The sequence below is a fragment of the Salmo salar genome, chromosome ssa10 (genome assembly GCF_905237065.1).
Source record: "Salmo salar chromosome ssa10, Ssal_v3.1, whole genome shotgun sequence".
In the NCBI taxonomy this organism is placed as follows: domain Eukaryota; kingdom Metazoa; phylum Chordata; class Actinopteri; order Salmoniformes; family Salmonidae; genus Salmo; species Salmo salar.
Window position 1 is genome coordinate 41,922,105 of NC_059451.1, and position 72,089 is coordinate 41,994,193.

At 42.4% G+C, this 72,089-nt stretch overlaps 2 protein-coding genes across 8 annotated transcripts; one reads left to right on the forward strand and one right to left on the reverse strand.

Moving 5' to 3' along the window:
* Positions 1-3,544: 3,544 nt before the first annotated feature.
* On the reverse strand, positions 3,545-22,930 carry LOC106560426 (terminal uridylyltransferase 4). 7 transcript variants are annotated; one of them, XR_001318602.2, is made up of 29 exons: positions 22,560-22,760; positions 21,233-21,803; positions 20,894-21,054; positions 19,486-19,614; positions 18,991-19,168; positions 18,628-18,716; positions 17,236-17,287; positions 16,853-16,922; positions 16,466-16,592; positions 16,013-16,132; positions 15,645-15,830; positions 15,123-15,297; positions 13,551-14,098; positions 13,261-13,411; positions 12,975-13,061; positions 12,759-12,862; positions 12,601-12,658; positions 12,370-12,473; positions 11,992-12,195; positions 11,770-11,847; positions 11,424-11,601; positions 11,299-11,346; positions 10,895-10,977; positions 10,529-10,665; positions 10,101-10,255; positions 8,460-8,557; positions 8,104-8,250; positions 7,143-7,319; positions 3,545-4,099 (listed from the first exon to the last, which is right to left on the reverse strand). XR_001318602.2 is itself a non-coding variant. In XM_014123315.2 (29 exons), exons 2-29 carry the CDS (start codon positions 21,726-21,728, stop codon positions 4,011-4,013), a joined length of 4,692 nt encoding a protein of 1,563 aa, XP_013978790.2. In that variant the 5' UTR covers positions 21,729-21,803; positions 22,717-22,930; the 3' UTR covers positions 3,545-4,010. The 7 variants fall into 7 exon arrangements, 6 of the variants coding, with proteins under 6 accessions (XP_013978790.2, XP_013978791.2, XP_013978792.2 ...); XM_014123315.2 differs by having other exon boundaries at positions 7,641-8,250; positions 22,717-22,930; XM_014123316.2 differs by having other exon boundaries at positions 7,641-8,250; positions 19,498-19,614.
* A 27,855-nt stretch (positions 22,931-50,785) lies between these two features.
* gpx7 (glutathione peroxidase 7) lies at positions 50,786-63,403 on the forward strand. Its single transcript, NM_001140889.2, is given in 3 exon segments — positions 50,786-50,946; positions 53,148-53,409; positions 63,136-63,403. Coding segments are annotated over 3 exon segments (555 nt in total). The 5' UTR covers positions 50,786-50,817; the 3' UTR covers positions 63,300-63,403.
* Positions 63,404-72,089: the final 8,686 nt, after the last annotated feature.

Here is a 72,089-nt window from a genome sequence, read left to right on the forward strand (position 1 = left end):
GCTGTGCCCTGGACACCATATGTGAATTGATTGCCCCCCATCTATCTTCAGAACTTGTGCTGGTAGGTGACCTAAACTGGGACATGCTTAACACCCCGGCCATCCTACAATCTAAGCTTGATGCCTTCAATCTCACACAAATTATCAAGGAACCTACCAGGTACAACCCCAAATCTGTAAACACGGGCACCCTCATAGATATCATCCTAACCAACCTGCCCTCCAAATACACCTCTGCTGTCTTCAACCAGGATCTCAGCAATCACTGCCTCATTGCCTGCGTCCGAAATGGGTCTGCGGTCAAACGACCACCCCTCATCACTGTCAAACGCTCCCTAAAACACTTCAGCGAGCAGGCCTTTCTAATCGACCTGGCCCGGGTATCCTGGAAAGATATTGACCTCATTCCAGTCAGTAGAGGATGCCTGGTTATTCTTTAAAAAGTGCTTTCCTCACCATCTTAAATAAGCATGCTCCATTCAAAAAAAATATAGAACCAGGAACAGATATAGCCCTTGGTTCAGTCCAGACCTGACTGTCCTTGACCAGAACAAAAACATCCTGTGGCGTACTGCACTAGCATCGAATAGCCCCCGCGATATGCAACTTTTCAGGGAAGTTAGGAACCAATACACACAGGCAGTTAGGAAAGCAAAGGCTAGCTTTTTCCAAGCAGAAATTTGCATCTTGTTGCACAAACTCCAAAATGTTCTGGGACACTAAAGTCGATGGAGAATAAGAGCACCTCCTTTCAGCTGCCCACTGCACTGAGGCTAGGAAACACTGTCACCACCGATAAATCCACTATAATTGAGAATTTCAATAAGCATTTTTCTACGGCTGGCCATGCTTTCCACCTGGATACCCCTACCAACAGCACAGCACCCCCCCCAGCAACTTGCACAAGCCCCCCCCCGTGTCTCCTTCACCCAAATCCAGACAGCGGGTGTTCTGAAAGAGCTGCAAACTCTGGATCCCTACAAATCAGCTGGGCTAGACAGTCTGGACCCACCCTTTCTAAAATTATCCACCAAAATTGATGCAACCCCTATTACTAGCCTGTTCAACCTCTCGTATTGTCTGAGATCGACAAAAATTGGAAAGCTGCCGCGGTCATCCCCCTCTTCAAAGGGGGAGACACTTTAGACCCAAACTGTTATAGACCTATATCCATCCTGCCTTTCTAAAATCTTCAAAAGCCAAGTTAACAAACAGATCACAACCATTTCGAATCCCACCGTACCTTCTCCACTATGCAATCTGGTTTCCGAGATGGTCATGGGTGCACCTCAGCCATGCTCAAGGTCCTAAACGATATCATAAACACCATTGATAAAAGACAGTACTGTGCAGCCATCGTCATCGACCTGGCCAAGGCTTGACTGTCAATCACCGCATTCTTATCAGCAGACTCAAAAGCCTTGGTTTCTCAAATGACTGCCTCGCCTCATTCACCAACTATTTCTCAGATAGAGTTCAGTGTGTCAAATCGGATGGGCCTGTTGTCCGGACCTCTGGCAGTCTATGGGGGTACCACAGGGTTCAATTCTCAGGCTGACTCTTTTCTATATCGCACCCGCCCGCCTGATTAGCATCACTACTGTGGACGGTTCTATATCTAGGTGTCTGGTTAGACTAAACTCTCCTTCCAGACTCACATTAAGTTTCTCCAATCCAAAATTAAATCTAGAATCGGCTTCCTATTTCACAACAAAGCCTCCTTCACTCATGCGGCCAACACTTCCTCTGGCCGCCTTTCATTCCAGTTCTCTGCTGCCAATGACTGCAACGAATTGCAAAAATCACTAAAAAGGTGGAGTCTTATATATCCCTCTATCTTTTAGCATCAGCTGTCAGAGCAGCTTACCGATCACTGTACCTGTACACAGCCAATCTGTAAATAGCACACCCAACTACCTCATCCCCATATTGTTATTTATCCTCTTGCTCTTTTGCACCCCTGTAGCTCTACTTGCACATCACTCCAGTGTTAACGCTAAATTTGTATTATTTTGCCTATATGGCCTATTTATTGCCTTACCTCCCTAATCTTCTACATTTGCAAACACTGTACATAGATTTTTATATTGTGTTGTTGACTGTACGTTTGTTTATGTGCAACTCTGTGTTGTTTATGTCGCACTGCATTGCTTTATCTTGGCCAGGTCGCAGTTGTAAATGAGAACTTGTTCTCAACTGGCCTACCTGGTTAAATAAAAGGTGAAATAAATAAAGTATTACACTAGTGTAAATTGAAAATTCGTGTTTTGCATATCCCATAGTGCATTCAAACTGACATTGGGTCTTCTGCATGTAGTCAAAGTATGCATTGCAGTACATAAGCACTATAGCAAGTTTAATTTATGCAGTATGGCGATGTTTGGTGCTGCTGCCTAAATTACACGTGTTACAATAAAAATACCTTAATTGCCCACACTGATCATACAACTGTGTGATTTCAAGTTCCAAGTCTTGTGCCATGCAAGTTCAAAGTAATAGTTTAAGCTCTATAATTATTAAATAAGCCTACATGTCCCGATTCATTTTTATTACAATTTGTATTTGTATCCACTATTACTTGACCCTCCCACAAGGATGTGAGTGTTTAGAGGAAATAAATAAAGGTAGGCTAAATCAAACAATGGAACCCTACAAACGTATGGAAGGGAACGAACACTAAATTGGCAGTTACATATAGGTGGTTATTATTTCCTGAGGCTAATAGGAGAAATCCTAGCTGACTGTACAGACTACTTCTACTTCCTTCCTTTCAATACAAGAGCTCTGGGCTGGGCAAAGGAGGGAGAGCCCAAGCTCAGTTCAGAGTGTTTCCATCAGTGCAGGACAATATACTACAAGAGCTTGTTTATACTGCTAGACTGGTGTGACAGCTCCTGCTATTGAACATTGAGAAAAAACACATGCCAGGGGTGTATTCATTAGTGCACACCATAGGAAACTGTTGCAAAACGTTTGCAAAGAAAACAAGAGTTCCTTACTGGAAAAGTTCCGCTGATCCCTCTGGCATTAAGGCCAGTTTGGTTCTGAGTAAATACACCACAGGGGCTTTTCTAGGAAAAGGTTCACTTTGGTGACACAACCACTACCCATTATGTAATAACAGAAATCCGTGAACCAAAGTAAAGTTTACTATCAACGAACAATATGAATAATAATAGTAGTGACTTTGCTATAAAAGTCGATAGAGTCTATGTCCTGCTGATTAAACTCATTCTCTAGTAGTAGAGCAACTGCAGTTCTGACCATTATTACTAATGCTGGATTGTAAACATCTGTACACATATCATGAGTAAAATCACAAAACTCACCGATCATAAATTATGTGTATTGATACTATACTGAATTGTATGTAGAGCGACCATGGTTTGCGGTCCTGACCAGGCTATATCAGGGCATGCAATTAAAAAAAATAAAAATTAATAATCTCTATTAGAAATACTTTTAGAACAGGAATAGACTTAAGATGCCTAGGAAACTGACCGAATTTGCCTGCCGTCAACAAATAATGTCACCAAAAACCAAATGTTTGCTTTAACTTTATTTATTTTTTATGGCTTTGTTTTTTTCTCTTATTTTTTTTCCCTTACTATAGGTCTTTTTGGCTCTACATAATTATCTGATAGGATTGGGCATGTTCAAATGTTGTTTTTTGTTTGAACAAAAGTCTATTCAAAGCTTTTATCCTTAAGCAAGCAAAGTATGAACACAGCTAATAAAAATAAAGGATCATTTTTACCTCCTTACTTTACACAAAATAAAAACGCTTTTTGGACCCCTTCAGAAATGGGGGTATTAAAATATTTGACATTTGTATCACAAATCAATGTAATGAGACAAAACACGTAAAAACTGTACAAAAATGATAAAATTCATTTAAAAAAGTTTTGACCAGATGATGCAAAGTTAAGATTATATAGTTTTTGTTTTGTCAGGGTGAAGGACCATAACGCCTAAATGAAAGAAGATGCTATGGGAGCAGAGTTCACAATTCATTTCTTCTGCTGGATGTAGTTGAGGTTGACGTGATGTCGTCCATGGGGGAGGAGCGGGAAATGCTGATTGGGGTGCACCACAGAACCTGGGGCGGGGCCAAGACAAAGAAAGAAGTAAAGTTAACTACAGTAGGGGCATTTTCGTAAGATCGAAGGGGAGAATTATTTAGAGTAGACCAATCAATGAAGTATTACAAATTATACTAAATGAGAGGTGGATCCGTGGCTTTCCCACCCCACCAGATATGCAATAATTAATTGTATTTTTTAAATGGACACCCGTTCTGAATGGACTCGAAGACAGTCCGACCCGTTCCGAAAAGGACAGTGGTAAACTGACCCAAACAGACCCATGCTGGTTCAGGTTCTGAGAGACCCGTTCGGATTCTAAAAGAAAACAATTTAAAATATCCAACCGGGCGCTGCCAACGCCATCAATAAACAAGCGATGTTGGCCAGATGAACTACAGTTACGTATCCATAACTGCCTATAACAAATTATTTTAAAAAAACTATTAGTTGTATTTCGACGTGTAGCGTATGGACTATACTTTGCTAATACAAAAGTTGTTTACCTCACGGTTCAGCTGTCAGCAATTTGAGCGATAAATGCATCTGGGCATTGCATGCCTATAGGCCTAGGCGTTCAGTTCATGATATTCGTATTTAAAAAAAATATATTTTTTAAAAGAGACAAGCTTAGGCCTAGCCCGACAGAAAAAGATAGGTATGCCGGTGTTGTGCCCGAAAATCTCCCCCCTGCCAGAACCCCCCCCCCTCTTCTAATTTCCTTAATTTTGTGGCTTGTCAAATACTTTGTGACACGCATCAGTCAAATACTTTCTATAGAACTTCACGTCAGGATAGGCAACCAAAATGAATAATTCATGCATGTGTGTTTTATTAAAACAGAGAGAGTAAAATGTTGGCAGGCAAACATTTCAGAACAACTACGGCTGAATTATTACCCATAGACTTTCAAAAATACTAGTCGAATAAGACATGGGAGAGATGACGAATTTTGGCAAAGAGATTTAGTTAGACCAATACAAAAATCAGTAGCGGATTTAGGTATGGGTGACAACGGCAGCACGGGGCGCCCCCGGGTGTGTGCGCTGAGGGGGGGGGGCTTCACCCAGGGCACTATAGAAGCTAGAACCGCCACATACACTTGTAACAAATAGCCAAACTGAAAACTGCAGTAGCTTAATTCGTACATTTTCAATCCAAATATTGTTTTATAAAGATAAGCATTATATTGTTAGATTAAAACCTGTTTGGGATAGGGGGCAGTATTTTCACGGCCGGATAAAAAAAACTTACCCGATTTAAACTGGTTACTACTCTTACCAAGAAAAGAGAATATGCATATAATTAGTAGATTTGGATAGAAAACACTGAAGTTTCTAAAACTGTTTGAATGGTGTCTGAGTATAACAGGAACTCATCTGGCAGTCAAAACCCTGAGACAAATCCTAACAGGAAGTGGAAATCTGATTTGTGGAATCACTTTCAAGCCTTTGCCCATGAAACACACCGTGAGTTAGGATTCATTTAGCACTTCCTAAGGCTTCCACTAGATGTCGACAGTCTTTACAAAGTGGTTTGAGTCTTCTCCCGTAAAAACTGACCGAACGAGAGGGCTGGAAAGTTTGTCATAGAGGGAGGGCCATTACTACTATGATGCGCGTGCCCGTGGGAACTCTTTCGTTCCGAAACGTTTTGTAAGACAATGCAATCGTCCACCTTGAATATTATTGAAGTTCTGATTGAGAAAGGCCCTAAAGACTTATGTCTTCACTCAAAATGACTTACATTTTGAGTAGCCTTCGGAACGCGCTAACAAGGAGCTATTGGGACATAAATTATTAACTTTTTTGAACAAAACTACATTTGTTGTGGACCTGGGATTCCTGGAAGTGCCTTCTGATGAAGATAATCAAAGGTAAGTGAATATTTACAATAGTATATTTGATTTTAGATGAGTCCAAGATGGCGCTAACCTGTATCGCCTAGCCTATTTTTCTGAGCATAGCACCTCATTTATTGCAAAGTGTAATTTCCCAGTAAAGTTATTTTGAAATCTGGCAAATCTGCCGGTTGCATTCACGAGATGTTAATCTATAATTCTTTGAATGACAATATTATATTTTACCAATGTTTTCGAATAGTAATTTTGTAAATTGTAGCGCTGATCCACCGGAAGCATTTGAGGGAAAATGGACAGGTTAAAGGTGTAACTCAGGTAGGCATAAAACATTCTTCCTCACCTCAAGTTCAACTGTCGGTGTGCACTGCCTTCATAGGTCTGCAGTACCTACGCCAAATAGGCATACCACACCAAACCGTCACAAAAGTTGCTTAACTTTATTAGGGTAATATCAAAAGTACGTCACTGTTCACCGGGAAAATACGAACAGGTTATTATATTGCCGCAATAATTTCAATACTAAACAGGCGATTGCCTACCGCAGGCCTACCCAACAAATGACAGTACGTAATAGGTTAATGCTATTTCTTTTACAACAGGCCAACTTTTAGCCTTAAACTAAATACATTGCACAAAATTATTGATACGTTTTCATTGACAAAAAAATTAAAATATAACACTTTTTGCATTGGCTATTTAAAGAACTGGTTTAGATAATTAAAATAGACCTACAATAGTAATAAATAAACAATAATGGACTAGACAATTGATAATACGAAAATAAATAAGGTAGAAAATTGCATCAAACCTGAATAGTGAATTGCACACAGTCCATTTGGCTGTGCCAACATTCTCCTCATCTTTGTCAACTACAATGTCACAACTTGTCCCTGAGGACATTCACCTTGTCGACTTCTTTTCACTATACTCTTCCTCCTCTAACTTTCGTTATACTTCAATGAAAAAGGACTCAATCTTCATGATCAACAGTAGCCAAGGCTAATTAACAGAAGACCGGTCCAAATCGGGACCAATCGGTAATACATTTTAATTGCACATACCTGGTACCCGTGGCAATTGTGTCAGACCTTGACCCAGATCCGAGACAAAAGTCAGATTTTAGGGCCAGGGTCGGATCTCAGGTCTGTTGAAACCGTGAAGACCTCTAATTCGCATCTCTCTATCGCAGAGCCTCTTACCTTGGGACATGAAGGGCTTGCCGGGTTGTGGGTAGCCCCCGTTGCCCTGCTGGATGAAGTTCTGTGGCATGCGGTAAGGCCAGGACGGGGACAGGGAGTAGTGGGCCGCGTTGCTGTGCTCCCAGGTCCTAGAACCCTGCTGGCTCACCCCCCCAAACTGGGTCTTGTAGCCTGGGTCTACAGGGAAAGGGAGGTCTTTAAATTTGGTCCACAAAACATAATTGGAAAATTGAAACAAGAAACTACTCAGCCAACCACAATAATTTGATATCATCCTTCTGTCCCAGCACCAGTTTAAGCGCACAGTGAATTAAGTGTGTAGCCCAAAACCACTGGTGTCTCTTACCTGACCACACAATCAGCACCGTTAACAAGGAAACAGACAGTTACTGCTAAAGACAAGGACAAAATCTGACCAGTTAGTCAGACAAACCAACAAAGACTGACTGTTCCGACAACTAGAAGAGACAGAAAGAGACGGAGCCACCCAGTGTGTACCTGACTTGCCCACAGTGCCGTTAGCCACCATTGCCCCCTGTTGTGCCAGGTGGTTGTGCCAGTGCCTGTCCCGTCCCTGCCCTCCTCCCAGGCCCATGGGCCTCCCCGCCGGCTGGGCGAAGATGATGCTAGGGTCGTTTAGGTTTATAGGGCTAGGGCTGCCACCCCCCAAAGATCCCCCTGGCCCTGTGTTCCCGTTCCCTGGCCCAGGAGCCTGGCGCAGAGGGAATTTAAGGCCGGGCGGGGAGGGCCCTCCAGGGCCGCTGGAAGTCTGGAGGATGGGGCCGTGGATGGGCCAGGAGTTGGAGGGGTGATGGTGTTGGTGATGAACCTGGTGCCCCTGGGACTGATGTGACTGGTGCTGGTTGTGGTGGGACGGCAGCAGTCCCAGAGCAGTGAGAGCTGCAGAGTGGTGGTACTGGCCCGGGTGGGAGGGAGGGAAGCCGAAGAGAGAGAGGGGAACCTGGGGTTGTTGGGACTGCTTGGGGGGTCCCACTCCAGCGGAGGTCTTGGAGGAGGAGGAGGATTGGGGGGAGCTGGAGGATTGGCTGGAACCCTGGGAGAACAGGTTGGGCTGGGGGGAGTAGGGCGGAGTCTGGTGGGAATCAGACTGAGGGGGGGGGGAAGAGACAGCAGGGTAAGGATGCAGTGGAAAAGACAGAAAGGGAAAAATACAGGAAGGGAAAGAGAGAAATCAATTAAAAGGCATCACCATACATAGAGGTCTGTACTGATAGATAAAGAAGCTAGCTGCAGCAGTATGTTTGAACATGGTTAGGGTGGCTAAGGGAGAGACAGACAATGCCCAGTTGTACTCACACATTCGGAGGGTTGTCTGGTGCGTCCGGGGCGGTCCTGTGGAGGCTGGGGGATGGGGATGGACTGGGAGCTCACCATGGCTTGCACCATGTGGGGAACTGGAGGAAACGGAAGCCAACCATTACATCACTCAGTCAATGAGCCACTGCTGCCCTCTGCTGGGAGGTAGTAGTCATGACAAAACTCAGGGCTTTAAAATCAACAATTAGATACTGTACATGGGCTCCTATACGATACAGGAACGATACGTTTTAGTTTGAAATGATACCATCGGTGCCATTCGGTTTGATTACACAACGAATCGATGCGATTTGGTTCAATGCAATACGATTCGATACACTAACATTTGTTGCACAAACACATTCATTTTCCATTCTAAATTAAAATGTGCTGGTGATGGAGCTCATCAGCTGGGATGCTTGGAGCTGGATCTGTCTGAGCTTGTTATTTTTTGCAGATTCATGTTTGAGCTTTTAATATTTATCATTTACAAATTAGCTATGACATAGCCAATGAATATATAGCACAACTTTGGATTTCACTCCCATCTCAAAATCAAATGGGTTTGACTGTTTTTACAGATTGATCTTCTCGTCGTCTCTAGTTTTGGCCATGCAGTGCGACTCGCAAAAGTGATTGCTGGGCTTCCCGAGTGGAGCAGTTGTCTAAGACACTGCATCGCAGTACTAGCTGTGCCACTAGAGATTCTGGGTTCGAGTCCAGGCTGTCGCAGCCGGCCGCGACCGGGAGACCCATGGGGCGGCGCACAATTGGCCCAGCGTCGTCCAGGATAGGGGAGGGTTTGGCCCGGCAGGGATGTCCTTGTCTTCTGGGTTAGGTGGTCAATGTGTCAAGAAGCAGTGCAGCTTGGTTGGGTTGTGTTTCGGAGGATGCACGGCTCTCGACCTTCGCCTCTCCTGAGTCCGTACGGGAGTTGCAGCGATGAGACAAGACTAACTACCAATTCGATACCACGAAATTGGGGAGCAAACGGGGTAAAAAAAATACATTTTTAAAAGTGATTGCTGTCCTCGTTATAAAGTAATGAACTTCCCCTATATATCCAAAAATTACCATATACACTGATTGTTCAAAGCAAAACTACTGCTGATGGTGAACCTGAACAATCAAAATAAACTGTATTGCAACCGCCAATCAGCAGGTAGGCCTACAGCCAGTTGCCTCTCCGATAGCTTACTGTTATTCCAGTAAATCAGTGCACAGATGACAACCTAAATTACATCTGAAAGATGCATGCTACATTTGGATCGGTTTAGGGTCCGCAGACCGATACACTTGTATCTTAAACATTTGAATTGGGGACCGATGCGTATCGGTGAATCGTTACATTCCTACCTGAATTTGTCCAAATGAAACTCTTGTTTTGATCCGTTTGCTTCTCAAAAGGTAAACTGTTTACGTAATGAATTCACCCCAGAGGAGTAATTAGACCAAGACGGTAGCAAACAGTTGCAAAACCCTTTGAAACGGAAACAATTTACTCCTAACAGAAAAAGTGTTGGCAACGAAAACAGGAGTTTCTAGTCGACAAATTCAGGTAGGTCCCTCCGTTTCATTTCTGTTTTCTTCCTAGCGGATACACCCCCGATCAGGTGTGTGTGTGTGTGTGTGTGTGTGTACCTAGTCCCCCTGCGGCTCTCTGTCTAAGATGACGGTACTCTTGGCAGTCCCTCCGTACGTGACCCATGTCACCACACTGGAAACAGCGACGCTCCCGTGGCTCATGTTCGTCTCCCTCCTTCACATCCTCCTCTTTCTCGTTCTTCCTCATCCCCCTGTTCAGACAGACACACAGAAGCAGAGGATTAGCTCACTCAAACATGCAGCCACCACTTGACATAGTATTTGAACCTATTATAAATCATTTCAAATACTGTTATAAATAAGTTCAAATACTGTATCTGTGCTTGATTGAGCTCGTCTTCAAAAGAACCAATGCAAAAAGTCTCAAAAGTGCAAAGCCCTTCCACCTGGAATTATTTCAAATAGTATTTGAACCCAGGTCTGTCACACACACGCTCACACACTAGTTCCCGAAAGAAACTCACTGATGTTCTCTCCCAGTGTACCTGCGTCTCTTGGGGCAGTCCTTCATGTAATGGCCGATCTTGCCACAGACCCGACAGCACCTGTCATTAGGTGCCAGCTCCCCGTCCGTTAGCACCTTGGAGTCAAAGAAGTAGTACTGCACCACAGAGGAATCAATGTTAGACATGAGAACAGGTCTTCTATAGACAAATGGAATAATTTCACATCAACAATGTACAGCCCAGGCAACAATGCCCATAATTACAACAGGTCTCAGAGTGCAGATCTTGGATCAGGTCCCCCTCTTGTTCATTATCATTTAAAAAGGCAAAAATGATCCTATATCAGCACTCTGAATAAAGCCCTGTTTCTAGTGTGTGCCGTACCGCCTCCAAGCCAGGCTGGGGGTAGAAGGGGGTACCAAACAGCTTCCTGCCGTTGATGAAGGCCTTCATGATGAAGTTAGTCACTAAGGAGAGACAGAGAAGGGGTGTGTTGGGGACCATGATCACTGAACTACTACAGAGAGTACAGACCATAATCACTGAAGTACTGTGGTAGACGACACATACTTGGCCTGATAAGGATAACTTAGGAGTAGGGTTGCAAAACTCTCGTAACTTTCAATAAATTCTGTGATTTTCCAGAAATCCTGGATGGAGTATTCCAGATTTCCTGCTCATCATCTCCTGACTCTGGGAAACCTCCAACTGGGATTTCGGGAAAACTAGGGATTTGTTGAAAGTTCCTGAAATGTTGCAACCCTACTTAGGAGACATAGTTCACTTACTTTTGCGAGAAACTCCAGCACCAAGATTGTGATTCAAGTCAAAGGGATCTAAGGAACAAACAAAAAGTAATCAATCGGTCCTTTCATCATCACAACCATGTGAGTGAGAAGGATAGTTTCACTACCTTCAATAGCGATGCACTTGGAGGTCCACTGCTTCTCGAAGGTGGTGAGTCGTTTCCTCTGGCGGATGCTAATGACATGCTCCTTAAAGTCAAACTCCTCGGTGTAGAACCTGAGCAGGCCCAGCCACAGCTCCCCCACAGACTCACGGTTTTGCTGCAGCTCTGGCAGATGACGACGCTATGAGGGAGGACAAGGGACAGTGAGCTTTATCAGAACTCTTTAATAGAATGCTTTAGACTACAACGACAAGTAAGCAAAACAACAAGCGTATTCAAGTTCATCATTTAGGAGAGGCAGGTGTGTGTAGGATTTGCTACATTCAGTTGCGTTGATGACTGAACTCACCAGTTCCTCGAGGTCATCACAGAAGAAGGCATTCCAACCATCCACCATCCTCTGTGGTACAGTATGTCCGTCAAAGATCTAAGGAACAGGTTGACATTGGGTTATTTCCTAAAGCTTTTACAAAGACTGAGTGGGTTCTGTTGGTGTCAGCTACATCCACACTGACTGGCTATAACAGGATGGACTTGTTACAAGGGTTAGCAGAGGGTAAGTGAACAGTACCTCTTGGAGAACAGGGATGACAGGGGGCTGTCTCTGCTGCAGGAAGTAGAGCACCATGAGGATGTATGCATAGGACGACAGACTTCCTCTGGACGCGTCACCTATGTCACAGCGCTTTGCAAACACCTTCATGGTGTATCCCAGGAACTGCACGCGAGGGTCTAGAGCCGCGTAGGTAGCCAGCATTCTGGTGTTGTGTTGAGCCTGAAAGAGGACCGACGCCAATGAATCCATACAGATGTATAGTACACAATCACTGATTACACAGCAACTTCGCTTGACTTACAAAGGACATTTTACCCAATGATAGTACTCTGTCCCTTACCAGTCCTTGTTATGGCTATCTGTAACGTTAAGTAATGATCTCCGTTTACTCACCAGCGTATTGTAGAGGCTGATGTCTGCCTCCAGTCCGCTCGGTCTGTGTTCAAACTTCACAATAGGCACTTTGGCTGTTGTAATAGGCAGGATGTTCCTCAGACCTGACAGAGGAAAACACAGGTCATCAATCACCAAGTCACAAAATATGACAGTCTGCCTTCATAACAAGTAGTGAAACCACGCATCCTGAAAGGGGTCAATGTAATGTGCTGTGAAAGAACCTCTTACCTGCATGTTTCTTTAGCACCTTGGCTAGGTCTTCGATGATCTCTTTGCAGTTCAACTTCTGTTGAGTAGAGGGGTAGACAGATATACATCTCAGAATGACTGGGGAGACAAAGACCTGCGGGAAAGAGTTTCACATTCAAAATGGACACCCCACGTACCTCTCCGGTGTCGTGGCCCTCCAAGGTCATGCAGATGTCCAGGTCACTGTCACGGAAACCAAAGCCGTTCTTGGAGGAGCCAAACAAACACAGCTGGGCCTTGTCTGTGGGATGATATCATAGATGTTTTATAATACCGAGGTTGTACTACACAGAATAGTAAGTTCCATATTCTTGTGAACTGCTGTTACATATGCAATTCAGTTCTGTACGTACCATTGTATTCCTTTCGTATAAACCTCTCCAGACTACCCATGACCTGCTCTCTCTTCTGCTGCTCTCCAAGAGAGGGGGACAGCTCATCTACAAACAATCAGAAAAAGTATATTTAGCATGTTTGAGTATTCCTATTTGTGCATGTGAAGTCTATATATACAGGTTTTACCAGTGTAGTGTTCAAGACATGTCTTAGCTCCATAATATAGAAGATCTGCTTGGACAAAATCACTCAAACAAACTCCTTCCAAGACAGGAGAATGATGTTAAGCAGCAAATGACTTACGGTAGCAGAGTCTACAAAGGCCATCCAGGATGTCTCTGAAGCGGTCGGTCATGGGAGGCAGCGGTTTGAGCTCGATCTTCTTGAAGTCCTCAGGACAATCGTCCTTCAGATGCCCATCTCTCTTACAGATGCTGCACACGACTGTAGGAGGCTGCAGGGGAGAAAAATAAAGATAATTAAGCAAATCCTGTGAACTTAATTCTGGAACTTACACTAAACGTCTGTCAAAGCAAGTCTAGAATTTTCGTTATCCAATTCAAAACAATCAAAAAAGCATTTTGTACAGGTACCTTTCCTCCTGTGAAGATCATCCTGTCAAATATATAATGCAGGTCCTCTGGTGCAATATGTCCCTGCTTCTCAGACACATGCTTAGCTTCCTCTTCCTCACTGTCCAGCAGGCCGTTCTGGGGCGAGGGGGAGGCGGAGGAATGCTCCAGGGTAGTGCCAGGCTCAGCTCCAGTTCCATCTGTAGAACTGTCCCCCTCACTGAGGACCAAGTCCATAAGGCCAGCGTTTAATGCCCGCTCTGCTCCATCCTCTTCATCACTTTCACCCTCCTCCTTCTGTCCTGTCTCAGAGCTCAGACTGTTCCCTTCCTTCCCATTGTGCTCTCCACCTCCACTCTTCTCAGCCACCTCTTCTCCATCTCCTTCCTCTGGTTTCATGTCGCCATGTTTGCATGTCTTCTTGCCTCTCTGGCGCCCTCCTGTGTCCCTGTCCTTGCTCTGCGGGCAGGCAAAGTATTTGTAGGCAGTACGAAAGCGCTCCTGGACATACTCAAAGACCATCTGACTGTTCAGGCTGCGGGCAACATTCCTCTTCAGGGCAAACGGATCTGAGAAGAAATGGAGGAGGATAACTTTAAAGGTGATAGAGCAGTGGTGTGTAGAAACTGACGGAAAAAAAGTCCCTTCTGACCTTTCCACCACATTACTTTAAGCTATTCACACCTAGTAAGTCAGCACTCTCATTGAGGGAAACAAGTAGAAAGGACAAAAAGCGGTAACGATCGAAGGGAGCTAGTCACATAGAAAACAAATCTGACTGTCTGCTATTTAGAATTGTGTGTGGGGGGGGGGTCACACAGAAATAAGAATGAACAGAAAGGGCTTGGAACCTCTATCCCTGGCAATTTAACTGGTAAACTCATGGGTACACTCACAATGGCTGTCTGGTATTGTGAGGTAATCATTTCCATTGTAAAGTAGAATGTTCATTCAAATGATGTTAACTGATGTGGTTCATGCAATGGTATGTATTTTTTGTAATGACATTTGAGTTGAATCAACAAATCCCAGTACAAATTGATAGGTACACTTTCCTGCTTTGCGCCTATGGGTACACTCACAATGGTCGCCGGTCCACCCATTATGCCATAATTGACTTGAATGGGGACGACCCTTCTATTAATTCTTATTTCCATGGGGGATCATGTCAGCTCTATTCATTACATTTCTATCTGCAACATTCTGAACGTTTCAACTCTGAATACCCTGTTCAGTGGTCTCTCTCCCTTTGTCTTACCGTTGATGGCCAGCCTGTCTGTTCAGTGGTCCGTCTCCCTCCCCAGCCGGTCTGTTCAGTAGTCTCTCCCTCGATGGCCAACCTGTCTGTTTAGCGGTCTCTCTCCCCTCAGTCTTACCCTCGATGGCCAACCTGTCTGTTTTAGCGGTCTCTCTCCCCTCAGTCTTACCCTCGATGGCCAACCTGTCTGTTTTAGTGGTCTCTCTCCCCTCAGTCTTACCCTCGATGACCAACCTGTCTGTTTAGTGGTCTCTCTCCCCTCAGTCTTACCCTCGATGACCAACCTGTCTGTTTAGTGGTCTCTCTCCCGCAGTCTTACCCTCCCGCAGTCTTACCCTCGATGGCCAGCCGTCGTCGGGGCCAGTTCTTCATCTCTCTGGAGAGGAGCTCTTTGAGGCGGATGCTGATGATGCGTTCCTCCAGGGCGAACTCCAGAGTGTAGAACCGAAGCAGCTCCAGCCACAGCTGGCCCAGGGACACCCCTTTACCCAGGTCCAGGGCCAGGCGCGTCTGAGAGGGAGCAGAGCGAGAACACAGAGTGAGATGGGACATATGAACTAAGCCTAAGACTACATGGACAGTAGCCACAAAGAATAACAGAGGCACTCTGAACGCCATAGGTGGCATGGATAAAAAAGGAAATGGACTGGTAAGAAATATGGTGAGTAATCAGTCTAGCTAACACACCAATACAATGCTTTGTAGCACTTCTGAGAAAAGGGGATACACTCAATCCTTTGAAGAACTCTGCTTTTACCACTGCAGAATATAAACATATTACAATGTGCAGTCATATCATTTCTTGAATTAAAAAACTATTTGAAAAAGAAAATGAAAGCCTTGTCTAGAGTACTCACCATTCCCTCTGCATGCTGGTTCTTCACAGCAGGTTTCTTCTGCTCAGGCTTGGTCTTCCCTCCTTCCCCCCTGCCATCCCCCCGTCCCTCTGTACTGGGGGGCCGGTGCTCCCATCCCACAAATATATCCATCTCTATCCCCGTCAGATGGTACTCATCCACAGCCTTCACATCAAAGCCTTCGATCTGAATTCAACCACGTAAGTTATAAACAGCATTAACAAAAACAGCAACAAGCACAGTAAAAACATCTTAAACAAAAGCAAAAAAAATATTATGACCTGAAAGAAAATGAATCAGTTCAAATATGTGCAGCAATAGTGGTGACTATTTTAATAAAATATCAACCTTTGTGTGGTGTCACCTACCCAGTAGCCGAAGTAGACAGGAAGGATGGGCTCTCTGCGTTGTTGGAGGAAGAAGATGACCATGAGGGAGAAGGAGTAGGACGGGATTCCCCCTTCTGCCTGGCAGTCAATATGGCACAACTACAGGGACAAACAAGCACACAAACAATATAGTCTTTATTTAAATGAGGTAAGTCATTAAGAACACATTCTCTCTGGTCAGGGGCTGTCGTTGTCATCAAAACCACTAAAGCGACAATATGCTAAGCTAGGTAAAGCAACCATATAATTTACAATGAAATCCACTCTACTCATAAATGCTGAAGAAAACATTGGTATGGTTTAGTCATCAAAGGCCAAAACATTTAGTTACATTTGCTATTTCCACTAAAAGCACTAGTGTCAACTAGACAGATGCTATTTACATCATATGCTGGTATCCATAAAATACTATTTTCCCCAGACCAGCCTTACCTTAGCCCAGAGGCGGAAGGCCAGGACCAGAGGCACCAGTCTGGGTTCCAGTCTAGCTAGGGCAGCCAGGTGGTTGGTGGTGAGGCAGGCCACATCATTACCTGCACTCACCTTGCACATCAACCCACTGTGGAGATACAACACACTGATCAGGGTTGTATTCATTATGCACCAAACGGAAGAAAACGGACTGAAGCAGAGATGGGTTACCTGAACTTGTCCAATAACGAACTCTCATTTTTATTTTGTTGCAAAATGTTTTGCTACGCTGTGCCCAGGAATTAAAAATACACCCAGGAACCACTAACTCAGAGGATATTTCAAAAAAGTAAGTTGTAAATGGATAACAGTAGAGCTCATAGAAAACAGAATTGACCTTCCACTGACCTGTTGACATCTCTGCAAAACACTACCGGAACTTTGGCGTGAAAGTCAGACTCAACCTCAGAATATTGAGCTGGGAAAAGAAAGGCCAACATTCTTTGACTGCTCCCAAACCCAACACAACTATCTCCTGGCTGGCTAACCAATTTACATAGTTTACTGCCTGAAAAATATTAAACAAATCTAATTTACCAAAGGGGGTTGTATTAAAACTACTGTGCATTAGTTCAGAGTTCTATTCATTTTATTTTCTCATAACCTTCATTCGAGGTGGTTAATATGAGCTCTCCAAGCTAACAAATAACTTCTTATGCTGAATTTACAGTCTCTCTCAACACTGTGTGTGTGTGTGTGTGTGTGTGTGTGTGTAGGGCTGTTTAACACACCACTGTTCTTCACGATTTCCAGTACTTGTATCAGCACATCTGGTTGAGTCATCTGGAGAGACAAAAACATTACATTTATTATTAAGAGGCAAGGCATCAACATTTGTCATTAAATTCAATCAAATGTCTTCATAAAGCAGTTTATACATCAGCAGTAGTCAAAGTGCTTTTACTGTGACCCCAACCTAGAACCCAAAGACCTAACAGGAGTGGCGGCAAATAACATTCAGTCCACTGTTAATTTGAGTCCTGTTTTAGTGTCCTGTCTAGGAGTCCAATCATTCACAGGTTCTTGGATCCCTCCAACTGATAAATATACCCAATCAGTTAAATCCTATCCAAGACAATCAAGGTGAAAGCGATCAGAGATCATCTGATACAGACTGACAATAAGGCGATAATGCAAATCAAGGCTGTGTCCCAATAGTCTTGAATAACCTGCTTCCTGTTTCCTACGTTGATTACCACTGATCTTACAATCATTTGACTTGCACCCACATTGCATTTAACACCTGCACACTTCGCATTTACACTCAGCGGCCAATTTATTAGGTACATCCATCTAGGTCTGGGTCAGACACACCTTTGCTTCCAGAACAGCCTGAATTCTTCAGGCCATTGAATCGTTGCTCAATTGTTATCAAGGGACCTAACGTGTGTCAGGAAAAAAATAAAAAAAATAAAACATTCCCCACACCATTACAGCACCGCCACCAGCCTGTACCATTAACACCAGGCAGGATGGGGTCATGGTCTCATGTTGATTTCGCCAAATCCTGACTCAGGAACCGGGATTCGTCAGACAAGGCACTGTTTCTCCAGTCCTCAATTGTCCAGTGTTGGTGATTGTGTGCCCTCTGGAGCCGCTTCTTCTTGTTTTTAAGCTGATAGGAGTGGAACCCGGTGTGGTCGTCTGCTGCAATAGCCCATCCCTGACCAGGACCGACGAGTTGTGCATTCTGAGATGCCGTTCTGCGCCATTTGTGGCCCGACTGTTACCTTGCATGATTCTCCTTTGACCTCTCATCAACAAGCTGTTTTCACCCACAAGACTGCTACTGACGGGATGTTTTTTGTTTGTCGCACCATTCTCGGTAAACCCTAGACACTGTCATGCGTGAAAAGCCCAGGAAGACATTTGAGACACTGGAACCGGCACGCCTGGCACAGATGATCATGGCACACTCAAAGGTCACTTGTTTTGCCCACTAATGTTCAATCGAACAGTAACTGGATGCCTGTCTGCCTGCTTTATATAGCAAGCCAAGGCCACGTGACTCACTGTCTGTAGGAGCGAACCATTTTCGTGAACAGGGTGGTGTAGCAAATAAACTGGCAATTGCGTAATTATAATTTGCATTAGTGAGTTGTTAAGAAACAGTCAAGACTTACAGTGGAGGGGTAGGTGACGTCAATGTTGATGTCACTTGTCTTGAAGGCAAATCGGGTGAGACAGGAGCCGTACAGGCGGAGGGCGCAAACTGAAGAAAAAAAAACACCAACAAAAGCCATTCATTATCCAGGGATCTATTGATACCATACATCAAACAGTATTCTATTCATGCCATACATTCAACAGGATTTCATTCATACCATTTCCCTACTATTGCATTATATTTGTTTATTGCCACCCTGGGAACCTTTGCCACTCCTGTAAGCCTATACTTACAATAAGATACTTTCAACCATCTAGACATGGCAGATGAACAGTCTAGATGACAGGAAGAAGACAGGAGGATAGAAATACTTGGTTACCTGAGAGGTGCTGCTGGATGATGATCTCCATCCTGGTGACCACTTCCTTTCGCATCAGGAAGTCCTGGTCAGAGATGCCATGTTGTTGGGTGACCTGAAGGACGGCTGCGTCCACGGCTCTGAGCTGGGCTGGGGAGGGGGCAGGCAGAGCACGCAGCTCATTCTCCTCCTGCTTCTCCTAAACACAACACAGGGGAGAGGGACAAAGGAAGGGTGAATCCAAATCCCCTCTAATGGCACTGTCTAATCGATTGGAGAGAATGTGGACAGAATTTGGAGTTTGGGGGAGATACAAAATGGCCGACGTAGGCTAAGGAAGCAGCAAAATAGTAAGAACGCATACAGATACACCAATAAGCTCCACCTCAATTAACCATTTCCACTTCTGAAATAACAAAGATGGAAATAACAGCCTAGGATTTTCTTTCAAGTCACAGTACACATCAGTTGTTGGAGAACATGCCAATTATGACAAAATAAATAAAAGTTGCTAACTTTTTCTCTCACCATGATGTTCTTCTTGTGTCTCTTTTCCTTGATGTGTTTGTGTGCCCCCTGTACGTTCTCTATGTGTATTGAACATAGCTTGCATAGGTACTGGAAGTTAGGGTACTCTGGAGACGGCTGTAGAGACAGGAAGCAGTGAAACCAATTATATATGTGAGAGACCAGCTACTGATAGTGCCCCTCACTGTACACACATGCACATTTTTTAAACCCCTCAGCGATGTGTTGAACTGTTGACTATTAACATTGTTATTGTTTTTCCTGGTGGAGGGTTCTCAGCAACGAACAACAAGTTGATAAGACATCTGACCTAAGAAGTTGCCTTAAAATGTAAAATTGTGTCCACAAATTCCAGTCAACTGTTACAGACAATACAATGGCTTCAGGAAGTATTGCCACCTTGACTTTTTCCACATTTTGTTGCATTATAATCAGAATTTAAAATTGATTAAATTGAGATTTTGTGCCACCTATCTACACACAACATCCCACAATAATCAAAGTGGATTTTTTTCAAAGAACTGTTTACAAATGAATAAAAAACTCAAAGCTGAAATGTCTTGACTCAATAAGTATGAAAAGAATGAGAAAAATATTCCAAAACATGCATCCTGTTTGCAATATGGCACTAAAGTTACACTGCAAACTTTTTGTCCTGAATACAAAGCATTATGTTTGGGGAAAATCCAACATATCACCGAGTACCACTCTTCATATTTTCAAGAATGGTGGTGGCTACATCACATTATGGATATGCTTGCCACCTGCAAGGACTAGGGGGTTTCTTTTAGGATACAAATCAATAGAAGAGCTAAGCACAGGCAAAATCCTAGAGGAAAACATGGGTCAGTCAGCTTTCCAACAGACACTAGCAGACAAATTCACCTTTCAGCAGGATAATAACTGAAAACTCAAGGCCAAATATATTGGAGTTGCTAAGCTTACAAAAAGATGACAGTGAATGTTCCTGAGTGGCCTAGTTACAGTTTTGAATTACATCTGCTTGAAAATCTATGGCAAGGCTAAAATGGCTTTCTAGCAATGATCAACAACCAACTCGACAGGTGTGTGAAGCTCTTAGAGACTTAACCAGAAAGACTCTCAGCTGTAATCACTGTCAAAGGTGATTCCAACATGTATTGACTCAGGGGGTTCAATACTTACCTAATCACAGATTATTAGCATTTATTTATCTTTAAGAAATGTTCACATTTTTTCTTCCACTTTGACATGAGTATTTTGTGTACCTCATTGACAAAAAAAGACAATTAAATCAATTTTAATCCCAATATGTAACAAAATGTGGAAAAAGTTAAGGGGTGTGAATACTTTCTGAAGGCACTGTAAATACAGACAACTGATAAACAAACTGAAGTAACTTATTTTCTCGCTTCACCTTGACCAGTCTGTGTATGTAGTCTCTGTAAAGGCGATCCTCAGCCTGTCTGAGACCCAGCTTCTGCTCAGAGGTCATGTTCCTCCCATGACCCTCCTCATTGACCCCTGACCCCTCCACAGCAGATTGCCCTGTCTCCAACACAGCACCGGCCTTCACGCCTGCAAACACAGACAAACCAACTCTTCACTTATAGTCAGCATGTAGATAAATGTTATGACCAGGAAGTGTTTATATGACAAAAAAAAAAACAGCAACAGGTCTCTAACACAGACATATTGTAGCGGCAAATGGCTCAAACATTAAACAGCTATGTAGCTAAAGAATAGAATAACGCACCAGGTGACTTCTCCTTCAACGGCCCCATCTTGGGGGTCTTGGTCTGTGCAGTAAGGACATCGTCAGATGAGGTGGCCACCGTACCTGCCCCTGTGTCTCTCCCTCCACCAGCCGGGCTCCCGCCTGTAGCCACCATGGCCCTAGCGTCACCCCCCTGCCCAGCCTGCTGCTGGCCTCCCAGTCCCACCATCCCCTTCCTCCTCTCCCCAGAGCTGGTCCTTCCAGTCAGCCTGCGAGGCTTCCCTGGGTCCTGAGGGCTGGCAGTGGAGGCTCTGCCTGTCCCACGGTTACTGCCTTGGTCCTTATGGTCCTCCCTGGCTGTGGTGATGTTCTCCTTGCTCCGGCAGGCAGTGGCAGGCTTGGGGCCAGGCCCCTCTCTCTGTGTCGCTGGAGCCTCTTTCAGGGACCTGGAGCTGGTGGAGGATGGAGCTGTGGCTCCCCTGGCCTCATTGCGAGAGGGCTTGATTAATTTTAGGGGGCTTTTTGATTCCTCCATGCCTCGATCCAGTCCTCTCCCTCACCCGGGCTGAAGAAAACTAACTACTACTCTGTATTGAGGATGGGGAGGCAGCTAGTCCAATGAAAATCGGAAGAGATGAAAGTCATACATTTTTGGCATTACCTACATTGATCTTAAAAGAACAATAGCCTAAACTATTCATAGACACTTAATACTATCAAAACATAGCATATTGAACTAATTGTACATCTGCTAGGAAGAACTGAGAAAGTAGCCAGTGGCAAAACATTTAGCTTGCAATGAAGCCCCAAAGGCCTGATCAAAACAACTACATCCTAGTTAGGAACATATATGGTTACAGTAGTTAGACCAATGCATAAAGGGTAGTAATATAACTTGCTAATTTTATTGCAAATATACATTATTACGATATAACGAAGAGAGTGGCTAGTTGGCTAGCTGAGAAAAACCTAGGCTGAAGCACTTGTGTTTGTTATGAAACGAAACCAACCCACAATATCCTGCAAGGGCCTTCTCGCATAGCGAGACACCCTGCAAATGCAAACAAACGGGGAAAGTGACATTTAAAATAACAGCTAGACAAATAAATACCGTGCAGCTCGAGCAGACTTGCTAGCTACCTGACAAATGTTTTGTATTTGCTAACGGTAGCTAACTAGCCAACTCGTAAATCGAAGTACCTGATAAATGGCTAGCTTGTTAGCTAGCAAGTTAACCATCTATCCGCTAGCTGGCCAGCGGCTGGTAAGCCTTTCTATAGACAAGTGTTTGACTAGCCACCCGACCCTATAAAACTGACACACGACAAAAGCGCCAGAACATGAAAAACAATATACAATGCCTTACTGTAATATGCAGATTTTAGCTCTAAAATACGTCTAATTTCTGTTAATCTTCCTGCTCAGTATTTTGTTGTTTTCATTCACGGATCAAAACCATTGCGGTATGATCAAAACAGCACCATAGACGCCATGTTAATTCTTGCATAGGGCATTGTGGGTACCTTTATTGAATGTAGGTGTATCAAAGAATATGTATATACTGACAAGAAACTTGTCCCTCCGCCCTAACAATGGGAGTCGGCACCGCGGGCTGTCTTCCTCCCGCCTATCTTTCTTTGGATTGGTGCATACATCTAATTATTTTAATATATTTTTGAATATTCGATGAGGGTTGTCGTCAACCGCCAGTAATCCACGGAGATAGATGGTATGCTGCCAGCCTCATGCCATGAATATCTATATTTATCTGCCCCTTCCTCTCTGGTTGTATTCATGAAAGTATTATGGGATGAAAGCCATTGACATTTTAAGGAAGTATTTTTAATGTAAAGTAAATTAAAATTCATAGAAAATTGCCAAAAAATACAAAAATATTTTGAGGGATTTGGAGGGATGGGGTCCATTTAAAGTGGGTTGTATTCATGAAAGTCTTATTGATAGAAAATAGCCAAAGCCCAAAAATACAAAAGCAGGGTGAATTCAGTAAAAGGGAGACACGTTTTGCTTTTCCATTATATATTATATTAGCGCAACACCTGATACATTTCTGAAATGCTCAAGATGTTTCCTAATCACACAAAAAATGAACACATGTTGATATGATATTCGCAGGAGGCATGACACACATTTGTGTACACAACCAAACCCATATTTTCTGTTCACATTTGGTAAACTGGGACAGCAGGTTAGATCAACTGGGACACAATTATCATAGTCCTAATAGTTTATTTTTATTTTATTTTTATTTCACCTTTATTTAACCAGATAGGCTAGTTGAGAACAAGTTCTCATTTACAACTGCGACCTGGCCAAGATAAAGCAAAGCAGTGCGACACAAACAACAACACAGAGTTACACATTGAATAAATAAAACAAACATACAGTCAATAATACAATAGAGAAAGTCTATATACAGTGTGTGCAAATGAGGTAGGATAAGGGGGGTGAGGCAATAAAGAGGCCACCACCGATCCATGTTTCTTTGTCCATTTGTTATGTCTTGATTGTTCACATCTCATTATGATTATTTCCCTATTTAAACCCTGTGGTTCTCATGATGTTTTTTGCGTTATTGTTTTCCTGTTTGTCGGGTTAGTTGTGTCTTGTCAATATTGTTCATCCCTGTGTGGATTTTGACTGATGAGTTTTTCTAGAGTAAATTACGTTATTTTACTCAGTTCGGTGTCCTGCGCTTGACTCTATTCCTCACCTCCACTATACTGACAATTATCATCTTGAGGATTTCAGAAATGTATCATGTGTAGGACTAATATGTTGGATAGATGTCGAAAGAGGTAGAAGACAGAAATGGAATATATATATATAAATTAAACAGGATAACGGTACTACAAGAACCAGAGCCCTGCCTAACCTAAGTACAAGGGGTCCCTATAAATGGGATCTGTCCCACTTTAGGTACTCCATGCTATCTTTAGCTAGCTATGGTTGGTAAAGTGGGACAACAACAAAAATGACAATTACAAAATTGAAACATAATATCAGCAACTTGTTTTTATTTATTTTCAAGCACCAGTAGATTGTATGACCATTTACATCACAATATGGCACAGTGCATTATTTATTACCGTTTTATTTATAACTAACCCAAGATAGTGCATCTGTGTCATTTTCAATGGGAGCAAATGAAGCATAGTGGGCAGAACAAGCAAGGAGGTGGGCAGATCCTGTTGTTGTGTTCTAGCATGTTGCATATTTCTGTTAGGGGATGACTTCTCTGTGAAGTGCACGTGTGCAATAACTCAATTCGCTCTAGAACTTGGAAATAACACTTTGGCAAAAGGCCATATCTACAAAATGTTGTGCACTCTGTTCGTAACAGATTTTAGTTTTGGGAACAGAAAGCTGTATTGAGATTAGGCTTTTCTTTGATCAGAAAATCAGCAGAATGTTGGCCCAGTTCCATCTTGCTCCAACCAATTGGAAGCTGGGGTGTCTGATCTGTGTGCTAGTAGTTCAAACAGACAACTCGGTGCATTCAACATTCAATACCTCTCACAAATACAATTAGTGATGAAGTCAATCTCTCCTCCACTTTGATTCAGGAGAGATTGACATGCATATTATTATTGTTAGTTCTATCTTTCCATCAAAAGGCAAGCCGTGCTGCCCTGTTCTGCGCCAATTGCAATTTTCATAAGTCCCTCTTTGTGGCACCTGACCACACGACTGAAAAGTAGTCCAGGTGTGACAAAACTAGGGCCTGTAGGACCTGCCTTGTTGATAGTGTTGTTAAGAATGCAGAGCAGCGCTTTATTATAGACAGACTTCTCCCCATTCTACCTACTGTTCTATCAATATGTCTTGACCATGACAATTTACAATCGAGGTTTACTCCAAGCAGTTTAGTCACCTCAACTTGCTCAATTTCCACATAATTCATTACAATATTTAGTTGAGGTTTAGGGTTTAGTGAATAATTTGTTCCAAATACAATGCTTTTTAAAAAATATTTAAGAATAACTTGTTCCTTGCCACCCATTCTGAAACTAACTGCAGCTCTTTGTTAAGAGTTGCTGTCGTTTCAGTCGCTGTGGTAGCTGACATGTATAGTGTTGAGTCATCCGCATACATAGACACTTTACTCAAAGTCATTAGTAAAGATTGAAAAAAGTAAGCGACAGCTGCCCTGTGGAATTCTTGATTCTACCTGGATTCTGTTGGAGAGCCTCCATTAAAGAACACCCTCTGTATTCTGTTAGACAGGTAACTCTTTATCCACAATATAGCAGGGGGTGTAAAGCCATAACATATGTTTTTCCAGCAACAGACTGATCAATAATGTCAAAAGCCACACTGAAGTCTAACGAAACAGCCCCCACAATCTTTTTATCCTCAATTTCGTTTAGCCATTCATCAGTTGTTGAATGTCCTTCCCTATTTTTAACTAGGCAAGTCAGTTGAGAACAAATTCTTATTTACAATGACAGCCTAGGAACTGGGGGTGTTCTACTGCCTTGTTCAGGGGTAGAACAACAGATTTTTATACCTTGTCAGCTCGGGATTTCGATCTAGCAACCTTTCGGTTACTGGCCCAACGCTCTAACCACTAGGCTACCTGCCGCCCCAATAGGTGTGCTGAAAGTCTGCTGTCAATTTGTTTACTGTAAAAGAGCATCGTATCTGGTCAAACCCAGGTTTTTCCAAAAGTTTACTCAGGGTTGGTAAAATGGGTCGGGTATTTGAACCAGTAAAGGGGGATTTACTATTCTTAAGTTGGGGAATAACTTTTGCTTCCCTCCAGGACTAAGGGCACACACTTTCTAGTAGGCTTAAATTGAAGATATGGCAAATACAGTGCCTTCAGAAAGTAACCCTTGACTTTTTCCACATTTTATTAATTTACAGACTTATTCTAAAATTGATGAAATAAAAAACAATCCTCAGACATCTACACACAAAATCCATAATGACAAAGCGAAAAAAAGTTTTTGGAAATGTTTGCAAATATATATATATTTAAAAAAAAGACAGTAATATCCAAAGGTCTGAACACAACTACTCATTCCAGGTTTTTTATTTAGTTTTGACTATTTTCTACATTATAGAAAAATAGTGAATACATCAAAACTATGAAATAACACATATGGAATCATGTAGTAACTAAAAAAGTGTTAAACAAATCAAAATATATTTTATATTTGAGATTCTTCAAAGTATAGTCGATGACAGTGTCATGACTGTCCTGATCAGCTCAGGGTACAGGAGACCACCACCCTACAGATTATCTCCCAAACCCCCAACAGAGGAGAGATCTAGGGGTCTGAAGATGTGGGGGTTTTATGACCCCTCACGCCCATAATAAACCTTAGGCCACAGAGAAATTCCTTTGTCCTCACAATGGAGAACTGGCCTCAGAACATTAAACATGCAATAAAGGGACTTTGGAACAATGGTTTCCGTCAGCCACAATGGTGGTCATGACGAGAGGTGGAATATGAAAATGTTTGTAACTTTTGTATTGTTATTAAAGGTTAAGAGATGACGTTATTATGAAAACATTGTACCTTTAAGAGTTTTCCCAGTATATGCCTGACGTTTATACATTGTACGTTGTGTGGAAAATATCCAAATCAAAGAGAATGTTTTGGTAAAGATGAGATGTGAAGGTAGTGTCTAAAATAGGATTTTAGTCAAATCTAGGCCTTGCCCCTTAACTTGGTCCGCCCAGAGAATTGCCCTAAAGGCGGTTACGCCCACTTCTGACCCGAGGGTATAAGACAGGAGAGTGAAGAATTAACATATCAGACTAATTGACCCCAAGTTGCAGCGAAGGTCTAACAAAGTCAATGAACCCCAAAACGAAACACAAGGTTGAAGACAAAGAAATCTTTTTCTACACGAGCTACGGACGAGTAGCTGTGTCTAAGCGGGTGAATTCAAGCCGAACCACCCAGCCTCCACTCTCCATTGAATCGTGGTATCTACACCGTTCGAATCCTAAGCTGTGAGCTCTGAGCTACAGAGCTGTCTGTCCTCAGAAGACCCCTTTCAGATCAAGGGCGAGGGATCAGACCACTAAGCCAAGAAGGACACTGACATCGTGAGGACAACCAGAGAGTTGCGCCGGAGAAGTGCGTCATTGAGAAGCCTAAACGACCCACGCGGAGCTTCCCACCTAAGACCTCCAACACGTAATTACATCATTATATTCTGACCCATAAGAGCGGCAGTTCGGGGCAAGGCTAGGTTTAAATAAGCATGGATGACAAATGAACCCAAATGTATATTTCTCTCGTGTACTTTCTTGGTTTCTCTCTTTTAAATCTCCATTTTGGGTAACACGTGCCATAGTGTGTTGGCCCGTTATACTAAGTCCTAATCAATAGCTAGACTGTGTATGTGTATTTTTATCATCATTTTAGCTTGCTAGTAAATAAATAATCAACTAAGATTGGTGTGGTAAACTCATTGGTGAAGCCTGGGTTCGTGCAGATTCCCGGATTATGCGACGTTCAGACATGAGACAAGAGGTTGATTAATTTAGCGACTGTTGTAAAATCGATATTCTGATATCCTTTGAGTTAATTTGGGAAATAGAAACTCAATCAAAATAATGTTCCCATGGTGCCCCAGGTTAATGAGTTAATAATTGCTTAATTCATTTAATCACGCAATTATAAACCGTTAATCATTCGATGAGCAACAGTCGTCACATTAACTAATACAACGTCACGACAACAGCTTTGCAAACTCTTGGCATTCCCTCAACCAGCTTCATGAGGTAGTCACCTGGAATGCATTTCAATTAGCAGGTGTGCCTTGTTAAAAGTTAACTTGTGGAATTTCTTTCCTTCTTAATGCGTTTGAGCCAATTAGTTGTGTTGTGACAAGGTAGGGGTGGTATACAGAAGATAGCCATATTTGGTAAAAGACCAAGTCCATATTATGGCAAGAACAGTTCAAATAAGCAAAGAGAAACGACAGTCCATCATTACTTTAAGTCATGAAGGTCAGTCAATCCGGAAAATGTCAAGAACTTTTAAAGTTTCTTCAAGTGCAGTCGCAAAATCCATCAAGCGCTATGATGAAACTGGCTCTCATGAAGACCGCCACAGGAAAGGAAGACCCAGAGTTACCTCTGCTACAGAGGATACGTTTATTGGAGTTACCAGCCTCAGAAATTGCAGCACAAATAAATGCAGTAACAGACACATCTCAACATCAACTGTTCAGAGAAGACTGCGTGAATCAGGCCTTCATGGTTGAATTGCTGTAAAGACCACTACTAAAGGACACCAATAAGAAGAAGAGACTTGCTTGGGCCAAGAAACACGAGCAATGGACATTAGACCGGTGGAAGTCTGTCCTTTGGTCTGATGAGTCCAAATTTGAGATTTTTGGTTCCAACCGCTGTGTCGTTGTGAGACGCAGAGTAGCTGAACGGATTATCTCTGCATTTGTGGTTCCCACCGTGAAGCATGGAGGTGGTGTGATGGTGTGGGGGTGCTTTGCTGGTGAAACTGTTGCTGATTTATTTAGAATTCAAGGCATTCTTAACCAGCATGGCTATCACAGCATTCTGCAGCAATATGCAATCCCATCTGGTTTGCACTTGGTGGGACTATCATTTGTTTTTCAACAGGACAATGACCCAAAACACACCGCCAGGCTGTGTAAGGGCTATTTGACCAAGAAGGAGAGTGATGGAGTGCTGCATCAGATGACCTGGCCTCCACAATAACCCGACCTCAACCCAATTGTGTAACACCCTGATCAGTTTCTCCTGTCCTCGTTGTTGTCTACACCCTCTCCAGGTGTAGACAACCCCAGTGTTTACACCTGTGTATTTGTTTTCCCCAGTGTATTTATCCCTGTGTTTCCTGTCTCTCAGTGCCAGTTTGTCTTGAATGTTAGTCAAGTCAACCAGTGTGTTTTCCCCCGTACTCTTTTTGCTATTCTTCCCAGTTTTGACCCCTGCCTGACTCTGGACTTCTTTCCCACCTGCCTGTCCGATTTCAAAAAGGCTTTACAGCGAAAGCAAAACATTAGATTATGTTAGGAGAGTACATAGATACAAATAATCACACAGCCATTTTTCCAAGCAGGCATATATGTCACAAAAACCCAAACCACAGCTAAATGCAGCACTAACCTTTGATGATCTTCATCAGATGACACTCCTAGGACATTATGTTATACAATACATGCATGTTTTGTTCAATCAAGTTCATATTTATATCAAAAAACAGCTTTTTACATTAGCATGTGATGTTCAGAACTAGCATACCCACCGAAAACTTCCGGTGAATTTACTAAATTACTCATGATAAACGTTGACAAAATACATAACAATTATTTTAAGAATTATAGATACAGAACTCCTTTATGGAATCGCTATGTCCGATTTTAAAATAGCTTTTCAGCGAAAGCACATTTTGCAATATTCTGAGTACATAGCTCGGCCATCACGGCTAGCTATTTTGACATCCGCCAACTTCGGGGTCACCTAAACTCAGAATTATTATTATAAAAATTGGATTACCTTTGCTGTTCTTCGTCAGAATGCACTCCCAGGGCTTCTACTTCAACAACAAATGTTGTTTTGGTTCCAAATAATCCATACTTATATCCAAATACCTCTTTTGTTTGTGCGTTCAGGTCACTATCCGAAGGGTAACGCGCGAGCGCATTTCGTGACAATAAAATGTCAAAATATTCCATTACCGTACTTAGAAGCATGTCAAACGCTGTTTAAAATAAATTTTTATGCTATTTTTCTCGTAAAATAGCGATAATATTCCAACCGGGCCACGTTGTATTCATTCAAAGAGAGAAAGAAAAAAATGGCGAGTTCTCGTGACCGCGCATCTCCAGTCTCACTGTCCCCAGGCTGACCACTTACAAACTCTGCTCCTATACTTTGCCCAGAGACAGCAGACTCCCCATTCCACTTTCTGGCAGCTTTAGAAAGCCAATGGAAGCCTTAGAAAGTGTCACGTACAGCACAGATGCTGTAATTTCGATAGAGATGCAACAGAAGGACAACAAATTGTCAGACAGGCCACTTCCTGCATGGAATCTTCTCAGGTTTTGGCCTGCCATATGAGTTCTGTTATACTCACAGACACCATTCAAACAGTTTTAGAAACTTTAGAGCGTTTTCTATCCAAATCGAATTATATGCATATTCTAGTTTCTGGGCAGGAGTAGTAACCAGATTAAATTGGGTACGTTTTTTATCCGGCCGTGAAAATACTGCCCCCTATCCCAAAGAAGTGTTAATCCCATAGAAAATCTATGGAGGGAGCTAAAGGTTCGAGTTGTCAAACGTCAGCCTCGAAACCTTAATGACGTGGAGAAGATCTGCAAAGAGGAGTGGGACAAAATCCCTCCTGAGATGTGTGCAAACCTGGTGGCCAACTACAAGACACGTCTGACCTCTGTGATTGCCAACAAGGGTTTTGCCACCAAGTACTAAGTCATGTTTTGCAGAGGGGTCAAATACTTATTTCCCTCATTAAAATGCAAATCATTTTATAAAATTTTTGACATGCGTTTTTCTGGATTTTTTTGTTATTCTGTCTCTCACTGTTCAAATAAACCTACCATTAAAATTATAGACTGATCATTTCTTTGTAAGTGGGCAAACGTACAAAATCAGCAGGGGATCAAATACTTTTTTCACCCACTGTATGTTTTGTTCGATCAAGTTCATATTTATATCCAAAAACAGCATTTTCCATTGGCTCGTGATGTTCAGAAAATGATTTGCCTCAAACTTCCGGTGAATGTGCACATTCATTTACAGAAATACTCATCCTAACCGTTGACAAAATATATAACAATTATTTAAAGAATTATAGATATACTACCTCTTAATGCAACCGCTGTGTCAGATTTCAAAATAACTTTACGGAGAAAGCACATTGTTCAATATTCTGAGTACAGAGCTCCGCCATCAATGCAAGCTATACTGTTAGCCGTCAAGACACGGCGTCGTCAAAACTCTAAAATACTGTTATATTTTCTTATCTTTGCTGATCTTCGGCGGAATGCACTCGGAAGGACTCCCACTTCCACAAAATATGTTCATTTGTTTGATAAAGTCCATCATTTATGTCCAAATACCTCCGTTTTGTTGGCGCGTCCAGAACACTATTCCAAAGGCACGAGACAGGGGCGCAAATCAATAGACGAAAAGCTCAAAAGTTCCATTACCATTTGTAGAAACATGTCAAACGCTGCTCCAAATCTACTAATAATATGCAAATATTTGACTCTGGGCCCGAGTAGTAGGCCGTTTAATTTGGGTACGTTTTTCATCTGGCCGTGAAAATACTGCCCCCTATAGCGAAGAGGTTTTAATGGGTGTGTGCTTATTAGTAACTGGAATAAGTAGTTTCATAAATGCGTCAAGTGTAGCATCTGGTTGCTCCTCATTACACACCACAGACCAGCAAATATTCTTTACATCAACATATGAATCACTACAAAACGTATTGTATGACCTCTTATACACTATATTAGGCCCAGCCTTTGGAACTTCGGTTTTCCTAGATATGGCTATTATATTGTGATCACTACATCCCATGGATTTGGATACTGCTTTGAAGCAAATATCTGCAGCATTAGTAAAGCTGTGATCAATACATGTTGATTATTTAATTCCTGTGCTGTTTGTAACTACCCTGGTAGGTTGATTGATAACCTGAACCAGTTTACAGGCACTAGTTACAGTTTAAACCTCTCTCTTGAGTGGGCAGTCAATATTTAAATCACGCGGGCGGCTCGGGGCAGGCGGCTCGGGGCGGTCGGGCCACGCGGGCGGCTCGGGGCGGTCGGGCCACGCGGGCAGCTCTGACGACTGTTGACTGGCGGGCAGCTCTGACGACTGTTGACTGGCGGGCAGCTCTTGCCCCGTCAAACAGCCCTTGTGCCCCCCCTAAAAAATTATTGGCGGTGCCTCTCGGTCTCCCTTACCCATCGTGTCTCCCAGTCCTCGCCAGCCTTCTTCCGCTGCTTGGTCCTGGTTTGGTGGTGGGGAATTCTGTCACAGAATAAGTCGTACTCATCATTGAAAATGTCATACATGAGAGAGAAGGACCAAGGCGCAGCGGAAGTGTGGACACTCATGTTTCTTTAATTAACAAAGAAAGTAAAGTATCCACTGGAAAAACAAAAACAAAACCATGAACAGTACTCACGATATGACAGTGCAGCAGGCTAAACCAAAAAAAGCAGTGCTCACAACAATTCCCCACAAACACACAGACAAACACACCCAACTAATATAGGACTTCCAATCAAAGGCAACACCACACAGCTGCCTTCAATTGGAAGTCCACCCCAATTACCTCTACATAAAAACACCCAACCTAGACAGAACAAAGAAAACCCAACTTCTTCTGCCACGCCCTGACCAACACTTGTACACCTACTCCACCTGCTGGTCAGGACATGACAATTATCCAGATACTGACTGTTAGCACTTGGTGGTCTATAACAGCTTCCCACAAGAATGGGCTGTAGGTGAGGCAGATTAACCTGTAGCCATATTACTTCAACAGTATTTAACATGAGATCCTCTCTTAGCTTTACAGGAATGTGGTTCTGAATATAAACAGCCACACCTCCACCTTTGGCATTTCTGTCTTTTCTTTAGATCTTATAACCATGTATTGCTACCACTGTATCATAAAAGGTATTATCTAAGTCAGTTTCAGAGATTGTCAGAATATGAATGTCATCTGTTACTAGCAAATAATTGATTTCATGAACCTTGTTTCTTGAGCCACATATGCTGACGTGGGCTATTTTTAACACTTTTCTGGGATGCTTGATTGTTTTTCTTGCTTTACTGGGAAGCTTAGCAGAGGTAGACATGCTCAGGTTATTTTTATTAGTGCGGGTGAGCTGCACACAGTGGACTACTTACTCGGGCACACCACCTCAGTGCTAACAGTAGTACTCTGGTTCATAGGCATATGATTACTGCATACAATAGCTGTAGGATCAGCAGAGGCATTCAGGGCTGTAAGAGGGACATAAATTAGGTTACTTACATTGTGTCGTCCAACTCCCCTAGGATAATGTACATTTGCTGAAGCATTATGAGAACTCAGTGACACAATGGTAGGGATTCAATGAGCTGGACTTGGGTCATTGATAAGTCCTTGTCTCAATACAGGCTTATAATGCTGTGAAATTTTGTTTCCAGACGGTATCAAAATGGTCAATAAATGTTACACCCACAGAACTGCAATAATCTCTTAGCCAGTTATGGAGGGCTAAAAGTTTGCTGAACCATTCAATGACACAATTTAGGGAGAGCAGAGGCCCAGATAGTATGGTCCTGTGGGAGGTCCTGTATAAACACAAACTCATTTCCTTGACAACTTCCTTCACTGTAAATGCTGCACGGCTAATGCAGACATCAGATTGACCATCCAGCTCCTTTAAGTGCAGCCTTCATATATAGGCATACAGTCATTGAGTGAAGCACTGGCCTGTTGTCCATTTAAATGTAACTGTTACTTTAAATGTCAATCAGAGAGAATTGTGTCTTTGTGGAACAATTAATACAAATATAGGTCTGTGTTAATTTTGCACATAAAACGTTTTGTTGAGCACATTAATAATAAACATAATGCCTGATTTATCGCTGATTTATCGCTGACAGGGCAAATCAATGAGTCAGGAAAAAAAGTTCAGTGAACGCAGCATGCCTCCCCAGAGGCGGTGAGAAGAGTGGAAGAAAGGAGTGAAGTTGACGAAATATTAGTAGTAGGAGTAGAGACCAGATAATATTCCTTGTCAACCGAGGGATCCTGATATGTTGTATGTTAGGAAGGTGGATTTTTTTGTTGTTGCGTGTATTGCATTGGGTAGCAACTGCACAGCATAAACAAAGAGGAAATCTGAGAAAATTGGAGGGTTTGCAGAAAAAAAGCGTTTTTTGGAACTGAGATATTTTACAGCATTACAAGGAATACTGTCGATGAATGCTCCGTTCTCCCAGGTACCTGAGCCTGTTTAGGGATGTGATTAGAACTGGGACTGAATGTCACGTCCTGACCAGCAGAGGGCGTATTGCTTAGTCTAGGTCAGGATGTGGCAGGGGGTTTGTGTTTGTTAAATGTTGGGTTGATGATTGGGACTTCCAATTGAAGGCAGGTGTGTATAGTTGCCTTTGATTGGAAGGACTATATAGGTGTGTGTGTTTGTCTTTGGGGTGGTGGGGAATTGTTCTGTGTTGAGCCTATGCTTTGCCAGACTGTTGGTTGTTCGTTCATTCTTGTGGTTTGTTATTTTGGCATTCATTTTGAAAATAAATAAACGTCAAGATGAGCCTGCACTTACCTGCTGCGTTTTGGTCCTCAATGTCCAACGACAACCGTGACACTGAAGCAGTGCGATATTTGTATTTTTAATTTATATGACGTCCGATCGTCGTCCCCTCCCTGAATAGAATATATTTTTTTGTTTCAATACCCGGAAGTGATGGTTCGTCTGCGACGAGTCGGCTGTAAGAGCCGGCTCTTGTAAATGAATGTTGGGAGCCGGCTCGTATATCAGAAAAGCCAGATCTATTTATACAAAAATCAAGATATGAATAATCAAAGATTTAAATGAATAGAATTAACTAATTCAAAGAACGAAAAAAGAAATAAAATAATATAGGCCTAAATGATCAAGCGCACACATTCATTCTGACTGTCTGCTCAGACTAACAGCCTCACCTGTTCCTGTCAATCAGACACGCAGTGTCAACCAATGAACCAAAGATGCGTGAGGGAGGGCCGAGCCAACTCACTCACAATCACACACTTAGCAGCCGAGGAGAGAGAGTAAGGACAGCTGTGAAAACAACAGCTGGAAAATGAGTCGGAAGCACAGTAGCATTTGGATGCATTTTAATAATGTAGACAATGTTAGAGCACAGTGTAGAATTTGCCAAAACAAAATCTCATATAAAGCCGGTTCTACACACAACCTGCACCGGCATATGCGAACTGTGCACCCAACTGGGAAGCTAGCTGTAGCGGAGCTTCGAGAAACTAGCGGGCCTGCTAGTGATAGTGGTGGAGCCAGCACCTCCACACGTGGAGATGTATCCACTCAGTCAAGTAGGCCTACTCTGTACCCGCAGCAACGCAGTCTTCTATGGACCAGTTTATGCCAAAGTCTATGTCTGTAGCAAAACAAGGCCAAATTGATATTGCATTGGCTAAAATGATTGCCACCGATTTCCAGCCATTTTCGATCATGGAGGACAGAGGTTTTTATAAATTATAGCAATAGTCTAAATCCAATGTACACAATTCCAAGCAGGAAAACCCACTGCTGGACATCAAGGATAACCACTTTTTACATGTCTGTTACGTCACTTCGTTGAAGATTTTTCAATGTCTAGCTGTCTTCTGGACTGCTTTGAGTTCAGCGACAGACACACCTCAGAGAACTTGGCAGAGGAACTGTTGAGAGTGGCCAGAGAATGGCAATTAGATGGAAAAGTGGTCTGTGTTAGCGACAATGCAGCTAACATAACCAAAGCCATGAAATTGATAAAATGGACCCATCATCCATGTCTTGCCCACACAATCAACCTGATTGTAAGAGATGCTCTGAAGGTGATGAAGCCCACTGTGGACAAAGTGAAAGCAGCTGTGGAATACTTCCACAGGAGCACAGTAGGTGCTGAAAAACGAAAGTCTACACAACGGCAGATGGGGATGCCTGAGCTGAGGCCTAAACAAGACTGCACTACAACGTGTAATTCAACATTTTATATGTTGAAGTGGTTTCTTGAGTCAAAGGATGCTATCATCTCTACCCTGGCCATTATCAATGTACCTGTTGATGCTCTGACCCAAGAGGAATGGGAGATGGTGGAGGAGGTGTGCAGAGTCCTGGAACCCTTTGAGCAGGTCACTGTGGAGATCAGTGGAGAAAAGTACAGTAAGCAGTTATTACTACATCATTATTTAATCCAGTATTTTATATGTATATGAGCAGTAGATGAGAATGTAGTAACAGTAGACAAAACATGAACCTGTCATGACGTTGGCCTCTTTTGGTACAGGGAGGACAGTTGACCCCCTCCCTTCTGCAAAACCACCCCCTACCTTCCCCCCAATCCACCCTGTGTTTAAAGGGTCGTAAAAACTCTAAAATTCCAGGAGAGTCTCTGGCCACATGGCCCATAGAGAGACACGGGAAATTCTTCCAACTCATAGAATTGGAGAGCCAAGCGACATTTTGTGTTCTGCAGAAGGTATGGAAGATTGGTGAAGAATCCAGCTACGAACTGATCCGCTTGGTACAATTTTGTGATACTCAGAAGAGACAATATAGCCATATTACCATAAAACTGTTTATATAATAGCATCATAATGGTTGTATAGAATGTATTAATAAGGATAAAGCTTTTGTAAGACATTGAGATGCTATGTACTGATGTAATGTGATAGAATTGTATTTCTGTAACCAAATCTAACTCAGTCATAGGCACGCCCCCAGGGACCCATACAGGACCAGGCGTCATTTGACAAGCTGTTCTATGGGCACTATAAAACACCCCCTGATTTACATTTCTTCAGACCAGGCCTACACTCTATGGCCAGAGGTTTGACCATCCAAGTACTCTACTGAAAGTGAACCATACCACGTGGTTAACTTTTAGACTATTGATACCGACAGAATAAGAACAAGTCTTTGATATTAATTATTAGTCTGCAGCTAAGTAAATTATATCATCGAACGCGAAGACCAACGAAACAACCATTCTATGACGACATTAATGAATGTCGCTCTGAAAGATCCATTCTAACCGAGAGAGAGAGAGAGAACGCGGACAAAACTCCCCAACAGAACAGAACTCTCGAACAAGGATCACGACGACACATGAGCGTAAATATGTATTGATTGCAATTGTTCCCGAATGAGTGAGCCTTCAATTGTCAATTGTTAATATTAATGAACTCTGTGTAACTTCTTAGCGGACCGTTTATGACCCATTGTTCAACAGGCCGACCTGCCTGTTTAGCCCACAAGGGCACATTCCTCTACCAATCCTTTGTGACGATAATTACTGTTTTGTATGTCTTCTGTTAATTACTTAGTGTAGTAAATAAATGATTTTAAGACAATTGATGTATGGATGATTTTAGTAAAGACTGGGTTCGTGCAGATACAACAATTTACGACGTTTGGAATGAGACTGGACTCGAGGTAAAATACACCATTTAAACCACAAGATAATCGGCCTATACTATAATAGAATATAATATTATAGTACAGGAAAGTTATATTAGGAAAATTATAGCTTTGTAATCTGAATATTCTCCTTGGTGCCCCGATCTCCTAGTTAATTACAATTAAACGATTAATCAGTTTAATCGCGTGATAATAATTACAGGGAGCTAATTGATAAACATATCTTCAGTTTAATGGTACCCCAAAGACACGACATATTTGGAGCCCCCGTGCGAGGAATCTAAGATAGAATTGGACTTTGCTGTGAAATTCTATATATCAATTGTGCAAACAGAATTGTACAAACAGCCTGCTATGTAAACAAAGTGATTGTGCATTTTCCATTGAGAGAAGCTATTTAGAGTAGCTCCAGTCTTATGTCGATAGCAGTGAGGATTAAATTCCAGATTTAGTCCGTTAGGCCAAACGGTACTATTTCTGTCGGTCAATATTAACTTCTAGAGTAAGGTTAGAAATTAGAAGTTAACTGTCCGGTAAACCGAGCCGAATAATTTGCCTACCGCACTAAGACAGTGTGGGCAGACCGTATGCGTATTTTGTATTTAAGTACCATGTCGCTCCGGTCAGCATAAACGACAGCAGAATATGCTGAATGGGGTTAAGGTGAGACGTCACTAGAAAACCCACCCTTTCCATAAGTGAAAGGATCCTATTTTGGTGCTTGGAAGGATACTCCTGAACCAAGTAGCAATAGCTTAGCATTACGGGTAAGCTAACAGAGAGGGAACATTTTACCCTCCCCGTAACACGTTTAAAATTTCTCCGCTAGCGCGACGGAAGTCCGACCTTTGTACTTCCGTTTAATTTCAGCATTCTGCACCCTGGTGGTGAAGAATTGCCAGTACATCTCTTGGGGAAATTCAAACGTGGAGCACGGTAACATATCCAGACAATCACAATTGACTGGATATGACGTCTCATTCAATTTAACTAACAAGTGAAATTGCCAGATTTACCTTTTCAAGTGGATCTTTCAAATAATATCCAAAATTGATTGGGCGTCTACAATGAGACATGATTAACTTTTTCAAAACTTAACTTAGATGAAGCAATGCTCTCAGGTTAATTGAAAGTTAATTCCCAGATAGCCTATACAGGTTTGATATATCATAAATAGATTAATCAGTAAAATCTGCTTTAGCAAGGCACAGTCAGTAAAACCCCTTTACGGACGCTCAGCCCCAGGGAGGAGCGTACCCTAGTGGTGAAGGGTCCCAACATTTGAACTACGGTTTACACTTATGATATCCAATCAATGGAGATTGTATGGATTATCGTCTCATTCAATTTATTTAGTTAAATTGTCGAACATACCTTTCTAGGTTCTTCCAATTAAATGAGACAACTTAAACTTTGCATATTAACCGGGATGAAGCAACCTCTCAGGTAATTCAAAGTTAATTCCCAGATAGCCTATACAGGTTTGATATATCATAAATAGATTAATCAGTCAAATCTGCTTTAGCAAAGCACATTCACCAAACCCATTACTGACGGGAGTGAATCCCATGTGGCTCAGCCCCAGGGAGGAGCGTACCCTAGTGGTGAAGGGTCCCAACATTTGACCTACGGTTTACACTTATGATATCCAATCAATGGAGATTGTATGTGTAGTAGAGTGATGTTGTTCCCCTAGATTATGCACCAAGTTGCGCACAAGGACAGTTCAAGTAGGCCAGGTCAAGAGGGGATGTTAAAACCTGTTAGGGCTAGGGGGCAGTATTTGCACGGCTGGATAAAAAAATATACCCGATTTAATCTGGTTACTAATCCTACCCAGTAACTAGAATATGCATATACTTATTATATATGGATAGAAAACACCCTAAAGTTTCTAAAACTGTTTGAATGGTGTCTGTGAGTATAACAGAACTCATTTGGCAGGCAAAACCCTGAGACATTTTCTGACAGGAAGTGGATACCTGATGTGTTGTATTACCTTTAAACCTATGCCATTGAAAAACACAGGGGCTGAGGAATATTTTGGCACTTCCTATTGCTTCCACTAGATGTCACCAGCCTTTACAAAGTGTTTTGAGTCTTCTGGAGGGAGATCTGACCGAACAAGAGCCATGGAACGATGATGGCCCATTAGACACCTGGCGCGCGAGTTCATGTTGGGTACCCTCGTTCCAATACGTTATAAAAGAGAATGCATTCGTCCACCTTGAATATTATTCATGTTCTGGTTAAAAAGGCCCTAATGATTTATGCTATACAACGTTTGACATGTTTGAACGAACGTAAATATATTTTTTCCCCTCATTCATGAAGTGAAGTCCGGCGGGCTTAGATCATGTGCTAACAAGACGGAGATTTTTGGACATAAATGATGAGCTTTTTTGAACAAAACTACATTCGTTATGGACCTGTGATACCTGGAAGTGACATCTGATGAAGAGAATCAAAGGTAATGGATTATTTACATAGTATTTTCGATTTTAGATCTCCCCAACATGGCGGCTAGTCTGTATCGCAACGCGTATTTTTCTGGGCGCAGTGCTCAGATTATTGCAAAGTGTGATTTCCCAGTAAGGTTATTTTTCAATCTGGCAAGTTGATTGCGTTCAAGAGATGTAAATCTATAATTCTTTAAATGACAATATAATATTTTACCAATGTTTTCTAATTTTAATTATTTAATTTGTGGTGATGACTTGAATGCCGGTTATTGGAGGGAAACGATTTCCTGAACATCAACGCCACAGTAAAACGCTGTTTTTGGATATAAATATGAACTTGATAGAACTAAAAATGCATGCATTGTCTAACACAATGTCCTAGGAGTGTCATCTGTTGGAGATTGTGAAAGGTTAGTGCATAATTTTAGCTGATTTTATGGTTTTGGTGACGCCTGTCTTTGAATTGGCACAACATTACACACAACTCTTGTAAATGTACTGTCCTAACATACTCTAAATTTATGCTTTCGCCGTAAAACCTTTTTGAAATCGTAAAACGTGGTTAGATTAAGGAGATGTTTATCTTTCAAAGGGTGTAAAATAGTTGTATGTTTGAAAAATGTGAATTTTGACATTTATTTGGATTCAAATTTGCCGCTCTTGAAATGCACCTGCTGTTGATGGAGTGCACCACGGGTGGGACGCTTGCCCATAGAGGTTAATAAGTTAATAACAATAATAATAATTCAATGTGTTTTCTTTATTTAATTACAGCAGCATAGTTAATGTTATTTTTCGGTGTACAAACATTTTTTGATATCTATATTGTAAATACACCTAATTGTAAAAGTTTGTATATTTTGGTTTGGTCCATCGCGGGTTATCCGTACTTACGTACCCTTTTATCGTTCTCTTTTGCCGGACCTTCAGCTAGCAAGGTATGTTGTCCTTGGCGTCGTAATTTGTGGTAAAAACTGTGGTAAAGTTACATAAAGTGCTGTTACGCAACTATAGGTTTTGTTACAATGTGAACAATTATAAAGATTTATGTTAACAACTTTCACCAAGCTCGCTAATTAGGGTACCTATTGTAACTTGGGAGTATTTGGGACCGTGTTTGAGTGAGTTGCTATGTGCTCACGCAGGTGCCCGAGAGCTGTGACTGCACCGAGGGCTAACATATTGTGTGTTGTCTCTTCGTGTGCAGGTATGTCTTTTATTTTGTTCCGAATATGTTGTATATCATTTTAATTGTATAGTGTGCTGTTGGGCACTGAATGTATGTATGCAGTTCCCGCCCTTTTGCCGGACCTTCAGCTAGCAAGGTGCCCGAGAGCTGTGACTGCACCGAGGGCTAACATATTGTGTGTTGTCTCTTCGTGTGCAGGTCGAATAAAAATGATTCTACCAACAGAATTCCAGTTGTGGCAGTGTCCTAAATAAAAATACACAACGCAGAACGAACCACGCTACATATGGATTATCGTCTCATTCAATTTAATAAGTTAAATTGTCGAACATACCTTTCTAGGTTCTTCCAATTAAATGAGACAACTTAAACTTTGCATATTAACCTGGATGAAGCAACCTCTCAGGTAATTCAAGTTTAATACCCAGATAGCCTACCCAGGTAGGACTAATCATTGGCATTGATTAATTCAATTTGCTTTTGCAAATTCATTCACGTCCAACTTCCACAGTACTGTACAGTACTGATGGTTCATTAACATCTATAAATAGATTAAAATCGTCTTTGCAGTTTTCCACATTCCAAAACCAAATTTTGGAAAATTAGGAAAAACATTTTTTTTTCCTTTCAAATGTTCTAATAATGTGCAAGCTATCAGAGGGGGTGGTCCCCACTCGCCCGCTAATTAGTGAACCTCCACCCGTAAATGGATTGATCTCTGACCTCAGCAGCGATAACAACCCTAATTATGCCATTAGTGGAAAAGCAGACAACAATGTTTTCCAAAATCAACCATCGGGCGCAGGCCTCGTAAAGGTTCTCTCCAGTCTAGCTCTGATGTCTTGCCATCCGAGATTGCCATCTGTCCAATACTGCAGTGCACAGCTGAAGCACGAGCAGGTAACGGTAGACATAAAGGGACAGGTGGAGAGAACCGGGAAACCAATGACCAATGCAGACAAGGGAAAAATTCTGCTAGCTATGGAACTGCGTTCGAAAACTGAACAATTAAATGTAATTGCAAAAACGTATGACGATGAACAAGCACAAGCTCTTCAACAAAATTGTTTTCTACAGGAACAAAATCATATGCTACAGGAACAACTCGATTTAGCCAAAACTAAATACGATGATGTCCATGCCAAACTAGATAAATCCGAAGAGTTATCTACAAACAGGAGCGCTCAACTTGACAACATGCATGCTGTTTTGTTGAATGTTACTCAAAATAACACGGTGCTCCTCAAAGCGCTGCAAACCAAAGACGATCAGTTAATGAACACAATGACAAAGTTGGATGATAAATCAGCAGAACTTATTGAAGTCGCTGACCAAATGAATGAAGAGAGAATTCAGGTGATGAGGATGGAAATATTGATTTCTAAGCAAGCAGAGGAAATCTCATCACTGAATCTCTCGCTCCGTACTCAAGACCTCTATCTGCAAACCATGACAGATAAGTTTGAGACCGAAAGGAGCAGGTGTGACACTCACGTGTCCAAAATCAGTACTCTAAGCGCTCAAGTGGACTCTGCAATGCAGCAGAATTCCACCCTTAGGTACCATCTGGAGGAAATCCAGAATGGCCACGCTCTACAGCGCGACTACCCATCCAAGCAACCAGACTCCGGTACTCAAAGGAGTGAAGACGATAGGTTTCAGACATTGCCTCCATCATGTGTCCCTCAGTCTTCTCCTCTTGGCCATTCGGCACTGAGTAATATGGAGCCTCTTGGCCAACAAAGCCAAAGCTTGGCTTCTCCTCTTGGCCTGTCGGCCCCAATTTCTCCACAGGATGAAGCCAACCCTCTCCGCCCGCTTTGCGCGGAATACCTTGACAAACTCGTCAAGAATTTCCCCACCTTTGACCCCGTTCCAGGTCAGCCAAACGATACTGAGATGTTCCTAGCTGACATAGAGGACGCGTTGGGTGGCTACCCGAATGCTACGGGTTCTGACAGGGTTTACCTGTTGAAGCGAACGTCGAATAGACACGTGACGAGGTTCATTCGTCTACAACAGCAACACGTGCTAAATGACTATGCTAAACTTGCCACAGCTTTGAAATTAGAATTCAGTGGTTCTGCGACTCGCAAACACGATAGCTCACTGGCTAACACCGTCAAACAAGCTCGGAACGAACACCCACAAGCTTTCTATCATAGGCTTCGTTCAGCTTACTTTGGCCTACTCACAGAAACAGGAATGGAAGAGCTGTTACCATTCAAACAAATGTTTCTGTCGAACATGTATCCCACCTTCATTACCTACTTGGGCCCTGCAGCCCACGTTGGCTTGCCTATCTTACAACTCAGAGAGCTTGCAAGCACAGCTTTTGAGGCATCAAAAGTTCACAACGCTAAGAGCCCTGACCACTCACTTTTGAAGTTTAACCAGGAGCACTCACTCCAGTTAGAGGGTGCATTATCAGGTATTGGAGCGTCGAGAGATGACGCACAACAACAGTTTCTACCACGAAACCATGATTCCAATAACCTCCGCGGTCGAAATAACTGTAAAGTAAGTAGCCATCAACATGACTACCGCTACAATCGACCCGTTCGCTACGTTCCTGCACCCAACCCACAAAAAGTGTCAGAGCACAAGGGTAACAAAGGGTTGAAGGACGATCAAAACGTAGACCAATGTTCTCCAGAAGTCCCACTACGGGAAGAACTTAAGCGAGAACAATTTGAGAAAAGGGTAAAAGATAAGTCACAAGGACTAGACGGGGAATTACCGGACACCAGGTCCGCAGGAATTAACACCCATAGCATGGACGTTAAAGTTCAAATTTCTCCCGCTCTCATTCAAGACCCTATCCAGGGCCCGCTTGATCAAGAAACAAGCCCCCGGGCTCTGTCTATAGACTCTGATACAAAAGTTCCGAAGAAAAAGGTCAAACGCTTCGTTAAAGCCAAGCCCACTCAAAATCGGAAAAGTCAATCTACTTCCATCTTGAACAGACATGGCACATCACGTCGTTGCGAACGACCACTCCACTTTGTGGGGAATATGTCCACTAACCACGAATCTAAACGGCCATACCTGGAAACAGTCCTGGAGGACTGCTTAGCTTGTCATGCGCTAATTGATTCGGGTGCGACAATATCACTCATCTCTCAAACATTGTTTGATGATCTCAAAAGGGCTTTGAAGCCAACTAAACGTTGGTTAAAAGTGGAACGATGCGACACTAAACTTCGATGGGTCACTCAGACTACCTCGCCTCTCACATTTAGAGTCATGCTGAAACTACACTTCCAGGACGTATCGCTCGTTCACCCTGTGTATGTTACCAGCCTCGAAACTGTAACCCTGCTACTTGGAGCAGACTTGATGGATCGGTTACTCCCATTGATGGATTGGAAAACCAACCAGGTATGGTCACAGGCCACAGTGCCTTCTCCACTGACCACACCGTCTCCCCCTAACTATAGCTGCAACGCAGTCCTTCACGAGGGGTATCTGTCGAAAGCACCCCTTGGGAAAAAGACGTTTAGAAACCTCTTGGTACAGAATCCGATCCACGGAGATAGTACGATATCTCGACACATTCCATCAGCCAACCTGATTGACCATTCTTTTCATGATTTCGAGCCAGCTGTCTCTGTGAATAAGCAACTTCCCTCCTCCTTGCAGTCGTGCAATACGATAGTTGAGATGAACTTCTCTTGCCCTTTGGACACTTCCGCAAGCACTGCGGCCGTCTCAGCAAGAAAAACATTGATGCGCAGAGTATACTCTGTTTCCGATGATACACCTTCCGCTTTGTTGGGGACTGTCACCCCTTACAATGACACTAATGGCGTCAGTCCAGCAACTGACCCGATGACTCCCACTGGTGAAACACTTTGCGATATCACAGACCGATATCCTCGTCTCAGTTCGCAGGTAATGAAGAGGTTGCCACACGCGGACGCGGTGGTGACTGACATGCCTCGACAGCCACTGAGCGTTTTGAAGCACAAACACCAGGAGATTTGGTTGAAAGGTTACAGCCACTCTCATAAAAACGCAGCCGCTGACAACTCGTACATAGGGTCCGACCTTTTCATTTGCGCATCGGACACCAACACCACCCGCTGGTGGGGGGGTTCCGAGGCACAAAGGGGGGGAATAGTAGCCCAGACCCATGATGAGCCTCATCGAGGCCGGTGGGGGGGTCAAGACTACGGACAACACCGTGCGAGGCCGCCAGAGCATAAATCAAATCTAGTTGTAAACTCTCCTATGAGAACAGTGAGGAGCAGACAGGCCCCTAGACGGGGATTATCTTAGAAGACATCTAAGATAGTACTGAGGTGTACCACACTGGTCGTAAAGGAAGTCCAGTGGACTTGTCCACCTCCAAAACTAATGGCATCAATAATCATTCTTTGCCATGCGTAGGTTCAACTACAATACAACTAGTAAAATGCTCCAATCATGTGTTCCGGTAGATAATATTTCAGAATAAATCGGTAGGATAACTGGTCCCCTTGAGTACCAGTACCAATACTAGCAACAGTCAGTCCAGCTACAATCAGTAAGAAGGTTAGAGACTTAACCAATCAAATTACCATTGACAACAGCGACATAGGAGTCACTCAGAGTGCAACACGTGGAGGGGAATCTCCAGTGCACTCTTCCAATGGTTAACACACATGTCACCAATAAATAGGACCCTCCATTCAGGAGTAAAATTATTAGAAGTCATGAACCATGATCACACCACGTATGACTGGTCCAATACTTAAAGAGTACTTCCGTCGTGAGGTTAGCTCCTCCGTGGATAACATAGCTATGAAATAGACTTCATACCTATCGCCACTACAATAGTGGAAGACAGTGACTTGTAGAAAAACTACTACAGACTCCCTTGACACCAATTCTGACTGACCTCCAGGCATTGACCTGAAAATTACCTGACTACGTCAGACTCATTCTGAACAAGTTGTAATCTGCCCGGATACTTGGTTTTCTTCCCTTGACATGCGCGCTTGTGTAAGCATAAGCGCACATGCACAACGGAACATCCAATTAGGATTTATGCTAGGACCACTTAAGGGCCCAAGCAATATACCAGCCTTAGTAAAGTTGAACATTTACTTCTAGGCCTTTGACTCTACCTTTCAGCACTCACCAGTTTTCTTCCCAGAAGTCCGTAGGTCATACCTGTAGACTGCCCAAAACTGGTGCATTACAGCTGTAGACTTATCATATAGTTATCAACTTAGGATAGCGCCTAAGCAACACACCAAGTAGGAAAAACCCTAGATATGGCATTAGAGACAATGCCATGATAATCATTTTGCCAGAACATTGGACGTATATAGAATACAGTCCAATTAGATGATTTTTTTGTGTGAACTATATTTTGTATATTTTTGTTTTGTTTATGCTTTCATTCCTTTTCGGTTCAGTTCCTTTGACACTTAGGAAGTGATAGAGCCATAAACAAAGTCCCCATACAACCATCACTTAGTGCCACAACGCCGCTCATTGGGGAATGAATGTAATTATATATATTTCATGAGTGTGTGTGCGTTGTTAACATCTGCCTAAGTTACTGCCCAGATCTTCCAGTCTGGACGACGGGTCCGGAACGGCGACCCCAAATCCGGACACCCACAGCCTATCCTTGTGGCGGCATGCCCGCTGTCAGAGAGACTACCAAGGTAAACCACCAGAGGGGGGGACCGCAACGGCGATCACCAACCAGGACATCCCCTGGCCCTTCCTGGGGTACTTTACAGCTTCCAGGGAACCGACCAAGGTACACCACTAGAGGAGACCGCAACGGCGATCACCAACCGGACATCAACTGCCCATCCTTGTGGTGGATGGCTCCGCTTTCAGAGAGCCTACCAAGTTCAACCACCAGAGAGGACTGCAACGATGATCTACCAATGGGACATCACGTGGTCATGATTTTATGTTGATTTGTAACTTGCAGGATAAACAAGATCCAAACCACCAGGGGGGGTATGTCATGACGTTGGCCTCTTTTGGTACAGGGAGGACAGTTGACCCCCTCCCTTCTGCAAAACCACCCCCTACCTTCCCCCCAATCCACCCTGTGTGTAAAGGGTCATAAAAACTCTAAAATTCCAGGAGAGTCTCTGGCCACATGGCCCATAGAGAGACACTGGAAATTCTTCCAACTCATAGAATTGGAGAGCGAGGCGACATTTTGTGTTCTGGAGAAGGTATGGAAGATTGGTGAAGAATCCAGCTACGAACTGATCCACTTGGTACAATTTTGTGATACTCAGAAGAGACAATATAGCCATATTACCATAAAACTGTTTATATAATAGCATCATAATGGTTGTATAGAATGTATTAATAAGGAAAAGCTTTTGTAAGACATTGAGATGCTATGTACTGATGTAATGTGATAGAATTGTATTTCTGTAACCAAATCTAACTCAGTCATAGGCACGCCCCCAAGGACCCATACAGGACCAGGCGTCATTTGACAAGCTGTTCTATGGGCACTATAAAACACCCCCTGATTTACATTTCTTCAGACCAGGCCTACACTCTATGGCCAGAGGTTTGACCATCCAAGTACTCTACTGAAAGTGAACCATGAACTTTTAGACTATTGATACCGACAGAATAAGAACAAGTCTTTGATATTAATTATTAGTCTGCAGCTAAGTAAATTATATCATCGAACGCGAAGACCAACGAAACAACCATTCTATGACGACATTAATGAATGTCGCTCTGAAAGATCCATTCTAACCGAGAGAGAGAGAGAGAGAACGCGGACAAAACTCCCCAACAGAACAGAACTCTCGAACAAGGATCACAACGACACATGAGCGTAAATATGTATTGATTGCAATTGTTCCCGAATGAGTGAGCCTTCAATTGTCAATTGTTAATATTAATGAACTCTGTGTAACTTCTCAGCGGACCGTTTATGACCCATTGTTCAACAGGCCGACCTGCCTGTTTAGCCCACAAGGGCACATTCCTCTACCAATCCTTTGTGACGATAATTACTGTTTTGTATGTTTTCTGTTAATTACTTAGTGTAGTAAATAAATGATTTTAAGACAATTGATGTATGGATGATTTTAGTAAAGACTGGGTTCGTGCAGATACAACAATTTACGACGTTTGGAATGAGACTGGACTCGAGGTAAAATACACCATTTAAACCACAAGATAATCGGCCTATACTATAATAGAATATAATATTATAGTACAGGAAAGTTATATTAGGAAAATTATAGCTTTGTAATCTGAATATTCTCCTTGGTGCCCCGATCTCCTAGTTAATTACAATTAAACGATTAATCAGTTTAATCGCGTGATAATAATTACAGGGACCTAATTGATAAACATATCTTCAGTTTAATGGTACCCCAAAGACACGACAAACCTGAACTAATAAGTTACTGTTCTCTCTTTTCAGCTATGTGACAGCCTCAAAAATGATACCGTCCCTGGGAGGGGACGGTATCACTTGAGTGGGTTGAGTCACTGACGTGGTCTTCCTGTCTGGGTTGGCGCCCCCCCTTGGGTTGTGCCATGGCGGAGGTCTTTGTGGGCTATACTCGGCCTTGTCTCGGGATCGTATGTTGGTGGTTGGAGATATCCCTCCAGTGGTGTGGGGGCTGTGCTTTGGCAAAGTGGGTGGGGTTATATCCTACCTGTTTGGCCCTGTCCGGGGTTTTCATTGGATGGGGCCACAGTTTCTCCTGACCCTCCTGTCTCAGCCTCCAGTATTTATGCTGCAGTAGTTTATGTGTCGGGGGGCTAGTGTCAGTCTGTCACATCTGGAGTATTTCTCTTGTCTTTTCCGGTGTCCTGTGTGAATTTAAATATGCTCTCTCTAATTCTCTCTTTCTCTTTTTCTTTCTTTCTCTCTCTCGGAGGACCTGAGCCCTAGGACCATGCCTCAGGACTACCTGGCTTGATGACTCCTTGCTGTCCCCAGTCCACCTGGCCGTGCTGCTGCTCCAGTTCCAACTGTTCTGCCTGCGGCTATGGAACCCTGACCTGTTCACTGGACGTGCTACCTGTCCCAGACCTGCTGTCCCAGACCTGCTGGAACCCTGACCTGTTCACCGGACGTGCTACCTGTCCCAGACCTGCTGTTTTCAACTCTCTAGAGACAGCAGGAGCGGTAGAGATACTCTCAAAGATCGGCTATGAAAAAACCAACTGACACTTACTCTTGTGTTACTGACTTGTTGCACCCCCGACAACTAACATAATTATTATTATATGACCATGCTGGTCATTTATGAACATTTGAACATCTTGGCCATGTGCTGTTATAATCTCCACCCGGCACAGCCAGAAGAGGACTGGCCACCCCTCATAGCCTGGTTCCTCTCTAGGTTTCTTCCTAGGTTTTGGCCTTTCTAGGGAGTTTTTCCTAGCCACCGTGCTTCTACACCTGTATTGCTTTCTGTTTGGGGTTTTAGGCTGGGTTTCTGTACAGCACTTTGAGATATCAGCTGATGTAAGAAGGGCTATATAAATAAATTTGATTTGATTTGATACTCCTGTGTAAGGGTCTGCAGCGAATCACAGCCAGACACAAGAGAGAAGCAAATGTAACCACAGGACATGTGACAGTGTTGATGGACACCCTATGTTCATAAATGGACAGAAAGTTCCACAGAATGGAATATAATCACATGTTATAAGAAACTGCTGCACTTGACCCCAGGTTTAAGAAGTTAGCCTTCAGTGATGCCAGAGCGTTTGATGAGGTTCTTCAAAGAATAACCTCAGCAGCAGGGAGGAACAGCCCCAGCAGTCAGCTGGCTCAGGTACCAGGGCAACAGGAAGAAGAGGGATCAGTTGGAGCAGAAGCACCAGCAGTAGCGCCACAAACGTCTGTTGTTTGGATGCTGTTTGACGAGAGAGCAACTGGGGATGCAACACAAAGAAATCCCTCAGCAGATGCCATAATGGAGGTCCGATCCTATTTGGAGGATCCCCTCCTCCAAAGAGCTGCAGATCCTCTGAGCTGGTAGAAGAACAAGGCCTCTGTCTACCCACGGCTTACTAAAGTCATGGCAGGGAGAATCTGCATAGTGGCCACATCCGTTCCCTCTGAGAGGGTCTTCTTGAAAACGGGACAAATAATTACTGAAAGAAGAAACCGCATCAGCCCCTCGAAAGTGAGGCAGCTTGTATTTCTGAATGCAAATCACTCATAAAAGCAGCATTGGTCAGCATTGCTGTGTGCTGCTGGTTAAAACATAGCAATAAAGAAGAGAGAGAAAAGAGGGACCAGTTTAATGTTTTAAGTGGGATGCTGCAGTTTTGCAAATTGTTATTTATTTTTCTTTGATATGGTGCAGTATTCTATTATGCTGTTCAGATTGTATTCATTTTGAATGGTTAGATTTATATGCACTTTGTTTAGATACATTAAAAAGTTATACTTTAAATGCAAATGTTTAATAGCATTCTTTTTCATAACAAACCAATGCATTTTTAAATACATTGTGGTTAATATAGAGTATGATTTCATTTAATAATTTAATTAGAATCGTTTTAACACCAATCATAATCAAACTATCGCAACTGTTTGACTTGAAAAAATACAAAACATATATTTTTTTAAGAGCCGTTTGGGAGCCAAAAGAGCTCACTGAAAAGAGCCGGAATGCCCATCACTAAACCCGGTACAGTAGGTGGCAGCAATTCACCAAAAGATGTAGTCTGCCATAAAACCTTGATGAAGAAGAAGAAGTTCAGTTCACAGAAGTTTCTACAGTAAATAGCTTACGTTGTACATTGATAAATAAGAAGACATGCTTTCCGTCCTCACATTGCTTTTGATATTATTCAGTCTAAATGAGGCCAAACAGAAAGATTTGTACACTTTCAAAGTTGTTAATAGCAGAGGGAGATTAGTCTCTTTGGAAAAATACAGGGGTTCGGTAAGTTTGAAACTCGAGCCTACGAACTTTTGCACGGTGGCCTATGCAAATGTGCCATTTGTTACCGGTGAATGCATGCTGCGGAATTTCCTTTCATAAGGCATGCATAATCTATGCATGTTTTATATCAATAGCATCTTACTCTTATGAATAAAATGCTAAGTTTAGACCAAATTCTTTGTGTCTATCATCTGTATACGTGGCAACTGCTGCTGGACTCCAACGTTACTTAGAATAGTAAATTGTTTTATAGGCCAATAGCTAGCCTTAGTTTGATCCAACTGTTATGTCTGGTTGTGTATTACTGACAATAATGTAACCTGCATAAAGTTATTATTTCATATGCCTTATAAAAGAGAGGTAATATTCCTTTTCTGTAGTCAGTGATAATTTAATATTTTTAAAACATCAAGATGGGCCATTGTAATACATATTTAAAACTTGTATTTACTAATTGTCAACTTTTTTCATTGGTTATAACCATATCACAGGACACATTCTATAGACCGTCTGCATGCTGCATAATATGAACAGAATTTGAAAGTGTGATACAGTAGAAAGAGGCGTTCACAAATCTGCCCATTTTCTATCCTTACCACGTGTAGTTCCGTCGTATTGACACTAGAGGACAGCAATACCATATGAGCACTACAGGCAAAACCTTTTTTTTCTCGTAGCGTTTCCCCCCGAGCTGCATTTATTTAAAGGCCGGGTGCACAGCCAGGGATACTGATGCAAACACTTTTTGACCTAAGAAGTCCAAGTAACCTATTAATAAACGAAAACACAATGCACAATGAAAAGTGCACGTCTGCTAAATGGAGCATTCATGAGGAATTTATTGCGAAGCATTTATTTATTTCTCCTTTTAGAGTTTATTATTGTGCAGTATTATTCTAGCGCTTTATACAATTTTACATGTATGAAAATGTATGCACTTACTATTGTAAGTAGATCTGGAGTAGTGTAAAATGTAAATTAAACACTTTAGAAATTGAATAGCAACTTTTCACTTTGATGGATACAATTATAGACCTTGAAGAGGAAGGTAGATGTATAGAAAAATACAGAAATATAAAGTTGGCCATAAACATGGCTCACAAAACCAGGCTCACGAATCACTTTTTTTGCTGCTGTCTCCGATGAGTCACACATTCACATAAGAGAACATAGGACAGCCCACAGGGCACAGACATCACTTCAACATCTATTCCATGTTGGTTCAACATAATTTCAATGAAATGAAATGGAAACAGCATTGATTAAACCAGTGTGTGCCCAGTGGGAAGTAATGGCTCAAACATTCACCTCAAGGATGTTTGGAATGTGTTGGTGCAATTCTATAATCCCAGTGTTCAAGTGATATTTTGGAAAAAATTATTTGGCACAAAAGTAGTGCACTGGGCCTTTACTATTCCTGCATTAGAGGACCCATATAGCCATCTGTAGTGCAGGCAAAAAAAACATGTTTCATAGCAAATCACATGTAATGTAATATATCTTCTATTTTATCAAAAAGTCACTGCATCTGTTCAATACTAAAACCGAGCTATTGGCCCAGAATTGCTAAAATATTTTAATGGATATAAAGAATTGGACTTGACCAAACATTATTGCAACGATTGACCATTTTCCAGGGCTTCTTTCACTATCACCCTCATTACTACCTGGCCTGAACCTCCACTATTCACACTGCTCAGAGACTGCTCATCACTTACATTCACCTCCAAACCTTTGATCTTGTTTTCCTTGAAACCATGCCCACTCAATTCTTAGCCTTGTAGCTCTGTGGTAGTCCCTACACACAGAGCAGGAAGGATAAAAGGGTAAAACTATTTTATGGAATAACCCCTGTGCCCTTACCAAATGTGTCATCTGGTCACATAGCCAATAAATCATCACATTGAAATAGTCAGTGTGTGACTTTGGCAGGAGCTCACTGGAGCTGAGTAACAGCACCTCAAATGTTCTAATGCTTGAGCTCCTGTTCCTCTTATAGAATATTTGCTCAAAAGTATTGTGGAGCTCCTCCACCTAAATATAACAAGTACAAGCACCCAAAATGAGTACCGGTACCTATTTCAGTCAGGCACTGGAAATAGCATTCAGCACCAATGAAAGGCTACTGGTTATTTTCATATTATCGATAACAGTTTTCATCAGTACAACATTTATATTTTTAGTATTATGGTTGCCTGCAGGTGTCTCTTGTGGTGAATGTGGCCAGTGACTGTGGCTTCACTGAGGATCACTACACGGACCTGCAACAGCTGCAGAGGGACTTTGGGCCGTCCCACTTCAACGTCCTGGCCTTCCCCTGCAACCAGTTTGGCCAGCAGGAGCCTGGCAGCGACAAGGACATTGACGCATTTGTCCGGCGTGTCTATGGAGTCTCCTTCCCCCTCTTCAGCAAGATTGCTGTGGTGGGCACCGGGGCCAACAATGCCTTCAAGTACCTTGTGGGTGAGTGAACAGATGAGGGATGGATGGGGGCAGAGGCATATACACATACACACATATACATCGAGATGTATGGGTGGCAGGTAGCCTTGCGGTTAGGAGCGTAGGGCCAGTAACCGAAACGTCGCTGGTTGAAATTCCCCAGCCAACTAGGTGAAAATCTGTCGATATGCCCTTGAGCAAGGCACTTAACCATAATTGCTCCAGGGTCACTGAAATAGTCAGTGTGTGATTCCTGGCTCTGACCCCATTCACAGGGGGAGTGGGATATTCATTTGTGAAAAAGGACAAATGTAAGCACCCACCTAATTATCTTTATAAGGTGTCTGTGTATAGTTAACTGAATGTCCTTTGGGTGGTGGGCCATTAGTAAATTAAAAAGAAAAGGGGAGCTCTAGGAGCTCAGATGAAATCATTTAATAACCTAATATCCAATGTTTCCACAGACAAGCTGTCTTTATCAGGGTATAATGACAAACACTGCGGGTCACTAGTTTATATAGTGTCAAAGGACACACACAGGTGTCTGTAATCATGGCCGGGTGTGGCCTGATATCATTGGTTAATTCTCATATAAAAATAACATACAAAAACATAAATGGATAGCATATGATCATAGATACAATTTGGCTACATAGGCCTACAAACGTTTACAATGAGTAGCAAAATCACAAGAATGGCTTCAGGTCAACGTCTATGTTGAGACCGAATGGAGCAAGGGTCTTTAAATTAAAGGTCCAGACAGCCTCTCGTTTTAATAATAAATTGTCGAGGTCACGGCCTCTCCTAGGGAGGTTGACATGTTCGATGCCGATATAACGTAGGGACAAAATCGAGTGGTTTGCTTCCATAAAGTGGGCCGCAACTGGGTAAGTCGAGTTCCTGCACCTAATGGTGCTACGATGCTCCGAGATTCATACTTTTAATTCACGCTTATAAGTTATAAGATAAATAACTGCCTTAGTGGAGCACGTGATAACACCTTTGACTGGGATCTGTTTCCCTGTTTGGGGGAGTTTGAAAGATCTACATTTATAAGTGCCATTGCATTGAGCACAGCCATTACACTTGTAGTTTCCATCCGGTAGAGGCGCAAATAGACGTTGTGCAGGGATATTTTGGGGTGGTAAATCAGAGTTTACCAATTGATCGCTGAGATTTCTGCCCCGCGAGAATACGACCAAGGGAGGGTCTGAAAACACATTACCGATACTGTCATCGGATCTTAGAATGTGCCAATGTTTGTGAGCGATTCCCTTAATTTGTTCAGAGCACTTTGAATGGCGGGTAGTTAGAATGCAAGAATGCTTCTTTTTGTGAGACTGTCCTTGTAAGAGATCATGTCTCGATTTGTTTTGAATTTTCTCAATGGCAGTATTAATCTGACAATTTCTATACCCCCTCCTTTAATTTTCTTTGTGTCTCAGCCATATTTCTGTCGAATTCTGATTGTTTTTTTGCAATTTTTTTTTTATTGCATCCTAAGATGCTGGGTTCTTTTACCGAAGACTCCGAAGCGTACTTATAATAAACGGAACAGATATATTTAATGTTCTCCTTAACACATTACAGTCGACACTCTACAGTGTCTTCAGCCCAACTCTCCCATACATCATTGAACTTTTACCGCCCTTGCATTTCGGAATCCAATCACTTCAATGCAAGAACGGAAACCCCATTGTCATTTGGTAATTCAAATAACTCAACCTCTGCATACAAATCCCATTGGTAATTGGCAACCATTTAAAATCTAAACTCATTGACACATAATACATTTCTCAATACACCACACTCCTCCCCAGAATTTCTCACTTCCTCTGAAACATCCTTGATGAACATCATGGGTTTTCCAAAACAGTTTTTCACTTATCAAGTCATATACAACCTGTTTACAGATCCACTCGGTCCGGAGGCCTTCTGACCCTTTTTGGCCTCTTATGACGCTCTGGGCCCTGAGGCTCACGGCCTGGCACAATCTGTGTCTCTGTATGCATGCCCGTCAGTCTTAGTTCCCAAGTCCCAATCAGAAATGTTCCACTCTGACACATTCAGGTCTTCTCTTTCATTGTGTTGCATCATCATTTGATCCACATGCTTCTTACACAATTTTCCCTCAGTCTGCACTAAGCAGGTTACAGGACCAAGTACCCTTTTCACAACTCCGGGTACCCATTTCTCTCTCTGTCCTCCCTGGTAATCTCGGACAAGTACTGTTTGTTCCCACTGAAAAAAACGAAGACGCTTGCCCACCCCCTTGTCCTGTATCTTAGACTGTGTGTCAGCTGAAAAGCTGGGATAACCTTGTTCTAACCTGTCTTTTTAGGAACAACTCTGCTGGAGTTATTCCAGTTATGGCATGCAGCGTATTCCTGTAGGCAAACAGAAAGTTATCAACACTATGCTGTACAGACCGTCCTGATGACTTGTCCTTCTGAAGAGCATGTTTTAGATTCTGTACAAGTCGCTCTGCTGCGCCATTTGAAGCAGCATGATACGGAGCCAATTTTATGTGTTTCACCCCATTCAACTGGAAGAATATCTCCATCTCTTTTGACACCAGCCCTCGGCCCATTGTCTGAAACCCACTCCTCAACTAACCAGTAGGCTGAGAACATTCCCCGGAGTGTCTCTACCGTGGCTGTAGCTGAAGTATTACTCATACACTTTACTTCTGGCCAGTGTGAGTATACATCTGTAACTACTAAGAACTGGTGCTTTCCCTTTTGAGCAAAATCTATATGAATGGCCTCAGGCCATTTCCAAGGATGCACTGGTGCAAGGTTCAGCATATGTGTCACGATTCTCTAAAGCAGAACCCAGAAACAGACCAGGACCAGGTGAGTTGAACGAAGGTGAGTATTTATTTACAGACTCAAATGTGAAAGCAGAATAATCCAGGAGACGGAGCGGGCAGCGGAGGTGAGTTGGTGAGAGTGAATCGGCAGATGCAATGATGTCACAGAAGCCACCGACGACCAGGCAGGGGTGGGGTGAATGTTCCGGGAGAATGATGTTCATTGCTAACAATCCGACAGGGAATGGATGTCAGGTCAGAGCTTATGAAGTGGAGAGGTGATGATCAGGACCAGGTGTGCAGATAGCTGATGAGATGCAGGTGCGGGTAATCGAGAAATCTCCCGCCTAGCTTCATCGCCGGCAACCAGACAGGGTTCGTTCAGGAACCTCAGGAAACAGACTCCAAGACAGAAAACAGGCAACTCAGGCAGAAAACAGTCTCAGGAAGCGGGATTCATGACAATATGTCTATTAGACTGACACAACTGGCATCTCCTTACCATGTCTTCAATGTCTGTGTCTAACCTGGGCCACCAAAAGTGGCTCCTGCAAGAGCTTTCATTTTGACCATGCCCCCGTGGTTTTCATGTAGCTCCTTCAGTAGGTCCCTCTGTAGAGTAGACCGGCAGCACCTCTCTCATACCCCATAACACACAATCACTTTCTACAGTCCTTCTCACTCAATGAGGCTTTAGTTCAGGATCAGTAACATGGTTAGGGCACCATGTAAGTGTGAAGTGCTTCACTTTTGCCAAACCCTCGTCCTTGGTAGTTTCCCTGGCTATGTCCTTAGCTAAAATGGGAAGTACATCTAAAAAAGACACTCGATAGTTTGGATTGCTCTGGGACCCCCCCCCTATCAAATCTATCAAGCCTATCAAATCAAATTTTATTTATTTCATACACATGGTTAGCAGATGTTAATGCTAGTGTAGCGAAATGCGTGTGCTTCTAGTTCCAACAGTGCAGTAATATCTAACAAGTAATCTAACAATTCCCCAACAACTACCTAATACACACAAATCTAAAGGGGTGAATGAGAATTTGTACATGTAAGTACATGGATGAGCGATGGCCGAGCGGCATAGACAAGGTGCAATAGATGGTATAAAATACAGTATATACATGTGATATGAGTAATGTAAGATATGTAAACATTATTAAAGTGGAATTATTTAGAGTGTACGGTATAAAGTGACTAGTGATCCATTTATTAAAGTGGCCAGTGATTGGGTCTCAATGTAGGCAGCAGCCTCTCTGAGTTAGTGATTGTTGTTTAGCAGTCTGATGGCCTTGAGATAGAAGCTGTTTTTCAGTCTCTCGGTCCCAGCTTTGATGTACCTGTACTGACCTCTCCTTCTGGATGTTAGCGTGGTGAACAAGCAGTGGCTCAGGTGGTTGATGTCCTTGATGATCTTTTTGGCCTTCCAGTGATATCGGGTGCTGCGGCCTCTGTCACACTGCTTCTACGTTCTGTAAGTGGTCCTCTGTCGATTTCCCTATGATAAGAATATCATCCAGAAAGCACACAACCCCAGGTAAACCCTGTAAAACCTGGTCCATACTACGTTGGAATATAGCTGGAGCACTTGATACTCCATAAGGCAGGTTATTCATCTGGACTAAACTCTTCAACGTGTTTATAGTCAGGAAATGCTTTGACTCTTGATCTACCTACACTTGCAGGTAGGCCTGTGTAAGGTTTAACTTTGTGAACTGTTTACCCCCCAGCTAGAGTAGCAAACAAGTCCAGGGTCTTTGGTAAGGGGTACTGGTCCACATCCACCCATGCATTTACAGTCACCTTGTAATCATGACACATTCTGACACCGCCGTTTGTCTTTGGAATGCAAACTATAGGTGCTGCCCATTCACTGGATTCTATGGGTGGGGTCACTCCTTGTTTTTCTAGCTTTGTAAGCTGTTTGTCTACTGCCTTTCTGAGTGCATAAGGTTACAGGTGCAGCCTTACAAAACTTTGGAACTGCTTTCTCTGACACTTGAGTTTTGGCTTTAACTCCCTTTACCACACCCAGTTCACCACTAAACACCTCAGCATATTTATCGCACAGCTGCGCAACTGGGTCTGACACATGGTTCACTCTTGACCAATCTAATTTGAGGTGCTGAATCCAGTTCCTCCCCATTAGCGTAGGACCCTTCCCGTTTGACACTAATAGAGGTAGTGGTAACACCTGAGCACCACATTTCATTTTAACCTCCAGCTGTCCCAATAACTGAATAGGCTGAGCTGAGTAAGTTCTCACCATTACCATGTACGGTTTCACATACTCACGATCACTACACACAGTAAAAAGTCCCAAGTCCTTTTCTGACTAGTGATTTCTGACTGTGCTGGAGCCTGTAGGCAGTAGCAGTTCTGCCTTCTCAACTTGATCTGTTGTCCATTAGCGTGTCCCCTTCACTGGATTAGAATGCACTATTTGAGAGCGTTGCTTAGAAAATGTGCTGCTCCCTGCAGATACTCTCACCCTGCAAGCCCTTTTAACATTGGAACTCCTTGTAACGGCAGGTCTGCTGTGAATGTCCTGTCCCCAAACAGCCAAACAGCGAAAACAGGGCTTTGACGTCTCCCCCCTCTGGTCTGACATCCACTTTTCTCCCGTTCGGATACGGGTCGATGCCCCTCCCATTTTGTGGTCAACTGATCGGATCTCAACTGAGTCGATGTCTGCTGGAATTTCTGCATACTCTGGGCTGTGCACTCCAAGTTGTTGACAATGTCCAATACTTTTGCCCATGTTAAATTCTTCCCATGTGCCGCGCTTAACATCTTGCCATGCAGCTCCTTACTGGCAACTCCATAAACTAGCTGGTCCCTAAGCTGCTCCTCTAGTGCAGCACCAAACTCACATGTAGCTGCCATTTCCTTTAGCGATGCTATATACTCAGCTAACGTCTCTCCCGCCAACTGTTTCCTATTCCGAAAAACATACCTCTTACTCAACATAAAAGTCTCTAAGAGCTGAAATGAGCTCCTGGAAGCTAGCCTCTCCCAGCTTTTTCAGCGCTACCAAATCTTTCAGCAGCGTAAACATCTTTGAACGCACGACTGATAGAAACACCGTACTTCTGCGGTCGTCAGCTATCTCGTTAACTGCAAAAATTGCTCCTCATATGTGCTGAAGCTCTAGTTAGCCTCTTGGAAACACAAACCGGTCTCACTACTGAAAAGTGCCATAGCTCTCATTAGCCCATGCGCCATTTCTTCCCAGCTGACCAACTCAACTCACTTTCTAGCTCGTTCACTCAGTTGGTCCTCAGTAGTCTGAGGATTTTGCCTCAGAATTCCGTTATCCTCGTCGCCAGTTGTTGCATCCTAAGATGCTGGGTTCTTTTACTGAAGACTCCGAAGTGTACTTATAAAAAACAGAACAGATATATTTAATGTTCTCCTGAACACATTACAGTCGACTACTCTACAGTGTCTTCAGCCCAACTCTCCCATATATCATTGAACTTTTTCTCATAATCCAATCACTTCAATGCAAGAACGGAAACCCCATTGTCATTTGGTAATTCAAATAACTCAACCTCTGCATACAAATCTCATTGGCTATTTGCAACCATTTTAAATCTAAACTCATTAACACATAATACATTTCTCAATACACCAGACTTTTGATTCGACAGAATTGTCTGTAGGGCAAACTGCTTTTCAAGGGAAACGGGTGACAACTATCAGCCCTCAACAAACTGTTAGGATCAGTAGGTTTCCTGTAAAGATCAGTGTATAGAACATTATCCTCACATAAAATCAGAAGATCAAGGAAACTGATTTGACGTGTGTCAGATTGCATAGTAAATCTCAGGTGCTCAGAACAAGAGTTAAGAAAAGCATGGAATGCCTGGAGCTGTTTTGCATCAACCCTCCATAGAACAAAAATATCATCAATGTACCATTTCCAAATAATAATGTTCGGCAAGAAAACATTTTTGAGAGGATTGAACATGGACTGTTTCTCCATGTAACCCACGTACAAATTACCATAGTTAGGAGCCATAGGGGATCCCATCATAGGACCCTTTGTCTGAATAAAGAAATCATTTAGAAACATGAAGTAGTTGTGTGTGAGTACTATTTCAGCCAATGTTATAATGCATGCACTGGAAGGTAATTCATTAGGGTCACGTGGCAGAAGAAAATGTTCCATGGCTTCAATACCGCCCTCGTGTGGAATATTCGTGTATAATGACTCAACATCAAAAGTGACTAACAAAGTATTATCAGGGAGAGGATCAAATGATTTAATAATAGAGATCATACTGTTGGTGTCCTTTACAAAGGAGGGGAGCTGTTCTGCGAGTGGTCTAATAAAAAAGTTAACGAAAGTCGATAAAGGGGCCTTTACTGCGTCAGTGCCCGCTACATTCTTGTGTAATTTTGTATCGAAAGTGGCAATTTTAGGTTGTTGAATAGCAAAAAAGTTGTGTTCTTTTTTGGTGATCTGACCAGAAATTAAATGCCCATCTAGGAGAGTAAAGACAGTGTTCTGAAATTGGGAAGTGGGGTCACTTCTGAGTTTGTTGTTAAAGGTGTTGTCAAGCAGTTGTCTATGACACTCATTTACATAAGCTGTCCTATCCATGAGTACAACCGACCCACCCTTAACAGCAGGGCGGGTAAGGACTGACATATTGGATCAAGGCTTGTTTTTCATCCTTGGGTAAATTATGGAAAGATATGTACTCCTATTTGTTCTTAAGGAGATTATCAACATCTTTTTCAACGAGTCTGCAATATGTCTCAATAGAGTGATTGTGATTGGCTGGAGGTACAAAATAACTCTTACTTCTAAAAGAAGTCGAAGTATGTGCAGGTGAGCAACCTACATGTTCAGTAGAAATATAACGATTAGGGGAGCTAAAGTATCCCCTTAAACGCATGTTACTACAAAACTTAAACTTGTCTACCTTAACATCGAAATCGTTGCACTGAGTTGTAGGCACAAAATAACCCAAGGAGAGATGGGCAGGGCTCAAAATCTTGCTTGATAAATTAAAGACATTCAATCCCATGGATTCTGGGACCTTGTGTTACGGTCCCCTCTGCCTCTGGTAGTAGTTTCTTCTTACCCCGTTGGGTACGGCATCTCGTCGGTACGCGTGGCCACTGCCACCTCCCCGCTTCCGTTGGCCCAGTCTCTCATTGGATAAAAAACTACCACTGGAAGCAGATGAGGTGCTGGTTGTAGAGCGTTGGTCAGACGGGAGTGGATAGAAGTAAGCGGCATCCCTCCTGCGTCTGTCATGGAGAGGAGGAGCAGGACCTCTTGTCAGGGTTTCTCCAGAAGTAGACTTTGTTCTCGGCCTTGTCTTTTTTGTCTTGGTTGAATTTCTTGATTTTAAGTTCCTTTATTTCTGTAGACAACTTGTCCTGGAGCGCTTGGTTAGTTTTCATCAGTTCATTGAATATGCCATCATCATTAACAGCTCCTTGCAGAGCTGTGCGTTTCTCTTCAATTGTTATCCATTTCAATATAATCCCTTTTCAACTGGTCAACATTTAATGTCATTAAATCAATAGAGCATGTGTTCAGGATGGCACACCAGCGCTGTCCCAATGACGGTTCTATTTGCCACCTGTGTCCCCGTGGAATAATGCCTTGACACATTCTTAATGCACACGGGAAACTGTTGAGCGTGAAAAACCCAGCAGCATTGCAGTTCTTGACACAAACCGGTGCACCTGACACCAACTACCATACCCCGTTCGAAGGCACTTAAACCTTTTGTCTTGCCCATTCACCCTCTGAATGACACACATACACAATCCATGTCTCAATGGTCTCAATGCTTAAAAATGCTTCTTTAACCTGTCTCCTCCCCTTCATCTACACTGATTGAAGTGGATTTTACTAGTGACATCAATAAGGGATCATAGCTTTCACCTGGATTCACCTGGTCAGTGGATGTCATGGAAAGAGCCAGTGTTCTTAATGTTTTGTACACGGCTATGGGTGGGGGATGCATTTTCCAACGTTTTCCTGAATAGCTTGAAGTGTGAACAACAAGTCTATAACCCCTGACTGACATGGGCAGACAGCGACCGTCTTTGTGGACTCATTAGCAAGCCTAGGCCAGCTCAGAGTGTGTGTGTGTTTGGTTTATTATGGGTTTGAGTGGCAGGTTGGGTCCCCCAGCGGGAGATAAAATGGCAGGCTACTGGCAGACTGCAAGTTTTTACAAACGGACCCTCAGAGCGTAGGTGATTCAAACGTCAGGAAAAATCATGGGGAAGGAGAAAAAGAGGCAAATTACATTTTTACCACACTCTTGTCATATTTTCCTGAGGGAGTGCTAGTGAAAGGCTGGAGGAGAAAGGAAGGAAGGAAGGAAGGAAGGAAGGAAGGAAGGAAGGAAGGAAGGAAGGAAGGAAGGAAGGAAGGAAGGAAGGAAGGAAGGAAGGAAGGAAGGAAGGAAGGAAGGAAGGAAGGAGAGGAAGGAAGGAATGATGATTGCAATCTTCTCCTCACCTTTAAGTGTACTATGTCTAAATATTTTATTCAATGCATTTTTTCAAATCGCAACAACTAGGGGTTGAAACATGGCTTTTGATCAGATGCTAATTTGTATTCACGCTATATTAACACACAGTGAATATACTGTATATATGGTTAATTTCCAATTCATTATCATGATATTTTTTTTAACCTTTATTTAACTAGGCAAGTCAGTTAAGAACAAATTCTTATTTTCAATGACGGCCTAGGAACAGTGGGTTTACTGCCTTTTTCAGGGGCAGAACGACAGATTTTTACCTTGTCAGCTCGGGGATTCAATCTTGTAATCTTTCGGTTACTAGTCCAACGCTCTAACCACTAGGCTACCTGCCGCCCCGAAAACACATAATAAGTATATATGTTTTATGGAATTGTCACAACATTTTTTTTCTCTTTTGATTCTTTACAGAGATGTCAGGAAAAGAGCCTGACTGGAACTTCTGGAAGTACCTCATCGATACAGATGGGAAAGTCGTGGATGCCTGGGGGCCCAGTGTCTCTGTCAAAGAACTCCGACCTAAAATAGCTGAAATGGTACGGAATATCATCCTCAAGAAGAAAGAGGAACTTTAACTCAACACCTCAAGACCATTCTGACAATCTATTCAGGAGTATCCTATGTGATTGAAATCCACTGTCTGCAACAAAAACACCCTGAGCATCACAAAAATACGCTCCAAGCAGCACACACTCCAAGCACTACACACTCCAAGCACCTCACACTCCAAGCACCACACACTACATACTGTAAATGTTGTATTCTACAGATGTAGGATCTTAATTTGAGCCAGTTTGCAACATCAGGAAAATAATCCTGCAGCAATAGCAAATGTGAATTATTATGTGGATTATAATTAATGGGCATTTTTGTATGGGTTGATACATTTTTAGGGAAAATCAAGTCTGAAATTTCAAATGTGAAATTACAAGCTTCAGAAGCCTTTTTAAACACAAATACACAAAATAGTTAAAAATCTCCTGCAACAGGGTGATCAAATTAAGATCCTGTATCTGTGCCCCTATTAACTTTTATGAAACCACCTCTATGACTGCATTCAGCATACTGATATCTTCTTTTGGAAGCAGTTGATCTGCCTGCGAAAAACTCTCATCAGTAATCAGAGCTTATTGTTGTCCTGTTGAGAGGTTCTTCGTATTAGATTGCCTTTTCATGGTATATGTGTGCACATTAATAAATATACTTTTACAAAGTGGCATGAATGCTTTCATCTGTTTTTTTTCTACACAAAGCTGTACATGGAAATGTGTAGGAGGTCAATTTAGGTCAAACTTGACTTTTGCATGAACGTTTTTCTCAAATAAGATTTGTTTGTTTTTTGACTGTCTCTGCCTGTAAGGAATACTCACATTCCTTTGTAGATAAGTCTTTCACTCTCTAATGTTTTCAAGGTTAACACTGTGCATTGTGCTTTTGTGTTAGTTCTTTACCTTGTTGTCATTTACGCTTTTCTTACAGACTGTGCTTGTCCTGCCACCGCTTTGCTTTCATCTCATTTGAAACCATATCTTTGGAGAATGAAAATACATTTTGGATATTGTTTTAGCAGCCTTCCCCTATTACCTGTCCTGAATGTGTTTTCTATGGTACAAGGTGTCATTTCTCTGTTCAGCAAAGTGTTTTTATCCTTGGAAGATTTCGGTTGATTACCTTGGTACAAAATAGGGCTATTGATTTCGGAGAAGACCCAGTTTGGCTGACACTGCATTGTCAGTAGGGTTGAATTCAGATGAAATAACAACCTGGAATGTTGTACCAACATACAATGCATTCAGAGCTCTGTTTCATTGAACAGCAAGAAAGTGGGAATGTACCATAGGCCTCGGATCTCCACCACTGACATAATTATCGTTCCCTCTCTTGTCCCTATCAGGAACGGGTCTGTAAATTAGCCCTTTCGGATGAATGAGAGCCGGGGACACATATATACTGTAGGACCTTTGAGACTGTCATGACACACCCCTAAGGGTATACAGTTGTGGCCAAAAGTTTTGAGAATGACGCAAATATTAATTTCCACAAAGTTTGCCTCTTCAGTGTCTTTAGATATTTTTGTCAGATGTTACTATGGAATACTGAAGTATAATTACAAGCATTTCATAAGTGTCAAAGGCTTTTATTGACAATTACATGAAGTTGATGCAAAGAGTCAATATTTGCAGAGTTGACCCTTCTTTTTCAAGACCTCTGCAATCCGCCCTGGTATGCTGTCAATTAACTTCTGGGCCACATCCTGATTGACGGCAGCCCATTCTTGCATAATCAATGCTTGGAGTTTGTCAGAATTTGTGGGTTTTTGTTTGTCCACCCGCCTTTTGAGGAATGACCACAAGTTCTCAATGGGATTAAGGTCTGGGGAGTTTCCTGGCCATGGACCCAAAATATCGATGTTTTGTTCCCCGAGCCACTTAGTTATCTCTTATGCCTTATGGCAATGTGCTCCATCATGCTGGAAAAGGCATTGTTCGTCACCAAGCTGTTCCTGGATGGTTGGGAGAAGTTACTCTCGAAGGATGTGTTGGTACCATTCTTTATTCATGGCTGTGTTCTTAGGCAAAATTGTGAGTGAGCACACTCTCTTGGCTGAGAGGCAAACCCACACATGAATGGTCTCAGGATGCTTTACTGTTGGCATGACACAGGACTGATGGTAGAGCTCACCTTGTCTTCTCCGGACAAGCTTTTTTCCGGATGCCCTAAACATTTGGAAAGGGGATTCATCAGAGAAAATGACTTTACCCCAGTCCTCAGCAGTCCAATCCTTGTACCTTTTGCAGAATATCAGTCTGTCCCTGATGTTTTTCCTGGAGAGAAGTGGCTTCTTTGCTGCCCTTCTTGACACCAGGCCATCCTCCAAACGTCTTTGCCTCACTGTGCGTGCAGATGCACTCACACCTGCCTGCTGCCATTCCTGAGCAAGCTCTGTACTGGTGGTGCCCCAATCCCGCAGCTGAATCAACTTTAGGAGACGGTCCTGGTGCTTGCTGGACTTTCTTGGGCGCCCTGAAGCCTTCTTCACAACAATTGAACCGCTCTCCTTGAAGTTCTTGATGATCCGATAAATGGTTGATTTAGGTGCAATCTTACTGGCAGCAATATCCTTGCCAGTGAAGCCCTTTTTGTGCAAAGCAATGATGACGGCACGTGTTTCCTTGCAGGTAACCATGATTGACAGAGGAAGAACAATGATTCCAAGCACCACCCTCCTTTTGAAGCTTCCAGTCTGTTATTCGAACTCAATCAGCATGACAGAGTGATCTCCAGCCTTGTCCTCGTCAACACTCACACCTGTGTTAACGAGAGAATCACTGACATGATGTCAGCTGGTCCTTTTGTGGCAGGGCTGAAATGCAGTGGAAATGTTTTTGGGGGATTCAGTTCATTTGCATGGTAAAGAGGGACTTTGCAATTAATTGCAATTAATCTGATCACTCTTCATAACATTCTGGAGTATATGCAAATTGCCATCATACAAACTGAGGCAGCAGACTTTGAAAATTAATATTTGTGTCATTCTCAAAACTTTTGGCCACGACTGTACTACAAAGCAGGATAAATGAGTTAGCCAGAAATAACTAGATTTTATGGATCAATAAAAAAGTTAAAGTTAGATGTATTTTTGTTTGTTGAATCAATTAGACCATGACCATTTCAAGCTTATCTTTCAATTAAAAGTTAAGACAAGTTAGCTGGCTAAATCCTTAAACCTACTTTGTAGTATCCTTATGAACTTACTCTGAGTTTAAAGGCTTAATTAAACACATTTAAACACCATAAGCTATGTTTTTATATTATCCAATCACTTTTTAGGACTTGTCCTCATCAGACCCCATGTGCAGTAGGCTAGAATATCAGAAAGAACCCTGTTGTTTGTCAACTGTACATATTTCTTAACACGGAGAGAAAAGGCAGCAGGGTTCTCGCTTTTTGTTTTCTGTTTATGTGGAGACTTCAGAGCAGAAACATAAAAGTATCATTAATATGCATGATATTATACAACACAGATCTTCATACGCATGTCATTATACAACACCGATTTGTGAGCAAACAATGTTTCAATCCACTTCTAGTTTCTTACCTCCCAATTGAATTTAGCAAATTGTTGAAGGATGGCTTTGTGAAACATTTTGATGCAATTTTTCAATTATCATCGATACCCACTGTGCAAGTTAAGATGCACCTGGGCTGTGAAAGTCAATATAGCCCCAATTCCAAGGCAAATGTGTTACATGTCTGAGGTTTTGATGTTGTTCAAACAACTGCTAAATTATTTAGTGGTTTGTGTTCCCTATAGGAATAATTGGAACCTGAGCTGTTGAAACTTCTAACAACATTAATAAAAATTTACCTGATTTGTTCTTGAACATGACATTTGGAGAAAATGTTGAATGTTTTATGAACTCCCACAGAAACTGATAGAACCCTCTCTGGTGGCCTATAAGAAGAAAGGTAAATACACATTTTTGAAATTGTGTCACATCATTTATAAAATGTACTTTAGGATCAGATACAGTAACACCAATTAATCATATTGAGCAGGCCTTAGGAGATTGTAGAATACTGAACAGGTCTTAGGACATTGTAGAATACTGAACACGTCTTAGGATATTGTAGAATACCTAATGCAGAAATTATGTTACTACTGAATTCTAATGTAATTAAATAGAAAATACACTTACAATAATATAATAAAAGCTTACAGTAAGTGCATATGCATGTATATCTGACATAATCCAATCTATCACTATACATAGATTTTTTATGTACTGTATGTGTGAGGGAACCAGGAGATGGTTGAGAATTTGTCATACATGTAGCATGTAGCATATGTATCCTACTGTATTTCCAGTGCTTGCTGAGCTAGTGCTTGAGAACTCTGGAAGCTTTGGACACAGTGCTTCCACCCTCAGACTGAGCAGAGGTATGACATTTGGCTATCAAAAACCAGAGATAAACTTAATTCAACTTAACACGGCAGAAAAATTGCATGAATAGCCCCCAATATCTCATTTCCTGTCTGTCCATAGAAAAGTACATTTTAGCTGATAGTTCAGACAAGTCTGGCTGTCTCAGTGAGTTCCTCATCTGATGTCAAGGGTCTTGGCTTTCAAACTCAAGCAGGATGGTTATAGACCTTGCACTGTCATTATCTCCATACAAAGAGATTAGCACAAGCATAAGCATATTTTTTAACTTCCTCACCTTTCACGGTACTGTCACATCATCCTTGCCTGTTGCACAGAAGAAACTTGTATATGTATGTGTTGGCCTAGAGTGTGCTTGTATTCCCAGTGAAATACATTACTCCTTAACCTGCCATGTACGTAAAGAAGAACAGCAGCACCGTGTGGAAAGAGAGAGAGAGAGAGAGAAAGAGAGAGAGAGGAGAAAGAGAGCTGGGAAGAAAGAGTGTTGTTAGGGAGATGGGGATAAATAAAGAAATGTGCGATGTAAACATGTAACAGGTTAGAGGTAGCATTCCATTTTGTGCCTGTGAAGGTTATTTATTTTAATACCCACCAAAATAGTGCTACACTGGGTAGTTTCCATAGCTTTGGTCAAAATGTATGCACTATACATTTACGGTTTCATTAGAGTGCACTATGGAATTGGCTGTCATTTGAGACGCATACGCTATACATGCCCAAGGGTTGTATAACTACTGCACAACTACTTTTTGTAGAATTGCAAGGCTGCCACATGCAGGTGGAAGGACAGCTATATTCACTCGGGAGCAAGAGGCCATTATAGTTGGCATGGTCCTTCAAGATAATGTAATATGACTCAGAGAAATCCAGGAACGAGTGATACAAGACAACACACACTTCCAGGGAATCAACAGTGTGAGCATTTCCACAATTGACCGTGTCCTCCATCGTAACAGGATGCGAATGAAACAAGTATACAGAGTACCTTTTGAGCGCAACTCACCAAGGGTGAAAGAACTGCGAGCTCAGTATGTGCAAGTAAGTGTACATTCAGAAACATTTACTGTAATCCAGATTGTCTACAGTACTAACACATACTATGTGAATGACATTACTCTTCAATACATACAATGTATGTGAATTAGAAGTGCATACAGTAGGCCTAATTGTACTCTACAGTATAGCACTGTCTCTGTACGACTTACAAAATCCTACATACAGTATATTGTATTTCTACACTGACAATATTTAACTTGGAATCCTTGGACAGACCCCATGAGTTCATCTTTGTCGATGAAGCAAGCTTCAATCTAACAAAGAGGAGAAGTAGAGGCCGAAACATGATTGGACAGCGGGCCATTGTTGAAGTCCCTGGTCAACGAGGTGGCAATGTCACAATCTGTGCTGCTATCAGCAACCATGGTGTTCTACATCACCATGTTACACTCGGGCCATATAACACCCAGCACCTTCTAAGATTTATTGCCAATCTAAGAGATATTTTATTTGAGCAGCAGGTTCAAGAGCAGCAGGGTAAAGTGCTCATCTTCTTAATTTATTAGAATTAACACTTGAACAAAAGAAACAAACGACGAAACAGTCCCATAAGGTGCACAGACTATACAGGAAATAACCACCCACAAAACACAAGTGAAACAAACCTCAACTAAATATGGCCTCCAATTAGAGACAACCAGCTGCCTCTTATTGGAAGTCCTACTAAAAACCCAACATAGAAATAGAAAACTAGATTTAAACATAGAAATAGAAAACATAGAACCTAAACAAAAACACCAAAACAAACACCCCCTGCCACACCCTGACCAAACTACAATGACAAATAACCCCTTTTACTGGTCAGGACGTGACACCTATGTGATAGTGTGGGACAATGTTCACATTACAACCTACCTGAATATACAAAAGAAAGAGAGAGAGTGAAAGAGAGTGAGAGAGAAACTGAGAGAGAGAGAGCATGAGAGAGGGAGAAAGAGAGAGCGAGAGAGAGAGAAAGCGAGAGAGAGAGAGCGAGAGAGAGCGAGACAGAGAGAACGAGTGAGAGAGAGAGAGCAAGCAAGAGAAAGAGAGGAGCGAGAGAGAGAAAGCGAGCGAGAGGGCAGGTAACGTAGCTGTAAAACGATTCTCTTACAACAGTATCCTCCCAGTTTTATGGCTATTTAATTGCCATTTAGAGGTACTCTAACTCTACTAGGGTATCTTGTGTCATGCGTACATTAAGTAACATACTGTATATATTGTGGGCACCTCTGCCTCCCACGGTTGCTGTCAACACGATGCACAGTGTAGCCTAGTGATGGACAGGAGAACATTAAGAGTGGAAGTTCTGTTATGACAAGATTCAACTGCCTACATCCATTCCACCTGAAATAGCCGTTTACAAAGGTTAACTGTTACTGTTTTTTGTTATTACTCTGTATCTCATTCTCCCTTTGCAGGTGATGTTAAAAAGACTGTTTAAAAGACCCCAAGGGAAATGTTTCACTACTAACAATAAAAGTAGCGGGTCCAACAAAAACACTCCTGTATTCTACTGTACTGTATGTTATTTAGCAAACACAAGTGAGCATTCATATTACTCATCCACACTAAGGACATCATCAAACATCAAGATCATCCACACTAAGGACATCATTAAGCATCAAGCTCATACACACTAACGACATCATCAAAAATCAAGCTCATCCACACTAATGACATCATCAAACATCAAGCTCATCCACACTAACGACATCATCAAACATCAAGCTCATCCACACTAACGACATCATCAAACTCATCCACACTAAGGACATCATCAAACATCAAGATCATCCACACTAACGACATCATCAAACTCATCCACACTAAGGACATCATCAAACATCAAGCTCATCCACACTAACGACATCATCAAACATCAAGCTCATCCACACTAACGACATCATCAAACTCATCCACACTAAGGACATCATCAAACATCAAGCTCATCCACACTAACGACATCATCAAACTCATCCACACTAAGGACATCATCAAACATCAAGCTCTTCCACACTAAGGACATTATTAAACATCAATCTCATCCACATTAAGGACATCATCAGTCATGAAGGGTCCATTATGGGCATGCTTGAAGTGGTGTGCTGCCTCACAGCCAGAGTTCTGATACATGGTTACTTGCAGGACAGAGCCAGTTACAGATGTAGAACCTTAATTTGATCACTCTTTTGCTGCTGAGAATGTTCCTGCATAGTAGGAAATGCAAACTTATAGTGTATTGAAGGTTTAAAAAGGCTTCTAAAGTTTGTAATTTCCACATTAAAATGTAATTTACAATTGCGACCTGGCCAAGATAAAGCAAAGCAGTTCGACACATACAACACAGAGTTGCACATGGAGTAAAACAAACATACAGTCAATAATACAGTAGAAAAATAAGTCTATATACAATGTGAGCAAATGAGGTGAGATAAGGGAGGTAAAGGCAAAAAAGGCCATGGTGGCAAAGTAAATACAATATAGCAAGTAAAACACTGGAATGGTAGATTTGCAGTGGAAGAAAGTGCAAAGTAGAAATAGAAATAATGGGGCGCAAAGGAGCAAAATAAATAAATAACTACAGGGGGGACTTTACCTAGCAGGGTCTTGTAGATGACCTGGAGCCAGTGGGTTTGGCGACGAGTATGAAGCGAGGGCCAGCCAATGAGAGCGTACAGGTCGCAGTGGTGGGTAGTATATGGGGCTTTGGTGACAAAACAGATGGCACTGTGATAGACTGCATCCAGTTTATTGAGAAGGGTATTGGAGGCTATTTTGTAAATGACATCGCCAAAGTCGAGGATCGGTAGTATGGTCAGTTTTACGAGGGTATGTTTGGCAGCATGAGTGAAGGATGCTTTGTTGTGAAATAGGAAGCCAATTCTAGATTTAACTTTGGATTGGAGATGTTTAATGTGAGTCTGGAAGGAGGGCTTACAGTCTAACCAGACACCTAGGTATTTGTAGTTGTCCACATATTCTAAGTCAGAACCGTCCAGAGTAGTGATGCTGGACTGGCGGGCAGGTGCAGGCAGCAATCGGTTGAAGAGCATGCATTTAGTTTTACTTGTATTTAAGAGCAGTTGGAGGCCACGGAAGGAGAGTTGTATGGCATTGAAGCTCGTCTGGAGGGTTGTTAACACAGTGTCCAAAGAAGGGCCAGAAGTATACAGAATGGTGTCGTCTGCGTAGAGGTGGATCAGAGACTCATCAGCAGCAAGAGCGTCATCATTGATGTATACAGAGAAAAGAGTTGGCCCAAGAATTGAACCCTGTGGCACCCCCATAGAGACTCCCAGAGGCCCGGACAAAGGCCATCCGATTTGACACAATGAACTCTATCAGAGAAGTAGTTGGTGAACCAGGCAAGGCAATCAT

Bases quoted from the DNA above. Each gene is read 5' to 3' on its own strand.
- LOC106560426 (XM_014123315.2), bottom strand. From the start codon at position 21,728: ATGGAGGAATCAAAAAGCCCCCTAAAATTAATCAAGCCCTCTCGCAAT. The intron at 19,169-19,485 runs GTTAGCAACTTT...TGTTGTGTTTAG, and splicing joins ACATCATGGTGAGAGAAAAA to GAGAAGCAGGAGGAGAATGA. The intron at 10,256-10,528 runs GTGAGTTTCTTT...CTGTCTGAACAG, and splicing joins TACACTGGGAGAGAACATCA to GGGGATGAGGAAGAACGAGA.